The sequence below is a fragment of the Eucalyptus grandis genome, chromosome 3 (genome assembly GCF_016545825.1).
Source record: "Eucalyptus grandis isolate ANBG69807.140 chromosome 3, ASM1654582v1, whole genome shotgun sequence".
NCBI classification, from domain to species: Eukaryota; Viridiplantae; Streptophyta; class Magnoliopsida; order Myrtales; family Myrtaceae; genus Eucalyptus; species Eucalyptus grandis.
This window is the reverse complement of record NC_052614.1, coordinates 48,157,190-48,217,447: the sequence shown is the minus strand read 5'-3', so window position 1 is coordinate 48,217,447 and position 60,258 is coordinate 48,157,190. Positions and strand designations below refer to the sequence as shown.

Here is a 60,258-nt window from a genome sequence, read left to right as displayed (position 1 = left end):
CAGGTCCCATCTCCCCATTGCTGTCATAATTGTGTTGTATATATGGCCAAAACTAAATCATGAATTAGCTCCATAATTGGAATTGTCTTCTCGTTTGTTCGGTTCTACTGTCCGCCTTTTGACCCATTCATGGAGCAGCCATCGAAAAGTCAAACTGACAACACACAAGTTGCACTGGCCGCATCTACCCAAGCACCTTCCCTTGACTCCTCATCACACTATCTGCCATAAATGAATGGTCCAGTGAATGCCATTGCTAGAAGCATCACGAACCCATCCAAATAAATGTCGTGCCTTTTCTTTTCTCTTTCGGGTATTCATGATTGTGTCCATGAGATAAGCCACTTTGGACCGTAATAAAACAGACCTAGTCTTTTCCTTTCCAGAGCGCAACATCAATGGTGGTGCTCCAATTCTATAAACCCCAGGTTTAATGCACGAGAAAAGATAAAATTTCAAACCCTACTTTGTGTTTTTTTCACTTCCATTGATTGAGGAGTGTCTAGTGGCTTTGGCATATTATTTTACTCAGCAACATCCACTTTGCTTCCCACTAGTGTGGTTTTCTGAGGACAGTGGTTGAGCTTTTGTCTGTTGTTATTCGTTTTTAATAAGGAGCTCTACAAACTGATTGGACACACCGCCTTTTAAATAATTTAAAGAATTTTCCTCCCCCTTTTGTTTTATCGTTTTGTTTTCTGTAGATTTTACATCATTTTCAGGGTCATTATCCGTGTACTTAGCCCAGGTCAAATGTTACTGCAAAAGTGCAGAGCCCCGCGTAGCCTAAAGAGAGGTGAGCATTAGACTTCAGAGATTTGATAGATAAAACCGACGTCGACGCTGCTTTTGTCTTCTAGCAAAATTTGCACTTGGCGCTATCATTCCAGGATATCTCCTTGGAATTTTGCACACTGTACGCTTTCCGTCCATTAGATATGAATGCTTGAAAATTATGCCACGCCCACCAAACATGTGATCTTACCGCTCTTATCCGATTAATGCGTTGTCGGGCCTATCTTGAAAATGATACTGTCTTGTAGGTATCTTGTCATCGCTGGTGAGGGTAACCTTGCCTAGTAAATGTACGGGAAATTATTCAGTCTTAAATTCCTTGTACGATCGCCATTTTAATAATAAATTTTTTTATTTTGATTAATTTAATTCTAAAATTTTTGACGATTTTTTAATATGATTCTCTTAACTATTTTTTTGTTGGAAATTGCTGATGAGGACGATATTTGTAGTTTTTTTTTAAATATTTTGAAAATTCTTTTTTTTTTTTTTTTCTTTACTGACTCTCCAGTACCATTGGCTGCTGGGGCCTCTTCTATGGACAGCGATTGGCGGAGGGAAATAGGAAATACAAGAAAAGAAAGAAAATAGAGAAAAGGAAAAAAATTTCAGAAATTCTTCGAGAAATTTTGCAATAATCATCCACATAAGTAACTTTTGGCCAAAATCGACCGGAATGACTATATTTGAAAATCATCAAAAGGTTTAGGATTGAAAAGATGGTCGTACAATAAATTTAGGACATTTTGGACAATTCTCCTATATTTCTAATGACACACAATACGCTAAGATTTTCATAGATTGTCCATTATCATGGTGATATATGGAAAGCTTTGTCACCATCATGTAGAGAGTTCTTGTGCTTAACCATCTCGTGCATCACATTGAAAAGTAAACTTTCCAGTTTCCACAATGTTATGTTAGTACGTGCCTCGTTGTGCAAGGAAAATCGCATGATTTACTCACCAGAAAGAACTATCTAAACTCTGTGCACTCACGGAGAACAAAACCTAGAGAGAGAGAGAGAGAGAGAGAGAGAGAGAGAGAGAGAACCCTAAAGCAGTCTAAACGCATCTTGCACCGTATCTTGAAGACGAATCGAGCCTATTCCAGCACTGCTCGATGAGTGGATATGTCCAATATGCTGCAATGATGCGTATCGAGAACAAATAACTTGGAAAGTGATCGAGTGGGCGATCCGGGCGGCCATCAAGGGAGACTTCCCCAAGAAGCATCTGGGCGGGCGTAAGCCTAATGGAGAGATTGATTTATCCAAAAGTTTCAAAGGATGTCCATCGTCTCATGGGAATTTTCGTGCCAGCAATCAAGTGACGTGTGCTCTGAGTTCGCTTTCTTGTCTCAAATGAAAGGACGTATCGATGCTTAGGATGCGCTTGTTCGGTGAAGAATGAATAATTCGAAAAATTATTTCCATTCGCTTCATTTATTTTGCTGAATATTAATAAGTATATAAATATTTTCCGGAAAGTGGTTGCTTGCTTTGCTTGCAAAAACAAATGAATAAATTTTTTTATCATACACGGAAATATTCAAACATAAATTGTTGTTGGTAATAAAAAAATTTTAATCGATTAATTATTTCAAGCAATCATTTTTAATAAATGCTTTCCAAATATTTTCTGTTCCGCAAAATAAATGGAATTTTGAATAACTACTTGTGTCGCTTACAAAGTAAATGAATGTAAAATATTTTATTTATCCATGAAAATTTTTAAGCATAAATCATTATCGACAATATTTTCTTTTTTTCCAATGACTACTAACTATTTCAAGCGAAGAAACGGAGCCTTAGTGCTTGATCTGAATGCATTACTTGGAATGATGACATGGTTGTCGTCCACTAATCAACACAGAGAAAGATTTTGTCGCCTGAGGTACGATTACAAATCGAAATTTTTTGTTGCCTTGTGGTCGGCCAGTCGCCATTGGTTATATCTTAAAGGCAACAAAATAAGTGTTTCGTTGTCTTAAAGCTAAACGAAGAAATTCGTATTCTTTCTTGCTTTCGATTCGATTGAAGTCGGGGAACACTTTTGAGTCTACGGCTACAGAATCACGTTTTTGTTGCCCTAGATCAAATCTAAAGCAACAAAATCCAAATCATGATTTTGTCTCCTTAAATTTAGGCCCTATGCAATTAAATTAAAATTTTGTCACCATTGAGAAAGGGAAATATCGAATTGAAAGCGACAAAAACAAGGGAAATATCGAATCTAAAGCGACAAAAACGACTTCTTTGTTTGCCTTAGGGTATGACCCAAGGTGACAAAATCAGTATTTGGTTGCCTTTAGGTATGATTTAAGGTGAAAAATATAGTATTTGGTAGCCTTTGGCTGACCCTAAAGCGAAAAACTTACGAATCTGATGCCTGTGGTTGGCCCTAACGTGACAAGCATGATAATTTCTCACCTTTATTGTACCTTAAGATGACAAGGAAAAGTTCCGTTACTATGGATTGCAATTATGGTGACAGATTATTCATTTTGTTGTCATTGATTTATAACTAAGGCGAGATAATTGAATTTTTCTTGTTGCCTTTGGTTGTATTAGAATTTTAAATAATAAATCACACCTTTGCCTAATAGTATTAAGCTTTGAACCGCGGACGATGATATCATAAAATCTCACATTGTATTAGAATTGGATATTTTGAGTTTGAATTTTTTTAGGTTCCATTTGCCCCCCAATTAAATATTTTCATACTTAGTACTAGACAAAAAGACCATACTAAGTCTGAGAGGAAGTGTTGGAATATTTAAATAATAAATTATGCATTTATCTAACGGCATAAGCTTTTAAAATAGTTGGCGGTGATCTTATAAATTCTCACATGTTGGATTAACAATAAAAAGTTTCTTTAGATAGGACAATAACCAGCACCAAATTTGTAATATCTAGGAGATGTAAATAGTAAGGAATTGTGCACTTGTCATCACAAACTATTGTTAGGAAAAACACATATGTTGCAAACAGAAATTGAATATTTGTTTTTACTATGATACATGTGATATCATCAGTGAAATGTAAAGATTCTATATGATTGAATATATTGCTAATGTAATATTAGATTCAGTTTAATTGATTGTAGAATATAGCTTCGTCGACTCTCTCTCTTTCGTACACACCTGTTCCTTACCCCTTCTCCCCCACCTATGGTCGCCACCATTAACATCCTCACGCTCGTCGTAGCCATCCTTGACAGTCGCCCCTCTTCAGCCACAAAATCTTTTTTTCCTTATTTCTCATGATCGCAATAGTCGCTATGATCGATTTTGAATTGGGGGTCACGACAATAACAATGACCATGACAAGACCTGAGGGTCGGCCTTGACCTAATTTGAGGCTGGCGGCCACAACCCTGACCAAATTTGATCGGGGTCGCCACCTCAGCCATCTAGAGCCATGGCTAGCTATGACTACAAGTTGATCTAAGGTGGTGACTTGACCTAAGGCTGTCGCAGTCACGATTGAATCTAGGGTCACGATTGTGGCCACCCTAGTCATTGCCGCTGCACCATTGAGCATCAGTTTTCAAATTTTAATTAGTGATATGTACATTTGATTCGATATTATTCAATATTTAAGGCTAAATAATTAATGAAAAAAATCTAATAATTTGAATCTACATCTTTTGTTGCAAGAGAGCGTCTACACTTGTCACATTTTTACAAGACAACCTCATTTCGTTACTTTTAATATTCGAGATAATAAAATATATTAACTGTCATATCACTTTATGTATCGAAAATGACGGAAACGAATCACATAATAAATAGTCTGTGACAAAACCTACATCTATTCCGTTGCCTTAGCTCTTTTTTTCCTTATTTTTATGCCAATGAATAAGTACATGATAACAAAATTCGATCAGCTTAAAAGCGCGAGAATTTAGCTCACGCTTGGAAAGTCGAAAGTGGTTCCTCAAATTCGATTTCATTCCATTGCAAAGGAGGAAGGAGGGTCAAAAAAGCGAAGTGGGGGGGTCTTCGTTGACGTCAAATATATTCTTGAGTTGCGGGCAGTGGTTGGCCGTTATGAAAGGCCAGCGCTCCGCCTGAGAATCGATTCTTGTTAAACGACGAAACCTTTTGTGGTATTTGGGAGCACGAAGTCAGACTAGCTCTAGCTAGCTAGGCCTCTATGACAACGAAAGATGGAGGACGACGACGACGACGACATTAAAGTGTAGATCTCTCTCTCTCTCTCTCGACATTAAAGTGTAGATCTCTCTCTCTCTCTCTCTCTCTCTCGCGTGCCTTCGACATTCCACTTACCATATTCTCGGCTTTTTGATGAAGAACAAAAGTAGTGGCTTTTGCTTGTTCGAAAAGATGACATATTTTAGACCCTAATACGGCGCAAATAGCGGGGTTATGCTCTGAATAAGCAGTTGATCTCAAGGGTTTTTAAGAGGGAATATTTTTATTTTATTGACAAGTGTCCGCCCGAGATCTTTATTCAATAAACATGGAAATCATTGGCATTTTTTATATGTAGTTCTTTTGTTTGGTGTGTGATCAATGCTATGAAAAATTAAATATTTTCATTTTGAATATGCCGATGAAGTTTTCATAAACTTAGCAAGGAAAAGAGTTCTATTATGTGTCGGTTGTACTGTGGGTTTTGGTGCGCCTGATCGCATTACCCGCATGATTCATTCTAGTATGTGAAGCTTAAGTTTTAGAATTGCTGCTTTTGATGGTTTGGCCACATAGATAAAAGTTGTGTGAAACGACTTCTCATTATAAATAGTAATTAAATAAAATACGGGTCCTCCTATGAAGGAGTGCCCCGTGGGCATTTTTTCAAGTATTCCTAATTTGGAATAATTCAATTTTCAAAGGACTAATTATGCAAAACAAGAATAGGCGGTGCATTAAAAATCGAGTCGTTTTCTTATTTGGCTACTTAGCCAATATCTCGGGACACTCGTTAATAAAATTTAATAAAATAATTTTAAGTGGGATAATGGACCACGCAACACTCCCGTAGGGCACACTTAGGTGAGATCCATAGGTGCACAACCCCGATGTTCTCGCGTGCAACTTCATTATAGAATAATAATTGGCCTTCTGTCCTCTTTTGTTTTGCTCTTTATCTTTTCGTTTTTTCGCATGAAACACTATCGATTCCTTCTTGGAGCATCGAAGTTTGCCCTAATAATCATATTGGATTTCGCATGAGGATGATCAAAAGGAGCCAACGAACCTTTGCATGCGTATGACGAAGTCTTGGTTAAAGTAAATATTTTTTAACAAGAGCCTCACAAAAAACATCAACTAATTCTTAAGATAGGGTGCAAACGACTTTTGGGGAGTATAAATCTTTACAAAAATAAGATAAATCTCTCTCTCTCTCTCTCTCTCTCTCTCTCTCTCTCTCTCTCTCTGCAAACGACTTTTGGGAGTATAAATCTTTACAAAATAAGATAAATCTCTCTCTCTCTCTCTCTCTCTCTCTCTCTCTCTTCGTTCATTTTCCCAAGGGGATTGCCAACCTTTGCCTTTCACTGCAATGCATGCCCAAATCTATGCAGTACAAGTTATCTAATCGGGCATATAAATAAATAATTAAATAAGTGGTCCATGGCTTTTGTTGATTTTGGGGTCCTAAAATGGATGGATGAGGATTTTGAGGTCTTTTAAGGGCGTGGTCTCTACTCCCCAGGAGTCCAAACCTTCCCAGTCCGCTCATTCTCATTTATAAATTTTCACAGTGATTGAAGATATATTCATCTTATATGTATTTACCCATCTTCTAAAATTGAACGATGGAATATACCTAATAATCATAATGAAAATTAGTATTTGAGAATCTCAATTGACGATCAAATGATTCGAATATACAGAATAGTTCCATGTAGAAGTTGCTGAAATTACATTAATGGTCCTAGAACGGGATGTTTGTTCAATTCAACCAAAGAAGCAAGGGACAGATGTTTTTAAACAGATTAATTATAATGATAATCGTTGCATGAAACCTAATCTTTTGTTCTTATGATAATATTATTGAATGAAACCTCACCTTCTCTAGCAAGTCCATTTAATTCGTTTAGATCCAGACAATTCGATGCCCACCTTATCTAACGATCTTTGGTGCAATCTTACATGCTATATATATGGAGAGGGGGAAGGGAGGGGTGTTTGACACTTACTTATCTTAGCTAGATCTTATTCAATCGCGAGCACACTAGCTATCAGCTTGAATTTGAGCCTAAGGTATATAGGCTAGAAGTTAATTTGATTTTGAGTACTCAACATACAAGTAGGGTTTAGATGTTGACACATATACAGTTTTAAATTTGGTAAATGAATTCATTTCATTAGTAGATGACAGTTTTTCATTTGAATGAAAAAGTATTTATGCTTATGTTGTACCTTATGGAAATTCGTCGATTATTCAGAATTTTCTCCTCGAGTACCTATGAATGTCAGCACAAAAGCATGGACTCAATTATAAAAATGAAGACGAGAAAGTTTTTTCAGTCTATTTCTGTCCTTACAAATTCCATCTTTGTTTGGAAGAAAAGGTTAGAAATTTCGAGTTGATATCGACATCACATGAAAACTACTTTCGCGAAGCATCACCCATGATGGAAAAGCTACCAATTGTGATTTGACGGTAGATACCCCTCGAGTCCTTTGTTGGAAAGTTTCTCTCATGGAAGAGTCCATGCTCCTGCTCTCTCTTCTGTCCATATTCTAAAGTCTGCTACTTTTGTACAGAATTCAAATGGAATTTGGCTCAACTTGATGAGTTGGTCAAAATAGAGGCTGGCTCTTTGTGACCCTTGAGGCCTAATTCGTTCACTCTTGGCATCTTTGATCCTTTTGACTTAAAAGGCGGCATTTCCATTGAGGAAGTGCTTGGAATGTCACTGAAGTTCCTTACAGTAGAATTGTTTATTAAAAGTGTTATTTACAAGTTCAACCCTTCATTGTATTGTAGCTAAATCTCCTTAATGCCAAAATCATCTATAAGGCAAACTAAAATTGACCTTTGAGTGCTTCATACGATTTCACTAATGCAAGCAAAAACCATCGTACAATAGTAGACTAATGCACCTAACCAAATCTGAATTCTATTGTTATCATATCTATTGTCTAAATACTAATAAACCGAACTGAATTATAAATATATAATAAGCATATCTATTGCCTACTATATAGAAATTCAATAGGGAATGGTAAGAATCTTCCCCTTTTGCAAAATAGTATTTTGCAAATCTTCTCACGTTTCATTCGCTGTGTAGATTAAATGCAAAACAGAATCCTTTGGGAGGAATCTCGAGATTCCTGTATTATTCCATTTTAATGAACTTAAAAGAAAAGATAACTAATGAATACATTTACCCAATTTGCATAATAAAGTAGGTTGTTATAGGTAATATTAAAGAAATACTATACGATAAGGTATTTTCTTTTATGATGTATCTTTTTCAGTATATATGCACACAAAATTTTTTTGGATGGTTTTTTTTTTTGGATGGTTTAGATAGTGAGAAAATGGAGAAAGTAGGGGATTGTATCGGTAGCTCGTGAAGACAAACGGAAAGTAATGGAGATAGTCGAAGACCCGAGAAAGACAGAAAATGAAATCAACTAAATATCCTTCAATTCATAAAAGTGATTTCTTTTTTGTTATTTTAGCAAAGAGCATGGCGAGGATTTTTATGGCCAAAATTCCCAAACATAGTAAGATAATTTAATTGGTGTATTAAAGAAGAGGTCAGATTGATAATTTATTAAATTGTAATTTTAATATTGATGTTGTCTTATAACCTATTTTTAATTTGGTCATTATGTACAGAAACAACTGAAACAATGAATTATAACTTATTTGATTTAGTTTTTAAGATAAGTCATTTACAATTGTCTCGATTTATTTCTTGTTTTCAATATGCTTGCTGTAAATAGTGAAAAAGATATGAAATATCAAATAAATAAAGATTAAGTTCCTTAAAATGATGTCTTTATTCTTGAGGATAATAATTTTCTGTATCAATATTTAATATTTATAGTTTAATTATAAAAATAATAGAGATATAATATTATGTTGAATGTAATCCACAATCACAATCATTCAATTAATAATTTTATATACGAGAACATGTTTTAAGTTCTTTTTCAATATATCATTTCAGTATAGACGTTTCCAAAGAAATGGGTGATTTAGACCGAGTGGGAAAAGTGGAGTAATACATCATTAGTTGATGGAGAGAACATCAAAGTTATGGAGATAGCAAGAGAATGGAGAAACTGAGAGAATAGAAAGATTACTACAATATCCTTTAATTTATTTAAGTGATTTTTTTTTTCAATATAGGGTATAACACAAAACATTATGGCTCAATTTTTTGAAGCAAAATCACAAAATATTTCTTGAAAAATAGCAGAGATAACTTTGTGAATTTATTACCAAGGAGATTCAATTGACATAACTTATTTCAAATGCACTTTCAAATATTTACACCGTCGTCCTAACAATTATTTTACTATTATATGTATTAAAGCCATGTCTATTTTAATATGATTAATCTACAGTGCTTTATTTCTCATTCTTCAATATGCTTGATGTGAATACCAAACGGAACTGTATAAATTAAATATAAATGAAACATTTCAAGAGATAAATTATACTCTATTCATTATTGGGTATTGCAAATTTCATTTTTATTAAAATTATATGTTTAAAAGTCAAAATATATGTTCTCTCAAGCATTATGAGTCTTTTTTTTTAAATAAAAGATTAAAATATCGAGTTATCCAAATCTAACATAATTTATTTATTTTTATTTTAAATAAAGGTACATGCTAAAGTTGGTTGTTGAGGACAACAATACTCAGGCATCATCACATTATTTAATGACACTAGAAGAAAGTATGAGAAAAATTGCAAATAAGGACTTAAATGAGGTTGTTTCTTGTAAGAAAGTTCAAAGTGAATATTATCTCAAATAAGGTTTTTGAATTGAATAATTTAGTCTTAAATAAGAGACTAAAGTAGTTATGTAGTCTCAAATTACGATTTTGAGCTCACCAGTCGGCTAACTCTTCACCAGCGGGGCAGCATGTACATCTTACACACCACTTTTCAAGCCATGATCAGGGGCATTTTTTTCGCCGCCACTTTTACCCTTTTCATCTTCTTTCCTTTTCTTTTTCTTTTTAAAATATCAATTTTTTTGCTCATGAGTTTGCAACACGGAAGTATATGTAAAAAAAAAAAAAAAAAAATTAAATTTTATTTCCAACACTTTTTAATTTAATAAGCGGATTTTCATTGGAATACGGACGAATCACGTGGAACGCACGTGCTTCATCAACTAGTATATTTGAAATGGGAACAGGACAGGAATGGTGTCGCCTTTGGTCCCCGCACACTCCCGCCGCTGCTTTTGTTATGATACATGCATGCACCGAAGAGTAAAAGAAGATCCACTCTCCAAAGATTTTACCTAAATAGTTTATTTTTCTTCATTTGGGGGTCCAGATCCCACGTTCAAGATGACCTCGAAATCAACGCAAAAGTAAAAAAAAAAAAAAAAAAAATTCAATAACTTTGCAATTAATTAGGATTTGTCGGTCGAAATCATTAATTCTCACCAAGTGCGGCGCTCTCACGCATTGTGCACTTTAATTAGGCATTCGCCAAAGTAGCATACTTCACGTGACTCCGAAATATATGCAAGAATCATTTTGTAACTGGAACTCTCGTCTCGAACGAGAAGATAGTATATCTTCTCGTGGGACGACCCTTTAATCGCTTGTATGTTCCATCAAATGTCAATGAATAATGTCGATCTCTTCTCACATGCAATAGACATTTGAGACCGTGTCTATTAGGGAAGTCGATTAATTTTCACTGAGTATGACAGTCTCACTTTTCATGTGCATTTATTAGATATTTACCAAATACCGTATTTCATATGGCTCCAAAAAATATGCACAAATTATTTAGTGGGTAAAATTCTCACCTCAAGTGAGAATTCTCTCTATAGTCGAATAATCCCTCGGAATTTCTCTTTCTCCATGGTCGAACGATCCCTTCGAGTCCCTTTCTTTTCCCTCCTAATAGTCTAGAGTCAATGCAAATGTTTACCTCTAACGAATTTAACACTATTTTTAAAGAGTTATGCAGGAGCATAAAGAGAAAGAAAATAGTTTCTCGACTATCACATGTACTTAGATATGTATTATGCCTCCTCCTGCAAATAAAGGGGAATGGTTTAAACTTTGGTTTAAACTTCTAAAACAAATCGATTCCCATTGTATTAGAGCAAAAGCTACACAAGGTGAACACTTATTTTGGCCATAGATCCCTTTGCCTATATTGACTGAAGGAGTGATTATGTAAGCCAGCATCATAGGAAAATGTTTGAATGGAACATCTTTCTAAATTTCTTCCCCTTCGAAGCTGATCAAGATATGATCTGCTACAAGTCTCCAGCTATCCCGGGGATGTGGTTTATGTCTGCATCCTGGTTCTCACGCGTAAGGGCCAACTTGCAGAGGAAATTGTGTTATGAAATATTGCTAGATAGAAGCTATATTTGTTTTAGGAAAATGAATGATTTGAAAAATATTTCCTTAAAAATGATTGTTTATATCACTTGAAATAATTAGTCAATGAAAAAATATCTTCATTAATGACAATGATTTATGTCTAAACATTTTCGTAGACAATGTAATTATTTTTCGTCCTCTAAGTAATATTGGTGATCATTTTTAGGCATATATCTTTCAAATAATTTATTTTCTGCAAAGCAAATAGAGCTGTAGTGAGGACTCATTTTTAACATTTCAATAAGTTGTTCTGGAGAATATATATATATTTGTGAATTTTGCGTTACAACTTGTTTGAAATGGAATTTTTATTGTGTTTTCTGCCCAATCTAAAAATTGATTCTTCATATCATATTTACAAATGCCCCAACGCCTCCACCAACATCCATCACTTCCGTGGTCAGTGGTCACGGTCCTACCCTTATTAACATTATGCCCACTAAAAAGCAAGAGGGACACTTTCTTTTGGGGGCTTGCATCAAATAAAGAAAAATGCTTTCTCTAGATTTATAATAATTACATTCCATTTATTTCGTCACAAATATAAATAAAAATACAATGCCAAAAGAATATTTGTAGTGACCTTCCTTGCATAAAGTACAATTAGCTCTTGAATATAATGGGTCCTAATCCACTCTTCCTTATGTTTATTGGAGCTCATTAGAAGATTCTCCATATTTCCCTTATTTTAACATATCTCCACTTATTGTTATATCTTTTTAATTGATTATATTTGATTATAATTCATATTGCAATATCTTTTTCACCTAACATACTAGAGAGCGTCTTAATACCTCATATAATCTTCATTATGAAACACACAAAAATCATATGACTTTCTTTTGCATATTCTTATCTATCTTAGTAGTGGGGACTTCGTTAAGAAGTTTATCGAACTAATTTCTTACGCATAGCAACTGATTTATGGAATGTGATTGCCAAGATCTATTAAGGTGTTTCTCTTGGGAGCAGTTAGTGTATTGACTGCTACACTCAATATGTATAAAACTTACAAATCTACATAATTTCAAATACAATCAATGCCATGTCAACGTAATGATTTTTACGAAATCTACTACTTGACAAATTTGGGACAATGGAACCGTAACTTAAGGGAAACCTATACTTTTCTGTAATTTACATAATCAAGAGTTCTTTGGCGACAATGACAATAATATTCCTAGTGGAATAATGACTTTTCATTCTTCTTCTTATTTTAATAGGAGGAAATATTATAATTCCATAAACATATTGTCGACTTACAAGAAAAAGGTTAGGGTGTTAACGAGGAAGGTATTGATTGCATCCAGTCCCATCAATCCGTAACAAAGGGTCCCACTGAACATAACATCACATGTTCAAGTATAAAAACCCTAAACGCTCATCTGAAATTTCTCACGAGCTAAGGCTAGGGCTTCTAAGCCGAGCATATGACGAAGAGTTAGAATCTCAATGTCCCCGTCTTTTCTCCTATAGATGTTCCATCTTTATGTATAGAATTCTTGTCATGGATCGACGGTCGACGATGTGGGGAGGGAGATATTCGATTGACAAGAGGAGGGGGAGAGGAGGAGGAGGAGGAAGGGCGCAGACAAAGAACAATGTAGCCACACCTCGCAGAGACCAGAAGAGACCACAAGAGCTGTCTCCCCAAGTGGCGCACCTCCAATCAAATTCGCCCAATTCCCAACACGACACGCACAAAACCCCATCCGGACGCACTCACTCGCACGGCCCCACCCGACAACCCCCCCAACCCCCCGATCCCATCCTACGGCTCGGAGACCGTCTTGCCCGTCCCCCAACCGACGGCCAAGATCAGGCCCCCACGCCAGACATGGCCCATGAAAGCCACACGTACTTCCCCCACCCCCGTTCAATCTCCTCCACCAGTAAATCGCCGACGCGCATACTCTCTTTCTCTCTCTGTGCGGAACAGATGGAACCCTTTGGCCTTTCAATGCTTGCTTTCTCGAGAAAGAAAAAGAGGGTTGTTGTCTTTGGAGTTGCCCCCCCCTTAGACTGCGTCATCCATCATCTCCATCTCCCCAACCCACAAAACCGCACTTTAAATACGATCAGTCCACGATCAGGACCTCCTCACCACACCATCATATCTAATCTAATCCCTCTCTCTCTGATCTAGCCGGATATTTCTCTTTTTTTCTTTTGTATTTTGCAGCTTCTCTCCCTGCTCTCTCTTTTTTTCCCTTTTCTTTCTTTTTTTTTTTTTTCCTGAATCTGGTTCGCTCAGATCGCTCGCCGACGGCACTGTTGGATTTTATCATTGACGAGTCAGGGACACCCGTCACGTGTCACCGACACATGTACCGCTTTGCATGGAGGATAGACTCTACCGTGTTTCTCTCGTCGGAGAAAGAGAGAACGGAGAAGAAGAGAGGGTTTCTCTTTTCTTTTTCGGTTTTTCTCTTTTTTTCGCTCATTTTCTCTTCATTTTTCCCTTGTTCTTTGCATTTGGGTTGGTGGGTTTCGCTTTTCTGGGGTGTTTGACCCCTACAAATTCGTCAAGTTTTCGATTTTTTTGGCTAAGGCAAAAGAGCGGTACTGGATCTTGATACGGTAACTTTCCTAAAATGGTGGGTTTACAGTGTCCTTGGATCTGAATAGATGGTTTGGTACTTCCTCATTTCATGTCTGTTTCCTTTTTTGGCAAGGCAGCGTTTTTCTGTCTTCTTTTTTTCTTCCGATCGGAATTTGTCATGGTCAGGGACAGAAATTGACAGAAGAGAGTGAGCACACAGAGGGGATTGTATATATGCTTATACCTTTGCTTTTGCGTGCTCACTTCTCTTCTTGTCAGCTTCCATCCCCGAAAATTTGGCACTCCCTCCCGCCCTTCCTCCCTCCCTCCCTCCCTCCCTCTCTCTCTCTCTCTCCCCTCTCCCTCTCTCTCGGATTTTTTTCCTTCTTGAATTTTCGGTTTTCTGTTGCTTCAAGTTATGTTTGGAATAGTAATTGTTATACACACATTCAGCAACTAGCAGCAGCAGCTTACTTCCCAAGAGAGAGAGAGAGAGAGAGAGCGTGACTTTTTACGACGACTGCAAGAAGGTAAGCCTGATAAATGTGCGGAGTTAGCGGCAAACTTTGCTTGCTATCTCACGCTCTCTCTAGCTTTGCTTAGCCTTTTAGTATGGTCCTCACTAAAAACCTGTCTCTTCTTCTCTTCTCAAGTTCTCTTTTTGCAATTTATGCGCATGCGATCTTGTGTTGCAAAAACGGTTCTGATTGGAGCTTGTTTCACCTGGATCTGACCAGATTTGTCTGTATGCGTTTGCTTCTGCTTGTCAAGGTTATGGTTATATTTTATGGGACGATCTTTGGTTCTGATTAATCTTGTTATGTTAGGGTTGCCTGCTCTACTTTTATATGGACGATCTTCCTCTTATTGTGCTCTTGTGACCCATAAGAAAAAAGACAAAAGAAAGAACGTTGGGAGATCTTCTAGTATGATGATGCTGAGAGTGTATTGCTACTGTGTTTATCTTCTCCTTCAAGTTGCTTACAGATAGTTGCAGTTGATGATCATGGAGGTTAAAGCTTCTTAGTTCCTCTGGCAATTCCTCGAACTACTCTAAACACTCTTGAATTGCCAAGTATGCTTTCGATAATGAACAGTCATGAAGCCAATGGTTTGAAGTGAGAGTTCCTGGGAAGTGGATGACAAGTTTCAGATGGATCGTACCCAATTGATTTCTCTAAGTTGGTTATCTTCTTTTCCAGGTGAATTCTCCAGTAACTTGTCATAGTTATTCGTTCAGCTCAATCTCTTCAACTTTTAATATTTCAGAAATTGAAGACTGAAATTTAATGTTTCGCACTACTTAACACTGAGAATGCTTTCTTCCTTTTCTTCCAATCAACTCTCATGTTCTGCATTTGGGTAGACCAGTCAGCTGCTTATTTATCCATGAATTTTGCATGTCAATGCTTTCACAATTTGAGTTGGACAAAGAGAGAATGGCAATTTAACATGCGATAGTATTCGGCAACAATTTATTTGAAAAGGAAAGATGGAAAACCTCTTCCTTATTGTAGAAATTGTTTCAATGCTCTCTAAGGTTGAGTTTTTTCTTGCACTCTTCTTTTAAACAAGCAATCTTAAAAAATCTCCTCATGAATTTGTACATGATTCTGTGTGAATATCTCATGATTTGAATAATTTGTTGGAGGATATCAATTATAAGGAGGAACTTGTCTCCCTTAAAATGAGTTGAAATCCAAATTCTGCAGTCATTTCCCTCTCTCAAAAGGTGGTATATACTTAGGCCAATAAAGAAAAGCGCGGCATATACCCTTGGATATGTCAAATTCGTCAAATTTTTCCTTAATCAATTTTTAAAATATTTTTCTTTTGCTCAATTTTGTGGATATGATTGATTTAAATTACCTGCTACTTGTCAAAGTTAAAGTCATACTTCTATAAAGGCCTTCCAGTCTTAAATTGTTCTGTCATTCACTAAAAAGGAATTCTGCACCTTCGAGTTGGTTGCAACTTGGCCTATATAATGCTGTAAAGGGAAAAAATGGGGGAGAGCTATTTGTTGGATCGTTAAGTGCTCAAAAGTATGGCAAAATGTGGTCCGGAAGTTAAGAGTGTTGTGGTCCCGTGGTATTCAAATATGATTAGTTTTTATGCTCGGATATGTCTTATATAGTTTGTCTTGAAAATTGTAGGTATGGACAACCTAGGGGGATTGGAACTGGCTTGTGTGATACAGTATTAGGCCCTTGCTATTAAGACAATCTTTTCTTTCTTTTAGGCTAAAGTATGTGCATAAGCGTCAATAACGAGCAAATAAAGGTCATTACTGTGCCTTTTTTTTATTTTTTTAGTTTTGGGATAAAATTCTGGTCAATATTGTTCGCATTAATTCAGTTCCCACGGAAAATGATTCCACAATCACCAGTGATGACTGTCTAGAATGCAGCAACCTTCAGAGAGTTTGCTGAGAAATAATACAATACAACATTAATTTTTGAACTTTTTTATATGTGAATGTCATCTTGAAACTATTATGTATTGATGTGAGTTGTTCTTAGACTAACCTTTTTCCAATAAGGTGACAGATCTTGTCACTTTGAAACATATCTAATCAAAGAAGGATTACGCACGTCACTATAGATAATAACCAGTCCTCTTTAGTTATTAAACCAATGCTATTGGTTTTGCAAGGAAATTGCTCCTTAATATGCTAGCTTCTCTCAGTAGGAGATGTACATGATCCTGAAATGCCTATCTAGAGACTGTGATAGTTGAGGTAATGGTGAATCGATCTGGTTCAAGGGTTATTTCTTTGGATAGTTGTCGGAGTGTTACTTGACAGCATAGTTAAATGCCTGAGGGTGTTCTAGACATTCTGGGAGCTCAGCCTTTCTTAGCTGATAGAGAGATGGGCTACCAGAATGTGTGGGTTGGTAATTTTTCCCCCTATGATTTTGAATTTCAATCATCCATTCTTGGTGTCTGACAAAGAAAATTGTTGCAATTGATGTTCTTTGTCATGCTACTTTATGGGTAATAAGCAAATGTTTTGCTGCAAGCAATTTTTAGTAAAGTAGACAGTCTCTTGCATCTAAAAATTGTCTCATCCCTTGTTATGCCCATGCCAATACTATCTGATGCTATAGACTATTTCAAATCTATACCCATTGCACTTTGAGGTCCTATCCTTGAAGGATGACATAGCAATTGATGCATCGGATTTGTTTTGGAATTGAAATTTGCTATTGAGCTTTCTTGTTGCAATGCACCAAGCCATTTAAACTATTATTGAGTGATAATCAAATTAAGAATAAAGGTATTAGGATGTGGAAATATAATAATTGATAACTGAACTGATGACTCAAAGTTTCAAGGTGAAATCTGATACATATTACTATCTCCACTGAATTAAATGTGTATATGATCTTCTCACCATTATAAGGCAGTGCCAGTTTAAGAATCAGCAATGTATCTGATGTTTTAGAAGTTAGGATTTTCTGTCTTTGAAGTAGGTTTTAGGGACAGTATCATGTTTTTGTACTTACTATTGATGCAAACTCGTGATTCTACTGCATGTCTCCTGAACTTTAACCAGGGACGCAGCCATACAACTTTTATCATAGAATATGTTTGATTTAAGAAATTCATGGCTTATGCCTTTGAGGAATGTGTGGTTTCTAGGTGCAGTATTACAAGTTTTGTTTGTTTATCTGGATCTGATTAATGCCTCCGTTTGTTCTCTGGGTATTGACTAGTTTTTGTGTTGACTGAATTGCTGTCTGGTTGGTGGTAGCAATAGACCAGTCAATTGCACTTTTAAGGAAATATTGAGGAGCAACCTTATAATGACAAATTCCTTTATCTTGGTTAATTACAGTATGGGAGACTCGGGTAGCATTCCCATCTAGACACATACAAGGAATGATATTATTTAGTTTACCTTGATTGAGTTAACATGCCGATGGCATTTTCATTGATGTTGTGTAGGTGCATATTGGCAATTTAACTTGTGATAGTATTCGGCAACAATTTTTTTGAAAAGAAAAGATGGAAAACCTCTTCCTTCTTGTAGAAATTGTTTCAATGCTCTCTAAGATTGAGTTTTTTCTTGCACTCTTCTTTTTAACAAGCAATCTTATAAAATCTCCTCATGAAATTATATATGATTTTGTGTGAATATCTCTTGATTTGAATAATTTGTTGGAGGATATCAATCATAAGGAGGAACTTGTCTCCATTAAAATGAATTGAAATCCAAATTCTGTGCATTGGTATCCATTTCAAAATCTGCAGTCACTTTCCTCTCTCAAACGGTGGTATATACTATAGCAAATAAAGAAAAAGGTGGCATGTACCCTTGGATATGTCAAATTCGTCAAATTTTTCCTTAAAGCATTGGTCTTTAGTGGCCTCCCGCTGCTTCCTTTTCTTTTGCCATTGTTTTGGCTGTTTCTGCTTCTTTAGGCCCGCTCCTACGATCCTCTTTTGCATTCGGTGCCCTTCCACTCACTCTGACTTGTTGTCTTGTTGAGTCAGTTTTGTGGCACCGGATCTTTTGTAATTGTTGGTTAAAGCTCATATATTCTTACCCTTTACTAATATATATATATATATATATACATATATATATATATATATATATACATATATATATATATATAAATATATATATATATATATATATAAATATATATATATTTTTAAATATTTTTCTTTTGCTCAATTTTGTGGATATGATTGATTCAAATTCCCTGCTACTTGTCTAAGTTAAAGGCATGCTTCTATAAAGGCCTTCCAATCTTAAATTGTTCTGTCATTCACTAGGAAGGTATTCTGCACCTTCAATTTGGTTGCAACTTGGCCTATACAATGCTACAAAGGGAAAAAATGAGGAGAGCTGTTTGTTGGATAGTTACGTGTTCAGAAGTATGGCCAAACATGGTCCAGAAACTAGAGTGTTGTGGTGCCATGGTATTCAAATATGATTAATTTTTAAGCTTGGTTATGTCCTATATAGTTTGTCTTCAAAATTGTAGGTATGGATCATTACGTGCTCGAGAGCTATTTGTTGTTGGATCGTTATGTGCTCGAGAGCTATTTGTTGGATCATTACATGCTCGGAAGCATGGCCAAATGTGGTCCGGAAGTTAGTGTTGTGGTGCCTTGGCATTCAAATATGATTAGTTTTTAAGCTCGGTTATGTCTCATATAGTTTGTCTTGAAAATTGTAGGTATGGACAATCTAAGGGGATTGAAACTGTCTTAGGTAATACAGTATTAGGCCCTTGCTATTATTTATGGCTGAAAACATTAAGACGATCTTCCATTTCTTTTAGGTTAAAGTATGTGCATAAGTGTTGAAAACGAGTAGATAAAATTCATTGTTGTGCCTTTTTTATTTTTAGTTTTCGGATAAAATTCTGGTCAACATTGTTCTCATTAATTCATTCCCTACGGAAAATGATTCCACAATCACCAGTGATGACTGTCTAGAGTGCAGCAACATTCAGAGAGTTTGCTGAGAAATAATACAATACAACATTACTTTTTGATTTTTTTTTATATGTGAATGTCATCTTGAAACTATTATGTAGTAATGCGTGTCGTTCTTAGACTAACCTTTTTTCAATAAGGTGACAAATCTCGTCACTTTGAAACATATGTAATCAAAGAAGGATTACCCATGTCACTATAAATAATAACCAGTCCTCTTTAGTAATTAAACCAATGCTATTGACTGGTACATATACGTCTTTTATTGGTTTTGCAAGGAAATTGCTCCTGTAATATGCTAGCTTCTCTCAGTAGGAGATGTACATGATCCTGAAATGCCTATCTAGAGATTGTGATTGTTGAGGTAATGGCGAATCAATCTAGTTTAAGGGTTATATCTTTGGGTAGTCATCAGAGTGTTACTTGACAGGATAGTTAGTAGTAGGGGCTATTAGAAATGTCTGAGGATGTTCTAGACATTCTGGGAGCTCAGACTTTCTTAGCTAATAGAGAGATGGGCTACCAGAATGTGCGAGTTTATTAATTTTTTTTTTCCCTATGATTTTGAAGTTCAATCATCCATTCTTGGTGTCTGACAAAGAAATTGTTGCAATTGATGTTCTTTGTCATGCTACTTTAGGGGTAATAAGTAAATGTTTTGCTGCAAGCAAGTTTTAGTAAAGTAGACAGTCTCTTGCATCTAAAAATTGTCTTACCCCTTGTTATGATCATGCTAATAGTATTTGATGCTCTACACTATATCAAATCTATACCAATTGCACTTTGAGATACTACTTTGAAGGATAACATAGCAATTGATGCATCGGATTTGTATCAAAATAGGAATTTGCTACTGAGCTTTCTTATTGCAATGCACCAAGTCATCTAAACTATTGTTGAGTGATAATCAAACTAAGAATAGAGGTATCAGGATGTGGAAATATAATAATTGATAACTGAACTGGTGATGCAAAGTTTCAAGGTCAAATCTGGTACATATTAGCGGCTCCACTGAGATTAATGTGCATTTGGTCTTCTCAACATAATAAGGCAGTGTCAATTTGAGACTCAGCAATTTATCTGATGTTTTAGAAGATAGGATTTTTTGTCTTCGAAGTAGGTTTTAGGGACAGGATCATGTTTTTTTACTTGCTATTGATGCAAACCTGTGATTCTGCTGCATGTCTCCTGAACTTTAACCAGGGACGCAGCCATACAACTTTTGTCACGGATTATGTTTGATTCAAGAATTCATGGCTTATGCCTTTGAGAAATGTGTGATTTCTAGGTGCAGTATTACGCATTTTGTCTGTTTGTCCAGGCCTGATTAATGCCTCCATTTCCTCTTTGGGTATTGACTATTTTTTATGTTGACTGAATTGCTGTCTGGTTGGTGGCAGCAATAGATCAGTCAATTGCTGTCTGGGAGATAGATCCTTATATTTTTTCTCCTACCATGCGGTTTCCTAGTACTCCTTCGAGTTCTTTTCGGACGGCTTGAGGATGGATTGCGGTCTTTTGTTTGGCTATCTCGCTGGGTTGGTCGCTCATCGTCTCTGACGGAGGTGCTTGACTTGGCGGTCTTCTTTTCCTTCTTTCCTACCTTGTTGTTCGTTGGTTTAATTGAGTTTTGGAGTCTTTTTGACCCTGCGTGGTCTTCTCCTTAGCCTGTTGTTTAGGCTTCTCCTTGCTTTAGCTTGCTCCTGCGGTTCCTTTTCATCCAGCACCCTTTCACTCGCCTTGACTTGTTGTCAACGACTTGTTGTCGTGTTGAGTGCAAGTTTTGTGGTGCCGGATCTTGTGTAAATGTTGGCTCAAAGCTCTATAGATTATTATTTCTGACCAAAAAAAGAAAAAATGTTATAATGACAAATTCCTCTATTTTGGTTAGTTGCGGTATGAATAACAAGGAGATTGAGGTGGCGTTCACTTTTAGTCTCTACATATACAAGTAATGATATTATTTACTTTACCTTGATCAAATTAACATGCTGATGGCATTTTCATTGATGTTGTGTAGGTGCATGTTGTTTATGTTGATCACGAAGATCTCACGATGCTAGGTCCTCCTTTACGCTCCCAAATTAGGATAATGACTTCATCAAGCTAGAATATCCTCTTAATGGGGGTAAGTACACTAGAAGTGCCACCAAAAGTTATGTACGGCCAAAAGTTGTATACGACGCTCATTTTGGTGTCAAAAGTTTATTTTGGATAATTTTTTTTTTGGTAAGAATTATTTTGGATAATTTAAATGTCAATAAATTTGAAAAATGATCATTTCAGTGCCAAGGCCGATTTAATTGGTCGAAAATTCGAATGACACATTTTAATTAATTTTTGAAGCTAACATAGCTCATCAGAGAGTATAGTCAGCATCCAAACAACAAAATAACACCGTTTGACGTCTTTCCCCTAGTAAGAAGAGAGAGAGAGAAAATAAAACAACACCATTTGACGTCTTTCCCCCGAGTAAGAAGAGAGAGAGAAAGCATGGGCTTCCTTCTCGTCTTCTTCCTCGAAGAACAACACCAGTAGTGACACCAGTAGCGACACCAACAGCGGAACCTTCGACCCCCCTTTTTCCTCTTCCTCCTTCGTCCTCGCCTCCTATTCTTCCCGCCACTTCTTGCCTGAGCAACAATCTCATCTTCTCCTTGTTCACCTGGTTGAGCAACTATGATGGTGGCCAATCAACGGTGGCCGAGTGACGGCGGACGAACGACAAAGAAATCCTAATTTCAGTCCCTATATGAGCTGTACAATGTCGTTTTTGTGAAGCTGTCCACGTGTGACGGCAAAACGACGTTGTTTCTTAAGGAGGATGGAAAACGATGTCGTTTAAAAGCCACAATTTATTTTTTTTAAATATAAAAGCCACATAATTAATTTGGCTGGAATATTTCGTCGGTGGCACCAAAGTGATTATTTTTTCTCTGATTTGGCACTTAATTTGGCACTTAAGTGATTCGACAAAAACTTTTGGCATCAGAGTGAGCGTCGTACACAACTTTTGACACTTCTCATATAGTTTCCCCCCTCTCAATTCATTATAGTTGTGATGAGTATCATTATGATTCAAAACGTCTTCATTTTTAGTATCATCACGGGCAACAATTTTCAGTCAAACATCTGAAGTTTTCCCTCTAGGTATGAAGCTTTTTCTTCAAGGATTTTTTTTTTCATTGTTACCATAACGGGTGTATGTGATTTCACAACATAGACCCTTGGTTAATGCAAATTGCACCCATAAATTGCACCCATGGATTGTGCTTTCTAAACCATGAAATGTTGTTTTGATTTATCTGCTATTGAACTTTTTCCTACAAACCCTGTCTCTGTACTTTAGTCCTTTAATCTCTATCATTTTGGTGCTGCAGTTTCCACTTGCTTAGCAGTCTACATGTACATTGGTCTATAAAACTATCTCTGTACTTAGTCCTTTAATCTCTATGATATCGGTGCTGCAGTTTCCACTTGCTTAGCGGTTTTGCTCTAAGACAACCCTTCGATTTATTGAGAACATTTTAATCTCTCCGACAGATCAACTGATGAGTGCTTTGTGGAGATATTGCAATCTGTTGAGATTGCAAATTTGCTCTTTTTGGGTGGTTGAGATTAGAAAAAAACTTGAAACTCCTATGCATACAAGGTGTTTTATTGTCACAAGGAACCTAAAACATCATATAAAAGGAAGAGTATAAACATATTTATATTTTGCTTGCCCAATCATAAAAATTGGGGTTCCCTTCTAACGTGGAGATGATATTCAGATGTTATCAGAGGTTCCTGATGAATATAAAAACTGCTGCTTATGAACAGATTGACAGTAAGTACTACTTTCTGGAGAACAAATCCTATCTCGTTTCTCTGCTCTGGAATCTAGGCATGCTAAGTTTCTTTAAATGAATCTTTCAAGAAGAGCTCTTTCTTTTACTGATTTCTAGCTTGATCAATTGGGTATTTGGATAATGTCCTGGTAGAGACAGGTAATGGCCATAGATTTTTTCAATTCAGCTATTGGCTTAACATGCTTTACAGGGTGCATATATTTTGTTGGTGTGGAGTATAGAGCTTATATATATTTTTCTATTGAGAATCATCACTTTTAGGGGTTATGGATTCCTTGGGTAGCATGACATTTGTTGGGTAAGGTGATTTTCTCACTAATCCAGGGGCACAAAGCATGCATATAATAATTCATTTCACTCAAGATGGTGACGGACGTGACAACCATACCTTGTTGGAAAAGAGCAAAAATGTCCCAATGGTACTACTATTTCTCACGTACACAAGAAGAGAATAGGGAGACCCTGATAGTTCAAGAATTGATTCGTGAGTACAGCCAAAAATGAAGATGTTTTGGCTCATTAAAACCTCATAGCTCTCGTATCTCTTTTCTCAGCCAAGAGCATTTGCATGTCTCGTTTGTCATGGATATATCCCTATATCTATTGGTTACAGCACAATATTATCATATTTTGCCTTGGTTCTCTAATTGAGCTTTACAAGATGTCAACAACTTATGTTGCTCGGCAAATAACCCCACTAATCTGAATAGGTCTGGCAATTGCTTTATAACAAGTTTTTATGCTGAGTGTAAGTGACCAAATCTTCATTAAATCTACCTGCATTTGTGCTGCTATATATATATATATATTTCAAATTCACTCTGATTTTAGGTTGGAGCTCTTCTGTGAGCCACATGTGAAATACATTTATGTTTCTCATGCTTCTAGGGCGAGTGTGTTTTTTTCCAACCCTGTTGATAACAAAACTTTTCAATGTCTTATCCTGCTATTATAAAGTGTCCGTGCACATCCACTCACAATCATGACATCCATCTTTTTGAATTCACTCTTCTACCAATCTATACCTTTGGTGATTACATATTTCCACATTGCTCTCTTAAATCGAGTATGAGAGACAAATCTCATGCTTAGCTGAACCTGTATTTTTTTATGGTCACATTTAGGGTCGTATCTAATAGATTTAGGTCTTCTTTGCTCATGTACTTCCTCATCTCTGGAGGTAGGAGGACTGAGATCTTCATCTACTTCCATTTCCTTATCTTTTTCATCCTCATTCATGTCAATTTCTTCTGCATTAGTAGCTAATGCAGCATCCCTTGGTATCCTGAGCTCCTTTCTCATTTCCCTTGCTTGAAAGAAGTCTTCATCATTGGATAAAATGTGTTCATCATCGCTCCTGGTTTATGCACTGTGAGGTTCATAGTTTGGATCATCATTTTCACTACCACTATAGTCAAGTCTCTCACCATCCTCCATTGTATTCCTGGCATCAATCTCATTACCAGTATAAATCTCATCACTCTCACCATCATCCACCTCACTATCTTCTGGCTGGGCTTGAATGGCTGGCTTCAAGCACAGCCCCATCTCCAGTCCCACTTTAGCCCTAACTTCGTCTTTTAACTTAATTCCAAGTACATATTTATCTCCTACTTAAGCCCCCGCCTCAACTTCAACTTCATGCTAGCTAGCACCTCCATATTCAAGCTGAAGCCCAGCCCTTCCACCAATTTCAGTCCTACTTTCATCTCCTTAGTCAATCCCAAGTATACATTCATATCCCACTTCAGCCCAGATCCCGACCTCTAATTCAACCCCAACTTCATCTAGTGATTCAGGTCCAACCTCAAATTCATCTATTAATTCAACATCGGTAGTAACTATCAGTTCCCCTTCTGCATAAAATTCTAATGTACCCACGCCCACTAATTGCAACACTTGATCATTGGCTGGAAATTGGTATATCCCCATTCTTCAAGGTATAACGGGGAATTTCATATGATAAGTGTTGAAATTTACAGCCTATGTTAAGGATATAGAACACAAGTGTAATAGAATTCACTAACCAAGGCTTCAATCCCCCAAGAAAGTCTTCAACAAGACCAGTATATATATGACATTTTCTCCAAACCCCATAAAGCCACCCAAGTGGACTATAATTTGGAAATGGCATTTGATTTGGAACAAATAGCAAAATCACCTGTTTATACTCCGCCCTTTTGTTCACACCAATACAAAACCCTTCTGCAAGTACTAAGATAAGATGCAAGTAGGCTTCAGTTTATTAGATATTGAATAGGTTATCAATGTCATGCTGCCAATGAAAACCCCAAAATGTTGGTGCGCTTTGAAGCTTCGATTTTAGTAAATCTTGGTCCCTCAAGCACCCACAGAGAGAGAGAGGGAGGGAGGGAGAGAACGAGGGGGGGGGAAGAGAGAGAGAGAGAGAGAGAGAGAGAGAAATGTAGTTCTGTTCAGACTTGAGAGATGTGCATAACCTCGTCATATTCGTCATAACCATGTCATATTCGTTTGCCTGACGTTGTTCATGCATATTACCATGTCGAATTTTAAAGGCCATTGTAGACGAGATTGTGATGTGAGGTACTTTTGGGTCACTGATACTAATTTGAGGTATTGGAAAAAAAAATGGTGTATTGGTATCTCATAGGAAAAGTTCAGGTTTTGTGGTGGGATTTTACCTCTCGATAATTAGGCCTGTCCAATATCTATAATTCTCTAACAAGGATATATAGGGACTCATGCTAGAAGATTCTCAGTGGTGTGCTGCATGTAAGATTAACTTGGGATTGGTGGCACACTCTCTCTCTCTCTCTCTCTCTCTTATGTTTTAGAGTTTTGGCTTTATATGCTCAATTTGAAGCTCGTTATGGATGATTGGAGATTACGATCAGCACAATGCTAGTACAAATATGAATCTGATGTGGGACATTAGTATCAACTGGAGCAGAATTTTGGGTGGAAATTGATTGACTAGCATCACTTTCCCTTTCCAGATGCTGAGTGCTCAAATATATAGGCTGGCTATTTGTTCATCCTATATGGTTGTGCTAAGTGCTGGTTGATGCGCATCCATCTAGTGGTTGAAGATGGTAAGCAGTACTAGTTGTGTACGGTGACGCAAAAGTGCATAAGAATTTGACTGATGAGGCAAATAGAGGGACTAATACTTATCTTCTTCTGTTACTAAGGATGGAAATCTTAGTTTCCTCGTGCCATTTTATCCAAATTAGAGACATTCACAGGATGAACTCATTCTCATGGACTAATACTTTTTGCGTTTATAAAGATCATCTTATATCCAGTGGAATAGATATGTGCGGGTATGCATGTTGCACTATAAGCTCTGCTAATGGTAATCAAATATTGATAATGGGCATAGGATGAACTCATTCTCATGGACTTTTTGCGTTGTACCATCTGTGAAGGCCAGTGATTACAACCATGACTTGTTCTCTCCTTAAACATTTTCGCAATAACTGTGAATGATTGATTGGTTAGTACTCTGTATGCTTTGATGGTTGTTGGGGGTTTCAAAGGCATCAGCAAGTAAAATTTAATATGTTACATTATGATAAGCAGGTGCTGGCATTCTTGTATCTTGTCCAGTGACACATGACTACGTAAAGGTCCTCACAGTCAAAATAACTTTTACTTTGTCAGGATTCAACCTTCTACTTTCGTCAGGTAAGCCACTGAAGGGGACTAGAGAGAGCCTGCTGCTTAACAAAAGTTTGAAATCATGGTCCGAATTGGTTCTTATTCATTATTCAGCTTGACGGAAGGTCTTGCTAGGTTTTAGAAATGGTTCACCTGTATCTCTGCTGGATTATTGAGCGTCTCGTGATGATAATTTAAGGAGCTCTTTTATTTCGCATATTTCTTTTGATGCATGTCCACTTCACCTATATTCCAGTATGTATAGGAGGCAACACTAATTAGACTGGTTTCAACACCACAAAAAGACAGCCTAGAAGACACTTAGGTTGTAAAGAGAGTACAATAGGCTTCTGAACTGGGAGTCATCTTGCATTTCAAGCAACCAATGAGTCCATGAACATTGGAGGCTAACTCTTTCTCAGGAATAATGAAGATTTATTTGAGAACTTTGCTAGTGAGAAGGGGAAAGAGGACTTATCATTTGGAGAACAAATGGTAGTGTTTTGAGTCCAGTGACCGCAGTAAGTTTAGCTTTTAATTTCGCTTGGGTGAAGCTGACATATATATATCAGCTATTGGATAATACTGCCTACAGGAGATTCAATCTTTTGTCTTGTTACTGATAGTGATCTCCATGAAATGGATGAAAACCTCGTGCTAATGGTACTTGGGAAACAAAGAGAAGATGTTTATCAAAGGATATATGAAGCACTGCAACTATTGTATGTAAAAGTTAGTGATTCCATAATTTGATAATAGCACAGAATGCGACGAACGTTACTACTCTGGAGTCTCTTGCTCCTGTTGTTCTATGTTGGGACCATGTTTTTTTCTTAATGCTGCTTATTGCTGGAGCACAAGAGGAATCCTTTTAGCTGGAGAGGCCCACCAAACCAATGGCAAGTTGATCAAGGGCAGTGGTGTATGCATATTCTTGGAGTCTTCTTCGCACTCACTTGCAAACGTGGAGTTCTGGCAAAGCGGCTGACGATGGAAGACGGGAACGGCAATTTTTCAGCGTTGCACAAATGGCGATAAATGTTGTGCTGAGAACAAATTCCAATGATCTTGCTGTAATCTGATAATTGTCTGGTATCAGATGCTCTTCTTCTCAGAGTGGGGTCTACGTCCTCACTCGATGGTAAGGAAGAGTGAAGTCTACAACAGGTGCTCAGCCGCTCGCAAAAGAAAAAAACGAGGCCTGGACAGCGAACTGAAACCATACTGCGAAAGCAACCGTCAAAGACTGATGTAAGATGTGAGGAATGTTTGGTCTTATCAAGACTACGAAGGTATTGAAGATGAAGTTGAAGATTCAATAACGTTCGGTCATTCTATAAGTAAATTAATCACCATAGCTGACTTTACCTCAATTCACCAGCAAAAGGCCTCGCTCGCATCTTTCGAGTTCTTGATATGTAGGGGCCAAGCTACCTATGGTAATTAATGTCGTGCTGAGAACAAATTCCAATGATCTTGCTGTAGTAGTAAGGTTTTCAATCTGTCATCATCCAGTCAGTTCATGTGATCTTCTCCAATAATTTTGGGGATTGTATTAAGAGAAGAAAAATAGTAGTCTTCAACATTCCTGGTTGAACGCGAGTTTATGCCACCATTTTGCCTATGAAGACCTTCTTCATGCTAATTGGAGATCAGGAATTGAGTAAGTTCGATGATATCCGAGAAAGGCAGATTCAGTGGGCTTCACAATATGGAAATGTGGAACAACTTCAGGACTAGGGGTGAGCGTCGGTTCAACCAACCCTGGGCCAGTCTAACCTGGTTGGTCCTATTTGGTTCTTGGTCTTAGGACACCTTAATCCTGCAATGTATAGATTGGTCATCAGTCTTGAAACTTTAGGATTAGTCCAATCCGACCATATAATATATATTGTATATGCATACATTGTATATAATATATTACATATTATATGGTCTTTGTCTATTTTAAACTCTAGTGCCTTCGTTTTCTGTTGTGTAAATTAGAAAGTAGAAATCCAATCAGATTCGATAATATGCGCGCGTGCGCACACACACAAACATATATATAGAAATCCTCTTTGCTCACCTCATTCTATTTGCTCGCCTTTCTTTGCCAGCCTTACTCGCTTTGGGAGCACAATTTAGCTAGTTGAATCGCTTTCTCTAACTCTACCGATCCCAAATGGAGACTTTTGTTGTTACTTGGATTTATGTTTGATATGTATCATTGTTCATAGTTTAGTTGCCCAATGTTGTTTTGTTAATGAACATGTAATTTAAAATAATGTCCTTTTAAGGAATACAAAAGATGAAACAAAAAAAAATCAACTGGTCCCAAATTGACTATGGAACAACGTTGGAGTTGGTTTGATCCTCAATCCCAAGCTTTCCCAAGCTTTATAGGGTCCAAAAATTAAGGACCGATATCGTGCAGGTTGGTCCAGACCATGCACACCCAATTTAGCAATTGGGTCATCATGCCTCGAAACAAGACGTGGTGGTTAGTTAGCGAAGGCAGTACTAACGTTTATTTTCCGGAGCATTTACACTTTGCATCATCACAGATATGGCGGTTCAAAATATGTTCAGGGTTCCTTAAACTTCTGAAATCCCATGAGATGCGCAAGAAGTAATTAGAGATCAAGGGAACATGGGAATTTACTAATCAATCAACATACAAGATTTATCCCTACCATATCCTTTTCTCTACCTTTCGTCACCACATTCTCGTTCATCTGAACATTGCAGTTTTCCTTCCAGCGTTAAGGGCAGAAAGACAATCGTAGGGCCACTGGATTATAAAACAGCCGCTTGGTTGTTCTCAGTAATCATTGGGTGGACACATAATTAACAACAAATTTGCATTCTCAACATCACGATTTGTCTATCTACACATTATTTTTTTTTGCCTTAGTCCATCTGTAAATCTGTTAAAGAAGCCTGCCACACACATCAAACATACAGTTGATGGTACACAGAAGGACAGCATTGAAGTCCTTGGATAATGGCAAAGAAAGTCCTTGGATGTCAACTCCCAAACTCTGCAAGCAGAAGTCAGTCGAGCGTTGGAAGCTCATGGGTGATGAAGATCTGATGAGGCTTTCTGCTTGATCACAACTCACACCTTTGACAAGGCCCCGGCGGCAAAGAGTAAATTTCTACGAGAAAACTGGTCCAAGGATGTGGAACGTCAGCAGATTTGAGTGAGGCTCAAATGTTTCAAGTTTTAAAACAGGAAAATAGCTGATTGAGCAAATCCAAGCAAATTTACCTGCAATGTGTACACCGGAGTAGACTTGGTGGGCAAAGTTTTTAGCAATCTTAGTCTACTTGTGCTTCCGCTTCTGTTGATGCAGGTTAATCGACTTCATCAATCAAATCCACACAAAAAATGAATTGTGCATGTGTGCATGAGTCTTCCATATTTTCAAAGTTAAGCTGCAATTAAACTCGAGTGATAGCCCAATTTCAGAAGGCCTTTACTTAGCATCTAGTTTCTCTTATAGACAACCAGCCATTTACTTTGGACCACAAGTCTCATCCAGACTGTGTAGTGTCGATTCATGATATGTGGGGCTATCAGGAAAGTTGGCTAAAATGCTTTAGACTGAAAACTGATCCTCAATAAAATATATTAGGGCTTTTAGTTGCTCTAATTACCCTTTCAAACAAAAGTTGCTACAAAATTTTCTCCAATATTTTTAATATGTACTTCAAATAATAATAGACCATCTCCCACGAAACAGAAATAACATTTAAAGTCAATAAATTGAACTTACTTTTCTTCAGTTCTGGGAAGTTTTGCACTTGTAGCGATGTCCCATAGTTTTAATGTGCAATCAGCAGAACCAGACGCAAGAAGAGTACCTTCACAGCTACATTTCATAACCCCGATGTTAAGCAGCTGCCACCTAATAAAGAGGATTGCAAGACAGTAAATTTTCAAGATGTAAATAAGCACCTGTAGGCCAGGGTCCAGACACAAGATGTGTGACCCATTAAAGGCATAATGCATCGCCCACTGGAAAGGTCCCACATCATGATAGTGCCATCTTCATCTCCAGAAGCCATGTAACGACCATCTGGCGACATAGCTAAAGACAGAATCATACTCCTGTGGCCGATAAAAATGCGTACGCATTCTCCGCTTGCTACATCCCACAGTCGAACTGTTTTATCAGAAGAACCAGTGGCAATGTAGTTGCAGTTGGGATGCCATTGAACACACTGAAACAATAATTTGCATTATATAACATCTTTAAAAGCACCAATTACTCTGAGCATGTAAATGTTCCCATAATTAGAAACATGATTATGTCTCAGCACCATTAAACTTCACACAACTCTTCAATCTTAATAATGTACTTCACTTAACATTATCAAAATACCTTTTAGAGAGCATTCCTCAGGTCTCCTATCTTAAGGACAGAAACACTGCACCTAGTCTGACACTGGGTGAAGATAAAAAGGCTATTTCTGTTTTTCATTTGTTACAGAAGCATGGAACAAGGATGAGGACCTACATAAAATACTGGATAGGTGGACTTTTTATGGGGAATGACACCGACTACTCCTAGACAATGCTAATCCATCAATTTACTATGCATCTATCGCTTAAAAATCTAATAGTTTAATAAACTTACTAGCAAAATGTAGGAGAGCGGGACCTGACTCTAAATAGCAGCTATTTTCATCCATGCTTAGAACGCAGCTAAACAGAATCAATGGATTCGAAGAAATTCTTGTTTTTATGTTGATTCATCTGATTTGTCGGTCAACAGAATCGTGCTTCATATGTGGCTAAGAAAATGCCCAAATTTATGGTCACACACCAGTTTGTACCAAGAACGCTGAACGACGACAGTGACTACATTCAAATAGGTGAAATGAGACTACCATAAAAGCCTACTCACATCAACATCAGACAAGTGTCCTGCCATTATCCTCAAGGGCTGAATTCTGTCCACAGACCATAGTCTTGCTGTTCTGTCATGTGAAGAGCTGGCAAAGTAATGCCCTGCTGGACTAAACTGAAACAGAAGAGGACAGAAAAGAATCAGATCTATTTTGCTTTTTGACATGAAATAGAGCATAAACGGTACACAGTAGCATAACCTCTATCAGCATGAGATGGAACAAATTTCAGGAGTTAGCTTAAGGAATATGTGGAACCAAGATGCCTTGCCTGAACATCCCATACAGGGTAGTTGTGGCCCTTGTAACACACAAGATTAGCATTTAGTTTTGTGCTCCATAACCGGACTGCGATACCAAAAAATCCACGAATTAGAAGTCTCCAAAAATCATTAACCAGGAAAGGGCTGAATAATAGAAAGCTGGATGCGTATATGAGGACAGCATACTCGTGGAGTCAGCTGATGAGGTGAGAATAAAATCACCCAAAGGACTAAAAGTGGCAGAATGGATAGGGCCTGAATGACCCTGGAACAGGGTGTAAGATCTCCTCCCACCATTTGTCCCCACTCCCTGATCACCATTAGTGGTATCATTTTCACCCTGCAAAATAGCTGATACTGGCACTCTTAGTACCCTCACCACGTCGCCAGATAACCAGAAAACTGAAAATGTTTACACTAACTCACAAGTACCAGACTGCTGCCCAAGCTTTGCCATGTCCCAAACCTATGACAGCACAGTTATATGCAAGCAAAATTAGGATGAGAAGTAACAGCTTGCTATCTTTGGCATTAAGGAATTAGGAACAACCTTCAACGATGAGTCTGAAAAACCACCAGCAACCAAAGACCCATCTTGGGATATTGATGAACAATTTAAGCTGAAACATTCAGCATGGTCAAACATGTGAGAGCACAAGAGCACATGAAGACAGTACACTCTCAATTTGGAGGGACTAAGCTAACATAGCCATGCACATACCTATTATGTGTATTGATAAATGTGTAAAAGCTGACAGACGGCAGTGCTGAACTACCTAACTGCACCCGGTTTCTCAAGTCTTCAAGTATAGATTGTTCAACCTCTGCTGGACTTTAGAAGTAAAAAGAATAATCAATGGCAAACAGAAGAAAGGAGTATCAGCATAAGTATAGATTGTTCAACCTCTGTTGACCTGAAGAAGTAAAAAGAATAATCAATGGCAAACAGAAGGAAGGAGTATCAGCATCAGGCAGACGACTTTGGTTTTAATCCCCAAGTTCCACTCTTTAGCTCATGTCCTCAAAAAAAGGCATCATGTGAAGTCCATTATGAATAAGTGCGAAAAACCATCACATGCTGCTATTTACAGTTTCTCCTCCACCATAGGGCACATACTTAAACAGTACTTGTTGGCAGGTACTATTTCCTCCCACAATTCGTGGAAATGCTTGGTGTCTTGATGGAAACAGAAAACTTGACCAGCTCTCCAGTCCAAGATTTTAATACATAAGCAATCCTTGCATTTCTTTCTCAAGCTCTCTTCTTCTTTCTATTTCTTGGTTTGCTTTTCTTCTTTGATTGATCAAGACCAGACTTACTTGTATCATCTATTTAACAGGACCACTATGTAGCAAAATATATCTCTAAAATTAGACACCCCAGGAATTCAGTGACTTGATGATAGACACATCAATCCAGCTAGATAATGAGAAATAAGGGGATTTGGAAAGTACATTACTGGCAAAGCAAGCTCTGGTTTGACTCGTGGCGCCACAGATACAACATTAGGCTCTGGGCGCGTATTTTTCCCAACTGCACCTGTACCCTTGTCCTTTTTCGACTTTTTGACTGACGTACTTTGCTTTCCCCCTTCTCCTGCCCTTTTCTGAATCGTAAAAGCACATTAGTACCATGTACAAGAATAGTTCAAAATTTGGCTGCTAACACCTAAATGTGTGTTCTTGTAGTTTAAAGCATGAAATCAGATGAAATGTTCCACATATCCACACAAACATGAAGTAAAAATAACAGAAGATGGATACCTTAACGTCCTCTGAGTCTCCCTCTTTGGTTTCTCCATCAGCCTTCTCAGATTCTAAAAGTGGATTTCCAGCCTTGTCCAGGCGATCTTCCAAGGAATCTTCAAGCAACTACATTCAAGACACAATAACCTTAGGGGCTTTCTTAAGACCAATAAAAGGACTTACTCTGATCAACGATTAAAATTACTTTTCTTGTTGATTATATTTGTGATAATTTTCTTGTTAAGAGTTGAAGACAGTTGACCAGAGGTGGTATCTGATGGATGACAAGCAAAATGATAAATTGCAGCCAATGCCAACTTCTGTTGATAATCAGAACAGATAAAGTTGAGTAATATTGCACAAAGACAGCACAAAAACAAAGTACAGCGATGGGCAAACAACTAAAATGCATTATTAACTGACCCCCCACTGTATCTCTTTGTGACTTGCTTGATTAGCATCATCCTCAATGGAAAAGATCGTTTCTACTCCAACATCCTCGGAAATAGACATGGGCTGTCCAGGGGTAACTGCAAATGTTTGGAACAGATGTAGAAAAGAGTCATTACATTACATCTCAGAGAAAATATGAATGCTCAATGTGTTCAAAAGTTTGGAGTTTACCTTGAAAGTTTATACGCTCATTAATAATTCCAAGCATCGTCATGGACTGCGTCTTGTGAAGATATTGAAGTAGAAGGTCATAGGAGTACTGAGAAATCAGACATAAATGTATCAGCTTCACCGATGAAACAAGCACTCGGGGTTCAGCAAACCAGGTCTGGTCATATCCTTCTCTTTGCAAATAATTTGTACTTATAATGCATCAGTTGAGCAAAGGACCAAATAAATGTTTCACTTCAAGAAGCATTTCAACTTGTCTTTACAGAACAGTACATACGACAAATATATACAAGACATTGCCAACCTAGGCCACTCTCAAATAAATAAAGCATTTAATTTTCCATTGTAGAGGCCTTCAGGAAATACTCAGCCTATGACTTTCGCTTAGATGAATAAAATTATTGAGCAACCAATCTCAAGCACAAATGTACCAGCAACCATAATCTTCTCAACTATATCCGACAAATATATTTTATGAACATCCATAAAAATCTAAAGTAGGCTCCAAAATCAACTAATTAGTGTAATATCCACCATTTCTATGCTACAATTCATCTTTAAGATTCATAAGAAATCAACAGATCGAGCAATTTCTTCCATTTGCACCTTTCAACTTTCACAATAAATTATGGGGAGTATGGACAATGAATTACCTGACATATCTTGATGTTAGCTTTTGTGTGCCTAAGATAATGGGCAAATTCCATCTCCTATGAGAGATAAAGAGTATCTCTTAGTGACTAATATCATATAAAGACTGATATGAGATGAGTTTTCTAAATCTGTAACAACCTCCAAATGAGATGGGGAAAGGACTCCTTCCAATTTTAGAAGGTCTGCAGCATGCATCATCGTATGGTCCTCGCGGAAGCTATTGAAAAAGGTTCGAGCTGGAGACATCAACAGTGGAATGTAAAATGCAGTTGGATGATGAGACTAAAGAGGCAGACATGAAGCCTAAGAACCCCATATTGCACAGTGGAAAGAAGAAGAAGTACCAATTTATAGATATATGATGAGTGAGGGAGGAGGAGGAGGAGGAGGGAAATCATGCGACTTTCCATATAAGAGCCAACAATAAGGAACAATAGGAGAGAACCTACCTTCTTGAATATGTCCTTGTGCAACCAAATCCATAAAGCAATGAATAAATACTGGATAAAGCACACGCAGCAACTCATGCTGCACAATATGACAATATATATTAACAAAAAGAAAGATAAGAGAAGCTTAAATAAAAGATACTCAGAAAAGATATGACCTTGTATGAATCAAGCGAGCTGTGCGCCCATGTCCTTAGTTTGCTATATCCATCATGGTATCGCACTGGACTACTTTCAGACCTACTAAGAAAAGAACATCTATAATTAGTGGAAACTTGGAGAGTGTGGACTTATGAGATAGAATGCCTCACCTCCTATGATTCTACAAATTCTTGCTTCAACTATAATATATTCCATTTCACAGTCGTCAACTTGTAAGCAGTAAGAATAAGCAAAATAAGAAGCTAACTACGAATCCTGATGAACCCTTCATCATGTCATGGTGAAAAATTAAGCATCCTCAGAAGAGGCAAACGGTCAAGTCAGTATCTATCTAAAAACACACACAGCGCTAGGTGTGTATCTTGAATTCGATTTTCTTTTTTGGTTGGGAACTACTATGAGAAAGAGAGAAGTATAAATGAGCTTCACCAAGACGGGCATCCATGGTTGTTACCCTGATTCAACTTAGCCACTTATTCAATCTTTTTCAATCTGCACAAAGTTTAAAAGTTTCTTCTTTCTTTGGTTAGGTACTACAATGAGAGAGAGAGAGAGAGAGTATAGATGAGCTTCACCAAGACGGGCATCCTAGATGTTATCCTAATTTGACTTAGCCGCTTATTCAATCCTTTTCAATCTGCACAAAGTTTAAAAATTTCTTCTTCTTGTCCTTAGGTCTTAAGTCTTTCGCAGGTTCATGCATTGTCAAGACCCATCACACGATTCTCTGCACGAATTGGCTCGTACCACTAATGGCAACTTCCCGGGCGCAAGCAAAATTCATCCCCCCCCACAATTTCAACAGAGTTCAAGTTCCTAAACACTAACAGAACACCAAAAAATGCAGCTCAAATCGAATGGAAAAGACAAAAAAGAAGTAAACACCAGCAACCCATCCTACAATTACATCGAACAAGCCCCAGAACCGGACGCAATCCTCACGGGACGCGACAAATTCGGGAGCAGAAACGCGGCAAAGGTGCCAACTTTCGCGCCTCCAACGCGCATACACACAAACCCACAAACGACACGAAAGAAAGAGGCTACCGCGAAAACAGAAACGGGCATTACTCGACGAAGGAGAGGACGAGCTTGGCAATCTCGGGGTCGGCGAGCGAACTGCCGCCGCGGTCGGCGGCCTTCCTCGACGCAGGCGGCTGCGGCTGGTGCTGGTGCTGCTGCCGCTGCTGGAGCTCTTCCTGGAAAGCTTGCTCGGCCTGCGCGAAACCCTTCTTCTTCAGGTACTCCGTCACGAGCTTCGCTATCTCCTCGTCGTCCATTGCTTCCCCCACTTCCGCCGAGAAAGAGGACAGCCCACGAAGCGCGAGAGGGCTTTGGATCTCCGGCGGCCGTCCGGCGGCGAGGGAGCTCGTGCGGCTGCCGAGTGTCGTCGGATGCGAAAAATCGAAACTTTGCCTGCAATGGAGTCGAGGAGGAGGAGGAGGAGGACGACGACCTGCGTTTCGCTCTGCTGAATGAAGAGGCGGATGTGGAACGGCGGCGTTTCGCCAGGGCAGCTCATCGGCCCAATTTGGCACGAGGCGGGGCCCAGTACGAACTTCTCGAAAAGTTCGAAAGAGGATTTGTTTGGGCCCGGATGAGTTTTTCCTCTTTGAACTTTCGATGTTTCAAGCCCAAAAATAGATATTATGGTTAATACCGTTCATAATCACAAGACAAAACTCGTGACCCATTTACTTCGGACTAATTTTCGTCTCGCAAAATATCACAAATTAGTACTTCAACTCATTAGCATTCCGTCCAATACCCGGTTAATATGCATATTTGTCAACCCACATAGATTTTCCACGGTGGATCTATCTTTCGTCCTGTCAGATTTATTTAGCAATCTCTGTCACATGTGATGACACATATGTGTTTTGGGGATGGAGGGGTAGACATTTAGATCGAGAGGAATTGATTTAGGACTTTTATGAGATGAAAATTAATTTGGGATAAGTGTGTCATGAGCATATCGGTTTGGGATCTTTAGTATCATTAATCTTGAATATTTCTTAATGCACACTACATTTCTCTATAATATATGATTCTTTACTTTACCTAGTAAAGATTAGAAAATATATTGTTGTGCATAACATATTCGGAGCGTGCGTAAATGTTCAAGTTCCTTGTTCGTCCAAAGACTCCCCAAAAGAACGGCACAAGCTATCCTAGAAACGAACGCAAATCGTCCTCCATCGGCAGATCAGCCATATGCACATGCATCTCCGGCGCATTCATCTACTTTTTGAGAGAAACGCCTCGTGATTTTCGGGACCTAAACTGATTTTTCCCTTCTCAACCTCAACGTCTACGCAGTTCTCGGTCCTTTCTCGACGTTTTGAATAAAAGGACAAGGATGGATGGCCTCGCTGGCTTGTTCTGCGGGTTGGGAAAGGACCCCGTGTGGCCATAATTTCTGCAAGAAAAAGGAGGGGGAAAAGGGAGCGCGCTTGACTTCAAGGGATACTTTGATTATGTTTTAAATGAACTTTACAGGCATGATGGTCGAGCGGGCAGAAAAGAGGAGAAAAAAAGAGAGTCCGTCCTTTGCCCAAATAATGTAAAATCTTGACTCGATCGAGACTTGGCGACGGCTCTTTTCTCGCCACTAATAATGGTTATTTCTTGACTCCATCTAGACTTTGGCGATGGCGCTTTTGCTTGGGGCTGAGCCCCCCCACACAAGCAAACGCGATGTGAATTATGATGCCCAAAAGTCAAGAAGATGCGCACACTATGGAAAGAGGAAAAGGACAAAAGTATGTTAGGTTAGGATGGTGATGTGTTCGACAAAAAAATTAAAAATGAAAATCGTTGATGTTAACATCTTCAAGTGTCATCAACCGTGATGCACGTGATCCAGCTCAGACAAAATTATTCAAAAAGTTATAAATTTATTATATTTTTCTAAATATTTTTAAAATTAAAAAAACTAACAAAAATTTCGAGAAAATTTTAAAAAGTTTAGAGAAAATTTGTCCATGTCAATGATTTTCCAAATAAATTGGCCATAATGGGCTCAATTGGTAAATTATGAAAAATTTAGAAATTAATTTATACCATTTAAAGGTTTAAGTTTGAATCGACAAAAATATAATAAGTTTAGTACTTTTTAGACAATTTTCTTTTGGACTCATTGTTTTCATACGGAGAACCGTGAACTTTCCAACTTTTCGGCACGTGGGGACTCAAACGGGACCGCGGAAAGATCCCGGGAAATTCTTGGATTGACTTTGGAGGAATTCATAAAGTCCTCCACAGATCAGATCACCTTTAATTCTGTCTAACTACGGATCATCTGGCGGTATCCCGACGGTAAGTCATCCGTCAGTCATTTTCATAAAACGGTGATCCTGCCTTGCTCCTGTTTTTCTTTGCCGGTCCCAACAATCCCGCAGCCAAAGTTGAAAAAAAATATAGAGAAAAAGTTCGAGGACTGTAGAAAAATCACGGCAATTTGAGGACCGCGTGCTGTGTATTCTAATTTGCATGCGCAGATGAGGGGCAACTTTTAGTCTAAAGATTTCAGGAGAATTGATGATGGGCGCCGGAATGAATCCCTAGTTTTTTTTATGACCACTAATGGAATGGTCAGTAGCCACCTTTCAACTTACAACCCAATGTGGTCACTTTTTTTCTTTTTTTTTTTTCGGTAGGATACAATTTTGACATTGAAAATGCCTTCTTTTAGCTGAAAATAGCTATACGGGTCCCCAATATGTATTGATATCTTGGACTCAGCGCAAAATCTCATGGATTTTTGCAATTGTCGAGTTTGGTTTACCATCAGGGTTCGATCCTGGAGAAGATGATGAGTGAAAGGTGTGTTTTGCATTGGTCGGAGATGAATGGAGATTTGAGTTGAGACATTTTGATGTCAAAAGAAAGATAGCTAAATTGAGCTCATGCATGATAGAATAGATTGTTGAGATGCGCGTGTGGGCTATATCAAAAGTCCAACACCTAAGAATTAATATGATAAGAAGTAGTTAATATATTATTATTGACTAATAACTCATTGATTTAAACTTTTAAATGAAATTAGGTCTAACTAGATATATTTTTTTGGTCGGTCTAACTAGATATATTAATACGCTCGAATTGAGTTCGGACTTAGACCTCTCTTGACGATTTTCCTATATGAAAATATCGTGTTTCTGTTTCACATTCTCAACACTAGAAACGGGTTTATTGCCTACTACTTCATAAGTCTTTATTCTCGAGGAACCTAGATCGTTGACAGTAAGAGTTAGCTACCTCCCCTGAAGAGGGGTTAGTCTATAGTAGTTGGCGTTAAAAAAAAAAAAAAAAAAAATTGAGCGGTCCTAGGAGTGGTGGCACTTGTCCTGATTGCGGCGGTCGGTGAGAACATGGGTACCGGAGGTGGCAGACAATGACAACCGACAACTGATGGTGGTGAGTAGCTGTGGATGAGGATTGGTGGGGCAATGTTGTCACATTGAAACTAAAAGTTCAGTGAATTCCAAAATTGAAATCCTAGAGCTCAAGATCTTCGGTCGAAAGCCAAGTATGCCTTGTTTCTCCCCACCGAAAAGCATATATTTAGCCAATCATGCTTGAAATCAAGAGCGGTAACGCGTGGAAAAGCAAAATCGTGCTTCACGAAATAGCACGACATCGACAACCACGAGCAATCGCAATCCAATGTGAGGACAGATTTCCTTGTAGTCAAGAAGGCAAAAAGACGCGTGATCTCAGGATGACATCATCCATGCTGACGTACGATCATGAGTGTCTTATGACGTCAAACGACGACGTGGACCTCTCAATCCCCATGAGAGCTTGATCTACGCTCACTTTTGAACGTGGATGATAAGTTGGAATTCAGGTGGAATAGTCACATTCTTAGCAAACATGTTACCCAAGGGAAAAGAAAGGGAAAATTACATAAAAGCCTTCTTATTTTTTTTTTTAGCACTTTCATTTTACCAAATTCTTTTGAGATCATGTCAGCCTTCCTCGACCTCAACGAGAGAGAGAGAAATGACTATGAGCAATGATATAGTTATGTTTGAGCTAGGATTTCGGAGAGTTGATATTGAATTTCATGGTGATTAGGCATGGAAAAAGGTAATTTTATGAAGAAAGTGACAATTCAATAGATAAACTCACATGGCTACTCATTTTTTAAATTGAATTTGAACTAAATGAAAAAAAAAAAATGAAGGTGCAAACTTTTGGTTTTGAAAATAGAGGAATGCTTAGTGATATTGGCTGAAAATTCTATATGTTTTTAAAATTTTCCAAAGAAGAATGAAGGGGAGTACTTCTTGGGTAAAACCAGAAAACTATCGGGGGTGATCTGGTAATTAAATATTTCAAGTGGACATATCAAATTTTATCGTCGCTACGCCAGCCATTTTTCTTACTCGGGATACGTGGACGTGACGGCTTCCGCACATCCCTATGAATTAACCGAGGCGAATGATTCGGAGACTTCATAAATTGGGAAAAATATACAAGCAATAACAAAAAGTCTTGGGCCACTTAATTTACCCTCGATATAAAGACTTTCTTGGTCAAGTCCACACTGATCCTTATCCTTTAATTCTTTAATTTCCCCAAATTTAGTAATTTAAAATTCAACCGAACGAGTGAAGAAACTTTTACGATGTGAAGTGCCGTGAACTTTTCTAACCCCTTCTTCTATAATTCCAAACTCCTCGATAACATTGACATGTCCACTCGCTTTGCACACGGAGTGATCAAATAAGACAAACACGCACGACTCCACTGTATGGAAAAGTCAAGATGAAATTATTATTACTTCATCTCATGTCTAGATATTTTCTTTCGAAGATATTTTTTTCTTCAGTTGATATTGTTCATGATTATTCAAGAAACTATGTTTGAATTGTATGGCAAACGAAAGGTGGCACCATTTTTCGAGGAGACTAACTTATTTCCACTACGGAATTTTCTTGTTACTCTTAACTTCCAAACGGTTCTTGATCTTTTCTGGAAATTAACATATGTATCTTGACTCGGATCAAGAGGAACCGATGGTCGTCGTTGGCCCCACAAGCAGACGGGAGATGAGCCGTGCTCAAAAGTCAAGGAAGATGCCAGTACGACAAGGAGAAGAAAATTGCAAAAGTAGAGTAGGTTAAGATGTTGATGCGACAGCTGATGCGTCACCGCATGATGCACGCGGTTCAGCTACTTGCTGTCGTGCCCTAATTTTCCACTGAAGATGAGTACGTGTGGACTCCACATGGCTCCAGAAAAATGGCTGAGGAATTCTTGGATTGACTTGGTGGAATTCATCAATTCCTTCAAGATCAAACCGCCTTTATGCCTGTCTAATTACAGATCATTAGGCAGTATCATCACAGTCAGTGATTGGTCAATTAGTTTTATAATGGTGATGCTAAGTTGCTTCTGTTTCTCTTTGCCCGTTGTAATAATCCGCCGCAAAGGTTGAAACTGATAAAAAAAAAAAAGCTCGAGGGATGAAGAGAATCGCAGCATTTTTAGTGTTCTAATTGAAAAGACATCTTTTAGATGAAAAATCTGTTCACATTGAAAAAAGCACCGGTTCTCACGCATGCGCCATGTACGTGCATACAACTTATTTTGATATAATGTTGTAAATTCTATTTACTAAAATCTATATAGTACTAAATTGATGAAATCAAAAGTTTAAAGCTAATCGATATTCATGTAATAGGTTTATGGACCAATTGGATTCCCCATCTACAGTAGCTAGCTTTATAAGTAATTGGTAATCTGTCGAATGGTGGCACTTGTCCTTGATTATTGTAAGAAACGGTGGTCAACAATGGCTAGGGTACCACAGGTTGAAATAATGACGGGCTACAACTAATGGTGGTTGGTCACACTAGTAGCTATCGACGAGGGATGATGGAGATTAACAAAGTATCTAAATAATAAACAATATTTTTATTTAATAGATTAAGCTTTTAAAACAACTATCAATGGTTCTCCAGAAAATTTCACATGGAATAAGGACAAGAGATCATGAGTCCAAATCTTTGCAAACCCCATTTACCTTCCCAATTAAATACGTTCATGCATAATAATAATGAAAAAGACTAGACTTAGCATAAGGGAGGTTGATATAATATTTAAATTATATCACGTATTTATCTAAAAGTTTAAGTTTTTAGAACAATTGATAATGATTCTATAAAATCTCACAAAGATAATGATCAATCAACGCTAGTATTAGGGTGTGAAACCACAAGTTAAGTGAAAATCAAAATTGAAATTTTGGAAAGAAAAAATCATTAAGTTGAAAATTAAGTATGCTTGTATTACTCCCCCAAAAAGCATATATGGCCAAATAGCCGATCATTTTCAAAGTTAAAATGTAATATTCTCAATTTCAGGTTATGAGAATAGGGTATGCAGGTCGGTAAGTCCTAACTTGGCTTCTATCGTGATGTCTTATTAACTAATACATGGATGTTGGATTTATGCATTGGATATGAAATGGCCCTTTGATCATGAGGTTTAGTTGTGTTGTGGACTAATCCCACACTATCGTGAACATGAAGGATGATCATGGATCGGTTCTGTGTGAATGGTGCACTAGTTGCGGGTGATTCCGCACGGAATCTATCCCAACTATGAATGGTCCATGAGTCGATCCTATTCGGTAGCAAATCGATTGTGGATAGATAAAATCCACATGACCAAGTGACAACCGATGGTCGATCATGGGGACCCATGGCATAAACCTTAGATAGATCAAGGCATGGCATGTTCAGCTTTGGACCCGATTCGGTTGACGGAGACTCGGTCAAGACGAATGACCAAGCCCAACCATGGATGTCATTTTTAAGACATTCAATGGACCAATCAAAATCGAAAATGGTCATGAACAAGTTCAAGAAGGCTACCGATTTAGTCGTACTCATTTGGGAAAGGTTAGTGAATTTTTAGCAAGAACCTCAATTCTCATAGAATCGTCAATTGTGTACAAATATGAACGACTTCTCCAATTAGGCAACACCTTATGTTAGTCTCATAATTGCCTTGGTTAAGATTTAGACACAAATCAATTAATGTGGAGATGAATCATTGGACAAATGTCAAGATGCAATTGGGGTTTTAGAATCTTTCATGACCTTTGACCATGTCTATCCTTATCCATTATATGCCACATGTCAATTGCAAGGGGGAGAGAAAACTTGCTTCCCAACTAGCTTGGCAAAAATATCTAGGCACTCATTTAAGGGCTTTAGACAAAAATATCTTCATTTAAGGGCTTTAGACATCAGTTCATTAATGACTTTGATGAATCATCAACTTAGGTGTTCTCTAGAATCTTAGGTGAATCTTAGCGCATGATAGCCTAGATTATAGTCTTGATGAACAAGACAAGAACCAACCAATTGAAAGATGACATTTGGTATATAAAAAGGGCTTAGGTGTCCCCTAGGCTTATTAGGCAATAATGAACCTAAATAAGCCTTGGAGAACAAGCCAAGAGGTGGACTAATCACAAGTGAACATCAAGATATATAGGTGCCAACTAAGGAGGCTAGATAGGCTAACTCGGCCTTTAGGTTTAATTATGAGTTTGCATCAATAAATGGACGGGGGAGGCCTATAAATAGGAGAAGGCATCCTCACAGTTTAAGGGTTAGCCATTCTCTCCTTTCCTCTCCCTTTCTCTGCTCTCTTTCACACCTCCCTTACTAAGTCGCCTTAGGAGCCAACCGGTCACTAAAGGAGCATCTTGGAGCCAGGTCCAAAAAGTAGTAAGTGGACTTTCCTAACTCTTTGATAGGGCAATGTATTACGTGCATCGATTTAGGATCTTGTTATCCTTTGCTTGTGTGTGCTTGTATGTTGTGCTTGTTGCGTGCTTTCAATTACTTATCTTTGCATCAAGTGAATCATGGTCTTGCATGGGTGTTGAGCATACGCGAATGTTGAGGAAAGGTCTTGGCGACTATGGACGTGTGCCAAGGTGGAAGCATGACCCACACTTAATCTTGAGATAACATTGAGGCGTGTTATTATTCGAGACAAGTCACGAGTCGATGCCGAATTTGGAGCAAACAGTTCCAAGTTAGGACCACGAGCCTGAATCGTATCCGGCATGAATTTAGTTAGTAAGGCACAAGAGTCATTCATCGATTCACCTTACTTGGCACACCTTCGGGCCTTTCATCCAGCTAATGAATCAAGATAAAAATGAATTGATTGATGTTTGAATGTATGAACACATGATGGACTTTTACTACAAACGCTAGGGTATGCTAGGTCGTTGCCTACGGAAAAGCCTCAGATGCCATCTCGATATAGAGATCATGGATGATGCCAGCTCGAGTGAGGTTGATGCCTAGGGATCACCCTAGATGCCATCCTGATAATGAGATCGGGACAATGCCGGTTGCTAGGGGGGTTGATGCCGGATTGATACTGAAAGAGTCGATGGATTTCGACTAACTGTATTGACTGAAATAATTTGGAATTCCACGTGTGGTCCATGACTAATGCATGTATGATGCTTGAATTGATGCTTGCAAAAGTTGGGTTTGTTTTGATATGGGTTGTTGAGTCTTTGCATTAATTTGAGCATATATTGCATTAGGTCACTTAGTGCTTGAGCAAGTTTTATGTGATGCACGCATTTCTCTTAGTAACTGAAATGATCGTAAGACACAAATCTTTAAAAGCTTGTTCTTATGCATTAACTCATTGTCTTTGATACTTGAAAGCACATAAATGATTGGGAGTCATTCATAAATATAAGCAAAGCAAGACATGGACCTTGCTATTGATTTGCCATTGACAAGTGGATGGTGATTGTGTATTCAAGGATTGACGGTGAGATGTCCTCCTATGGGAGAGGTAGGGAATTCTACTTATTGAGCCATCGACTCACTTTGGTTGTTTTCACCATTTCAGATGTGTGATAGCTGAACCGGCCCCACCATTCGTCCGTCCTGGGCTTCCAATCGATATGGTTACCATCGTGATGAACATAGTAGATTTAGAAGGAGACATTACCTACCGGAAATATACTACAATTGTATGGGTTCAAGAAGAGGTTGACACCTTGGTTCTCACGTGTACAAGGCTTGGTGCCTCATTTTTTACGGGGACACCATCGGTCCCATTCATGGTTTCATCCTTCTTGTGGATCCCATGGGAACATCGTAAGGGAATGAGCTTAGAATAGGGGCCGTTTTTGGAGGACGCTTGATAGAGAAGGAGCTAGGCTATCCCAGCCTTTTTTATTGTCGATGTGTGGTAATGAAGATAAGTAGCCTAGGACTAAGATGGACATGTAATCATAACTTTTAATATCTATATATGAGTATATGTTGCTTTCATTTGCCTAGCTTATATACATTTTGCCCAACTTTCACATGTGTTTGTGTACGGGGACTATTTTTAATTCGCTTCCACATGTGCTTAATCAAGATAAAATATTTTTGGGACAATCGATGTGCTTGGGATGTCGATGCTGACCCGCAAGGTCATGTTCTCGTACCAGAGGTGGGGTGGGGCATGACATAAAAAGTGATTGAATGTGGTAAGGGTGAGCAATTAGGACTGGTTGAATCTAGTTACTAAACTGAGCAAGACCTTGATCGTTTTGGTTCACTATTTTATATCGTGAATTGTTGGTTCTACTTGAGAACTGGCGTGGAACTAGTTTTTAGTTTTCTTTTATTTGTTTAAAAAATGATAGATATGTAGGAGATGGGTTTCGAGTCAAGAAGGTTAGAAAAATACATCAATATCTTAATCATTTTATCAAAACCTTCATTTAAAAGGTTAGAATTTTAGAATAGTTAATAGTGGTCATACGAAATCTTGCAAATATAATAGTTAATCAATGGTGGTCTCAAGGTATGAAACCACAAGTTAAGTGAAGATAGAAATTGAAATTTTGGAAAGAAAAATCATTGATCGAAAGTTAGGTATGCTTGTAATACTCCCTCCAAAAAACATATATGGCCGAATAGCCAATTGTTTTCAAAGTTAAATAGTTGATTAACGTGACCGGCCTTACCGTTTTAGTTTACAGTTTTATGTAGTGAATTATTGGTTCTATGTGAGAACTACTCGAGAATTGGCCTAAAACTAGTTTTAGCTCTTTTTTTCTTTTTTAGTTTTAGGCCTTTTTTTCTTTTTTAATTTGTTTCGAAAAATGATAGATATGTTGGAGATGGGTTTCGAGTCAAGAAGGTTAGAAAAATCCATCAATTTCATAACCACTATATTGGAAAATTGTTCCCATTATTTTTCTTTTTTCAAAAATAATAGTTATATTACTTAAAGGTAGGTCCTATCTTTGATTGACCAAGCCCATTAAGTTTCAGGTCAGTTCCTAAGAGAATCAGCTTGATTCTTAATTTCAAAAATTTGTAATCCATCTTGGTAGGTAGGTTCAAGTTTCTTGATCACGGGTTTGAAACTAGCATTCACTAACATGTGCAACCGCACAATCGTGTTTCACATAATACGACTACTTTAAGTACAAGCAATCATATTTGACCTTATAAAATGTACAAGCAATCATGGACATAATTGGCCAACGAGTCATAAACCTAATAGTATAACGGTCAATTCAATCTTAAATCTTTTGACAATTTGTCATTTTGTCATCCACTTTCAATTATATCAATTTAGTTCTAAAATTTTTGAAGATCTAACAATTAGCTGGAAGGACTATGTTAGCAAATCATGAAAAAAGTTTAGGATTAAATTGATAAATCGTCAAAAATTTAAAATTAAATTGATAAATTAAAAAAAAAAGTTAAAAATTAAATTAGCACGAATGACAGTTTTAAGATTAAATTAGTCACTCTATAATAAATTCAGGACCTTTTGGGTGATTGTGCAGCAATTATGTCCAAAGTGAGAACAGATTGTCATGGCTAAGAAGACGAAATGATGTTAAAAGTAATGATTACGTCATCCTTGCAGGGAATGATGATGGACGTCCCAGGATGTGGCATGACGTGGACTCCCCAGTCCCACGAGAGATCGATCTGCACTGGTCTTCGAGCGTGGATCATGAGTTGGAGATGTCGGGGGATAGTCATGCCTCATCAATGACGTTACCTAAGGAAAAAACTGGAAATTAAATCAAAACCTTTTCATAACTTTTTTATTTTTTGTTGTTTGTATCGATACTTGTAAAAAATCCCAACCAAAAACTTGAGTTGATTAGTGGAGGTAAATCACATGTGTGTAAAGAGCATAAAAACCTCATAAACAAAGAAGTTAATAGCTCATAAAAAATGTTAGCAGAGGGAAAAAATGGAAAATATATCAAAACATTTTCATATTTTCAAATTTCACCATTTGTCAATCTTTATTTTTGATATTTTAGGTTTATATTATTTGAAAGTCCGGTCAAATCTTGAGCGGTGGAGATATATCATATACATATATAAATAAAGAGCATATATAACCCTATAGACAAAAATGTTAATATCTCATCAAAGATACTACCTAAGGAAAACAAAAATGGACGATAATACATCAAAGCCTTTTCATATTTTCCAATTTTCCAATTTTACAATCTTTATTTATGACATTTTGGATTAATATTGAAAATATGACTTAAAGCTTAAGCTGGTTGGTGGAGATAAACCATATGTGTGTAAAAGCTTGAGTTGATCATGGAGGTAAACCACATGCATGTAAAGAGCATATGAAGTTTCTAGAAAAGCAACACCCCATTTTACATGAAAGCCAAATAAAGCACAAATATAAGATCGTCAGGGTGTGGACAAATTCATATCGAAGTTGCCATAGTTGTGACCTCAATTTGAAGTCAATGGCCACAATAGACTACCTATTGAGTTGGGGTTGTCCATGGCTTCCATGACTTGAATTTGAGGTCATGAGAGCTCGACCACCTTAGATATAGTTTGCAAACGTCATGACGACCTCGATTTGAGATCATTGTGGCCTTCCTCGGTCTTCCGCGGAAAGGGGGGAGAGAGAGAGAGAGAGAGAGAGAGAGAGAGGGTGACCCAGGATTTTGGAGAGTTGATCTTGGATTTCAGGGTGGTTAGGCATAGAAAAGTGATAAGAGTAATTTTGGAAAGAAAGTGTGGTAATTTAGTAAATAAACTCAAAGGTTATTCAATTTCAAACACAAAACGGGCGCCTAAATAAAATATTAAAAAAAAGGAAGTGAAGGTACAAACTTTTGGCTTTGAAAATAGAGGATGTAAAGTGATATTGACCGACAGCTCAATATGCTTTTAAAATTTTCCAAAGAATAATGAATTTGGAGTACTAGTTGGGCAAAACTAGGTAATTATTAGTGAATTCATCAAGTGATTAAGCACATCATGTGGATGTGTCAAATTATGTTGTTGCCCATACTTTAAGTAATCTCGAGGGACCACACCAACCATTTTACGAGGGAAACCTTACCTTATGTATGTGAACTTGACGGTTTGTACACATTCCTAAAATTTAGCCAAGCCAAATGTTTCGGAGACTTCGTATATTAAAATTTGGCCCAATTAATTGACAGCATAAGTCTTATCCTCAATGCAAAAAGTAGACTTTCTTGGTCTTTAGTTTCCCAAATTTAGTAATTCATACTTGGTCTAAACATGCACTATAACATCGACACGTGCACACGTTAACGCCATGATGTACATTCCGAAAGAGTTTAGGTGAAACGACTATTCTTTCGTGTTATTTATGAATATTTTCTTCCAAATATATTTCTTTCTTTGTTGATAACTTCTTATATTATTTAAGAAACGACGTTTGAATTGAATTGTATTGCCAATGAAGGTTGGCACATCATTTCGAGGAGACTAGGTATTTCGTAGAGGAGACCAGCTTAAATCCACTCTGAAATCTTCTCGTTACCTTTAACTTCCACATGGTTCTTGATCCTTTCTTGAAATTAACATATGACTCGGATCAAGACTTACCAAATGGCCCTATCGTTCGTGGTTGGCCCCCACAAGGAGACACGAGATGGGGTGTGCACGAAAGTCAAGGAAGATGCCTGTACGACAGGGAAAAGAAAATTTGCAAAAGTAGAGTAGGTTAAGATGTTGATGCAATAGCTAATGCGTCACCGCCGTGATGCATGCGGTTCAGGCAATTGCTGTCATAACCCTAATTTCCACCGAAGACGAGTACGTGTGGATTCCACGTGACCACGGACAAATGGCCGGCAAATTCTTGGATTGACTTTGGTGCAATTCATCAATTTCCCAGATCAAATCACCGCTAATTCTGTCTAGCCACAGATCATTTGGCAGTATCCCGACAGTCGGTCATTGGTCAATCATTTTGATAAATGGTGATCCTAACTTGCCTCTGTTTTTATTTGCCCGTTGTAATAATCTACAGCAAAAGTTGAGAAAAACATGAGAAGTTCGAGGACTGATGAAAAATCAGGGCATTTTGAGGACTGCATGCAATGTATTCTCATTTGCACAATTGGCTCTAATGTGAACAATTTTTTTAATTTTTATTATTTTTTTCTTTTTTTTTATTTTTTATTATTATGGCCAACAAGGGTCACCACGACCCTTGCTAGCTGTGAGTGAGGGGGTCGCCTAGTTATGAGGGTTGAGCCCTTTCTAGATTTGACTACTGCGAGTGGTGGCCTAGACAAGGGCCACAATCCTCATCCATTGTCCAAGGACGATGAAAAAAAAAAGGAAAAGCAAAAATAATAAAAAAAATTAAGAAAATAATAAAAATTGTAAATTTTATTCACGTCAACTTTAGTCATGCTATATAGGACGATCAACATCTATATTAGTTGGATAGATTTGAATTTTTATGACTAAATTAATTCAATTAAAAAGTTTAGAATTAAATTGATATTGGTACAATAGAACTAGAATTTTTTTGGTACTTTCCATTTTTAATGACCAATTACCAAATAATGAGAAGCTCTTGTCAACTCTGAGTGTTCTTTTTGAAAAAGCATTTTGTTTAGCAGAAAAAGTAAAGAAAGCAATCGAGCATGCGCTTTGCATGTACACACAGCATATTTTAAGATAACATTACAAGTTTTATTTGTTAAATTTTGTTTAGTGGTATCATTTTCCGGATCTTATGATAACCATAGAATGTAAAATTATAAGTTAGCAATTAGTGTCCCTAATTTTAATTGTGCTGAGGAATTGTTATGACAATCTTGGCAATAGGCGCTTATGAAAAGCAAGACCAAATGATCATTATGCATAGAAGAAAAGTGGGTGATTACCCAAAGAAGACTGAGTTTATACATTACCCAACTTAAATCGCACAAGTGAGGCCTTCAAAAAGAAGAATTCCGAGCGACATTCTCTAGAAATGAGTCTATTACCTATTACTTTACATGTCCTTCATCATCGAGAACTTAGAACTCCAACGACAATTTTAATTTGACAATCGATCCAATGACAGCTAGAGTTAGCTGCCTATCACAATAGAGAGGCTAATCTATAGTAGCTAGTTGGCACGCACTAATCTTTAATTATTGTTAGAAATGACGGTCATTTGAGTGATATCGTCAAACTTGTTACAATGAAACGATCTAATGGCTTTTATGAATAGAACTGTGGTGGAAAGCATTTTTGAACCATTTAGAACTCCAACGACAATTTTAATTTGACAATCGATCCAATGATAACTAGAGTTAGCTGCCTATCGCGATAGAGAGGCTAATTTATAGTAGCTAGTTGGCACGCACTAATCTCTAATTATTGTTAGAAATGACGGTTCTTTGAGTGATATCGTCAAACTTGTTATAGTGAAACGATATAACGGCTCTTATGAATAAAACTATGGCCGAAAGCATTTTTGGATCATTTGTATGAATTTAAAATGTTAATGCAACAAAAAAAAAAAAAGTTTAGTGGACTCGTGAAACACAAGAAAAAATTCAGGATTTTTTTTTTTTTTTTTTTTTTTTTGGTGGGGTTAGCCCACTTAATTGAAATAGCTATTGACGTGTGCTAATGCGCAATCAATCGTGTTCCACGCTATGACGGAGCACTTTGAGAAGTGCGGGCAGTCATGATACAAGGTGAGGACAGATTCTCATAGCTAAAGGAGACGTTGCGTCACGCGATGACGTCATCCATGCTGACGAATGGTGATGACGGAACGTGCCGGTCCCATGACGTCGCATAACATGGACCCCCTGATCCCACGGGAGGTTGATCTGCACCTAGTTTTTGAACGTGGTTGATGAGTTGGAAGTGACGTAGGTTGGTCATTCATCATCAAAGATGTTTTTAGAGGAAATTGAAAGGAATAATACATACGAGCCTTTTTTTTTTTAATTTTCTAATTTTAGCACTTATTCTTTACTTTCAAAACTACAAATTTTGCATTCTTGAGCAAAATCTCATGAATTTTAAGATTAAATTACCCACCGCTAGGAAAATCCGATCCCTCCGGCGCCATTCCTATCACACGCACCTCTTTCACCTTTGCCAATCTCTCAACTCTGTGTGTGTTCAAGTGTTTGCTACATGCAAGCTCAAACAAACATGATGAGGTTGTTGTTGTTGTTGACAAGCTTAGATCAAAGTTGCCAGAGTTGTGACCTCAATTTGAGGTTGTAGGCCACCATGGACGACCTCTTGAGTTGAGGTTGTCCATGGCTTCCATGACTTGATCTGAGATCGTGAGAGCTTGGCCACCTCAATCTAAGTTGTAGATGCCACGATGACCTTGATCTAAGATCATTGTGGCCTTCCTCAGCCTCGGTTCGGGGCAAGGGAGGGGGGAAGCAAAGCTAGGATTTGGAGAGCCAATTTTGGATTTCATGGTGGTTAGGCATAGAAAAGTGTATGACAAGGGTAATTTTGTGAAGAAAGTGATAATTTTGTAGATAAACTCACATGGTTACACCACCGGCCTTGGTTATTTTGAAATACAATCTGGCGCCTAAATTGATTACCAAAAAAAAAAAAAAAAAAAAAACTCACATGGTTAATTTTGAAATACAATCTAGCGCCTAAATTGAGAAAAAAAAAAAAGCGAACGTGCAAACATTGGATTTTAAAAAGTGTATGGCAAGGGTAATTTGGGGAAGAAAGTGGCGGTTTTGTAGATAAACTCACGTGGTTATTCATTTTAAAATATAATTCCACGCCTAAATTAAAAGAAGAGATGAATGTGCATACATTGGGTTTTGAAAATAGACGATGTAAAGTGATCTTGGTGAAAACTCAAGAAGTTTTTAACTCAAGGTATTTATTGGGCAAAATCAAATAATATAAATGGGTCCATTGAACAATTCAACATTCGACGAGGAAACAATAGACTCCGTTGCTCCCAACCAGTCAGTCTACGAGCGAAACATTATCCGATGCACGCAAACGTGACAATTTGTATGCATACCTAAGAATTGACCAAGCTAGATGATTTGGAGACTTGGTAATATAATCAAGAAGGCAAATTAATCAAGCAATAACAAGCAGTTGGGCCACTTGGTTGAAGGCATGATCTTATCTTCAATATAAAAGGGGGACTTTCTTGGTCAATTCCGTCGATCCTTATCCTTTAGGTCTTTGATTCCCCAAATTCAGTCATTGAAAATTCGAACGAACTTGCAGGGAAACTTTTCTGACGTCGAGTGCTGATAAAGTTGTCCCAACTGCTCCTACAATTCTAAACTTCTCGATGACATCGACATGTGCACACGGTCCGCCCACGCCGTGGCCAGATAATTCAATAATGTGTACGACTCTATAGTACGGGAAAGTTGAGATGAAACTACACTTCCTTTGTCTCATTTCTGGATACTTTCTTTCCTTTCTTTCGTTGACCACCTCTTCCGATTGTTTCAGGAAAGGGCGTTTGTATTGTTTGGTGGACGAACGATGGCGCCTTTGATTTTGCAACATTACATTAATTACTTAGCTATTTCAAGGATTTTGCAAAAAGAATCCACATGCCTTTTAAAAGTGCTAACCTTAGCTCAGGTTATACAGACTTTTCTTTTGTCTCTTGAAAACACCAGTTTTAGCTCGGATTTCAATTTTAGCTCCAAATTTTTTTTTATTTTTTGTCTCATAGATAGTACTGAATTTAAGTCGATACTCAAATCTGACCCGTCACGTGGTGCCGTTAGAAATACGATGTGTCTTTTCACACGTGATCGTTATCAAAGTCGTCGTTGAAATCTGAAGAGTATCGAACCAAGTTTTTCTTCAACGGATCCTTGAACTCACGATCGGCAGCATCCGGAAACAAAGGAATCTCTTGAAATTGTGTACGATGAATTGTGTACGATCCTTCCATGTCCACACAAACGTGAGTCGTTGAGTATATGTGGAATCACACGTCCAACCTTAACGGCATCATTGAACAAAAATTTGACATGTGTCAATTTTGGGTCTCGCCTGAAAGTGGTTTTTTAAAAAAAAAAATAAAAATAAAATTATATATATATAAGACAGAAGTTTGAGATAAAATTACGATTTGAGCTAAAATTTAATCCTCCTTCATAAAAAAAAAAAAAAAAAGAAAAAAAGAGAAAAAAAAAAAAAAAGTCATAATCGGGACCTGTGTTAAAGTTAATGCTTATTTATGAGATGAAAAATGTTTTTGTCAGAATAAAATCGAGCTATTTATACGTTTTAAAGGAATTAGGAAGAAAATAAGACAGCTATTTATTTCGAGGAAGACTAACTTATTTTCTTCATAAAATTGGTTTGGATGAGTGCTTAGATGAGGATGGACAAAACCGTGTATAAAATATATGTATGAGCAAAGGATATGCCTACTATAATTTCTTAAAGTCAAGGTTGAAGTCAGTCAACTTCAGAAATTTGTCAGAAATCCTGGCCTTGTCGGCAGATTCGTTCTCATCCACACGGACATCTCCATGTCTCAATCCACGATCACAAATCTCGACTTAATTCGATTTATTGTTGCAACCCCAAACTAGCCGCTTCCACACGGTTCATTTATGTCCGGAATTTTTAAATATGCACATATTATCCCCCATATATTATGATAACTCGGGCACGACCATAATTAACCGGTTATCTGATGGGAAAATAACATAGTAATAGAAATCGGACCCATGACCATTAATTTCTAAGCCAAAAGTGTGAAGATCCCCTTACCAGGGTCAATTCCATAGTAGGTGTTTAAATATACTCTGTGTTCTTAAGTGTGTTTGTTTGAGTGAAAGAATTTTCTGCAAATTATTATTTTGGACTTTCACGCATCTGGCTTACTGAAAATGATCAGTCAAAGGAAAAACTAGTTACGGTCAAAGAAAATATACATGTTTAAAGTTGGGAAAGTGAATTTACTAACCTAGATTGGAAAACATTTTTTTTTTTATCATGAAATTTTCTGCGAAACAGAAACACCCTTAATTTCATAAATTTCCTTAGTATAATTATTGCAGATGTGGCTTCTCAAACTAACTGCTCGAGCAATTAGTGTAAAGGAACACTTTATGACGCTTTCAGTGAAAAATGTGGCAAATTCAAAATGTAAGTTCCAATTCGAGCATCTTTCGCCATATTGTGAATAAAAGGATGGATATGCATACCAAGAGTTTAAGCTGTTGTGTTAAATGGAGGAGATGATATGTACATTAGTTTCCAAGGAAATTTCTTGTATATGCAATGAGTACAAGAGTCTTGAAATCTCCGTTTCACGTGCAAATTGGATAATTGATGACCGATATGAGAGTATTGAAGGGGAATAAGATTGGATAAGGATCCACACACACGATGTGACATTAGTGTTAACTTGAACGGCAAAATATAAAATTGAACGAAGGTCTTATGAAGTTGGGAGATTTCCATCATAACACTTAACTTGTTACATAGGAATTATAGGGTTTGATATGCAAAAGTTAACTGAAAATATTACTCATCTGATGTGCATCGAGGGAGAAGAAGAAATCATATCCAGAATTCAAAAAGAGTCGTCGTCGTCAAGATTGACCGGTATATTTCAACAACTAATCTCAATTCTCAAGTATTTGAAAGGAACACGGTGAAGATCTTGAGATAATTTAGGAAGCAACAAAATTATCTTAAGAAACACTTGCTTATCTCCAATTAGTCGATGAACGTAGAGGTCATGTTTTTCTGTAAATCTCTCTTCCTTTCTCTCTTTGAGTCACACGACAAGACAATCAGAACCATTAAGCCAACCTCCTCATACTCTATTTGAGCACAAGTTGTAATCTATTAAAAGATTTACAACGACATTCGTTCACTCAAAATGTTAAAAATATTCAATTGAATTCTGTACGACTTATTGTGCAATTATGCTCTGAACCTTATGTATAGAACAAGAAATATTCTAATTTAATAAAGAAATTAGTTATTCTAAAAAATAATAAAATATCAAACAATGTCTCTAACGTCTAATATTATCTCTAATAATATTTTTTGACGGGAGGTCTTTATATTCATAAGCACAGTTCAACCCCCCTCTCTATCGAAGATTTTTTTTTTTAGTCACGTGTAGAAGGCACAACATAAAGAATTTTCTTTTCATCGCATGGTCCGCGCCACCTAGAAAAAGAAATTATCCTAGAAATAAGATTTTTTTTTTTTTTTTTACATCTATTTCGCATTGACCGGTCCATGAAATTATCCAGACTTTCAGCACACGTTTCCTGCCGCCCCCACGCCGTGCAACTTGGCGTTTGGAAAAGCGCCGACAGCTTCACTCGTTTTAATTACCTTTGTAAAATCAAAAGCTGAATGAATCAAGACACAGACAATTCTCAGGAATTCTTATGAAATCACTTCACATGGGGACCCAAAAGGTCTAAGCAAGTCCCCAAAATTGCAAAATGGATTAATTGAACCTGAACTAGCCATTGTCCCAAGTCATGGATTTCTTGTTCCTTAAGAAAGAAGACCATTAGGATAAGCATGGTTTGGTACGGTGGTGTGTAATTAATCATTTTTAGCCGACGTCTAGAATACCGGCATGGTCCTACATCAATTAAAGCGGTAGGCCTTACGCGTCTAAAGTGTCAATCACAATCTGAACATGGTAAATATAGTCTTTGTGAAAACATGGTCAAATTCATTTTCATTTACATCGAGTTATAGATGTAACAACTCGTATCGGTTTTATCTATTTGAAAATAATAATGAAATAAAAAGGAGAAAAAATGAAGAAGAAGATGCCAACATAAAAGCTGATCATATTTCAACACCCATTTCGCCGACATGATGACCATGAGGTTGGTAACTATAGTCAATTTCATTTCGTCAAAAATAAGAATAAAACCCTGCTGCCTAACAAGCACACAAGAGCTGCTTTCCAGCGTTAGACGCATTGCACATCAACTAAAAATTCGTCCACGTTCATCATATTTATAAAAACTACATAAGCAAGTGGTGTTATGGTCTTGAGAAAACCTACCTAAGTTGTAATCCTTATCGTTTCGAATTTATTAACGAAGTTTAATGGCTTGTTCCCCAGCTGAAGAAGCAAGGAAGGTTACAGAGACTTGGGTAGCTCGAATTCAATGAAGTCAACGAAAATAAACAAAAGAAGTTTTGGTGGTCTGGGCTCTAATTTCTTATAGGTTGCCAGAAATTGACGGGGCAAATGGAAATTCTGATCTCGTCCATTTTTCTTTTCTTTTTCTCGTATGTCGTATAAAATATGCAGTCGCCGTGAGTGGAGCCGCATGAGGCATGACGAGAGAGGCATGACGTCTATGTCATGAGATGGCTTCTTTTAATCATCTGATGCTTCGCAGCAACTTACTTATGTCAAATCAAATTTGGACAGTGTTTGATTTTTCTCCAGCCGCTTGGTGCGAGTTTCCTATTTATACGAGCCATTCGCATTCCCTTTTCCCATTCATTTACCCATTTGATCGTTCAAACTTCTCGAGTTTTCCTCTTTTCCCCCCTTCCAGAAAGACAATTGTAATCCACATTCTCATCAGCAAATCCCTCCCATGGACACAAGGGTTGACACGTCTCTTGACCTTAGGATAAATTCTTTCCAGAATTGCAACAGCAATGTCATGGTGAGTGCAGCACCCTGCAAAGACTAGATTGTATGATTCACCTTTTTTCTGTTTTCCGGATTCGGAGTTGCTAAGTTTACAATGGTTTTATATGATGCATATATCTAGGATCTGAGAAGAGATAGAGGCGGATTTGCTGAAAAATCGCAAGAAGTAGGAACACTCCAACAAGATGTAAGTTCCTTTTATGTGAATATTTGCTTTTTATGTCATCGGCACAATGAATATTTCCACTTGAACTAGACTTTTCATTGGTCTACCTTCGAAATAGGCTTCTGTTAGTTAGTGCTTATGATGGATTTGATCGAATTTATGGGACAGGTTGGTGTATCTATGGAAGAGTTCAGAAGGATGAGCTCGGAAAACAAGAAATTGACAGAGACACTAAATGTCGTTTTGCTTGGTTACAACGCCTTGCATAGCCAGATGATCAATTTGGCGCAGGGAATTTCATCTAATGAAGCCATGGAATCAAGGAAGAGAAAGTTTGAGGACTATATTGACCTAGATTTCTGGAAGAGGCCAACTGAGAGCGTGAAATCTAGAACCTCTGTAGCTTATTTCCAAGTCGACCCATCTGATACTAGCCTCGTGAGTTTCGAAGATCACAACCTTAAGCGAAGATTATGCAGTACCCTTCAATGAATAAAGCACTAATTATGAGCATCTCTTTCTGGGTTTGGAATTGCAGGTGGTGAAGGATGGATACCAATGGAGAAAGTACGGTCAGAAAGTCACCAGAGACAATCCCTCTCCAAGGGCTTACTTCAAGTGCTCTTTCGCTCCAAGTTGCCCTGTTAAAAAGAAGGTAGTTACATGGAACTTAAAGGGTTGACTTATTAACAGTGATGACCGTGCGAGCTCCGCAGAGACATACAGATTAGCTGTCCATATGAAAATATATGATATATTACCTAAAACAAGAGGCGTTTACCCCACGTTTCACCCTAAAAAGGGCCCATCAACTTAAGTTATGCGCCTATTAGGAGATTCCATGTTTCTCCTCAGTTTCTTGGTCTTTAATGCAGTGAAACCTCTACCTGACCAAAAAATTGCAGTGAAACCTCTGAATAATTCTGGTCATGAGATAAATGATCTTTAATAAACGCGAAAATTTGATGGAGAGATATTATAGAAGGAGCACATAAAACCAGTCAAGCTTTTTTGACTGAAAGCGCATATAGTCGAGGACCCAAAACTCATCTTTAGGATACTCAGGGTGCCACTGCAAACTCAATTGACAGATTTCGTGCTTAATAGTTTGAGTTTCAACTATCCATTTCATAGTCATCTAGATTAGGGAGTAATACCGCATGGCATGGCCGAAAAAATGAATCAGTTGCTTGATCTCATGTTCATGTTACTGCTCACAGGTGCAAAGGAGCGTCGACGATCCATCTCTCTTGGTTGCTACCTATGAAGGCGAGCACAACCATCGATGCCCTCCTCAAGGTGCAAAACCCCCCTCTGTTTCGCCTCCGATTTCACCATCGTCCATGAAGCCTTCCAATCAAAACCCCGTTCTCGATTTCGTCCGATGCGGGCTTTCCAACCTGGCAATGAAATCTAAGCAAGAAACCGAGGTAGGGACGCCCCCGCAATTCCTGGTCCAGGAAATGGTTTCTTCCTTGACGAGAGATCCCAATTTCACAGCTTCGCTCGCCGAAGCCATTTCAGGGGCGATGTTGGACCGGTCTCGCACACAGAGTTGGTGAACGCCGGAGCACTATAGAATTAGGTCGAGTATCTCAAGTTGTGTTTATTCGGGTTGCTTGATCATAGAGTGGAGAATTCAATTACGAATTGCATAACAGAGCATAGTCAAAAGCGATGCAGAGAACAAGCTTTCAGGCTCTTTTCCCCCCACTGCGACTAGATTGTATGTATGTTTGCACTTCAAGAATATGCTTTTGGTGCAAGAACCACAACAAGGTTTAGTACGTTTGGAAATCTTAAATAAAGATATGTACGCTGCAAATTTGTATGTAATATATAAGACATTATGAATGCGATGTCCAGTGTGAAAAAGCAACAGCAATCGGTCACATAGGCTGCGTATGATAAAATTTATATTTCTTGATTTCTCTGTTTCTCTATTTTCCGGAACATGTTTAAAATAGAAATTCGTTTGGTAACGCAATTTGATTTCTCTATTTTTGAAACATTTCTATTCCGTAAATAAATTTGAAGAAAAAATCAGAAGCTAAAATTTTTAGCTTCTCAATTTCTGAAATAGAAATTGAGAAATCAATTTATGGCCAAAAATCAATTTTTATTTCAAAATTTTGTCATGCGCACCTATATATATATAACCACGCTGTGTGGTATAGGGGTTTAATACTCACAAGGCAACTGCAAATCGTGCATGCTTGTCTTTCAATTTCGGCCCACGCATGCTCATTGTTTATAGCAAGCAGCCCAACTTAGTTGACCAAAAGAAAGACAAACGGGCCGTCGACAAAGTCAATTCTTCTACACCATTATGGTTTTTGTTTTTCACCAGGATCCAATGGTAGGGCACTTTACATGGGAAAAAAAAAGGTTTCCTGAGAGTTTATTACTTCCAAGTTTCGACATTGATGAAAGCCTCCTAATGATAATATAAAGTGGA

The 60,258-nt window shown here is 37.6% G+C and overlaps 2 protein-coding genes and 1 long non-coding RNA gene across 6 annotated transcripts; 2 read left to right on the top strand and 1 right to left on the bottom strand.

Annotated features, from left to right (window-relative positions):
• Window positions 1-13,432: 13,432 nt before the first annotated feature.
• LOC104437600 lies at window positions 13,433-21,223 on the top strand. 2 transcript variants are annotated; one of them, XR_005549479.1, is made up of 2 exons: window positions 13,433-15,126; window positions 20,788-21,223. It is a non-coding gene; the product is annotated as an uncharacterized LOC104437600 (long non-coding RNA). The 2 variants fall into 2 exon arrangements; XR_005549478.1 differs by having other exon boundaries at window positions 20,782-21,223.
• An 8,400-nt stretch (window positions 21,224-29,623) lies between these two features.
• On the bottom strand, window positions 29,624-37,117 carry LOC104437599 (transcription initiation factor TFIID subunit 5). 3 transcript variants are annotated; one of them, XM_010050582.3, is made up of 19 exons: window positions 36,740-37,117; window positions 35,665-35,749; window positions 35,507-35,585; window positions 35,196-35,293; window positions 35,057-35,113; window positions 34,404-34,491; window positions 34,203-34,309; window positions 33,798-33,905; window positions 33,489-33,640; window positions 32,755-32,865; window positions 32,584-32,653; window positions 32,460-32,499; window positions 32,220-32,384; window positions 32,042-32,118; window positions 31,770-31,886; window positions 30,818-31,083; window positions 30,636-30,731; window positions 30,128-30,200; window positions 29,624-30,025 (listed from the first exon to the last, which is right to left on the bottom strand). In XM_010050582.3, the coding sequence occupies exons 1-19, from the start codon at window positions 36,946-36,948 to the stop codon at window positions 29,975-29,977; spliced, it is 2,049 nt and encodes a 682-aa protein (XP_010048884.2). In that variant the 5' UTR covers window positions 36,949-37,117; the 3' UTR covers window positions 29,624-29,974. The 3 variants fall into 3 exon arrangements, with proteins under 3 accessions (XP_010048884.2, XP_010048886.2, XP_010048885.2); XM_010050584.3 differs by having other exon boundaries at window positions 32,466-32,499; XM_010050583.3 differs by having other exon boundaries at window positions 35,665-35,746.
• A 20,327-nt stretch (window positions 37,118-57,444) lies between these two features.
• On the top strand, window positions 57,445-59,654 carry LOC104437598 (probable WRKY transcription factor 60). Its single transcript, XM_010050581.3, has 5 exons — window positions 57,445-57,647; window positions 57,756-57,821; window positions 57,969-58,238; window positions 58,339-58,455; window positions 59,021-59,654. The coding sequence occupies exons 1-5, from the start codon at window positions 57,576-57,578 to the stop codon at window positions 59,360-59,362; spliced, it is 867 nt and encodes a 288-aa protein (XP_010048883.2). The 5' UTR covers window positions 57,445-57,575; the 3' UTR covers window positions 59,363-59,654.
• The last annotated feature ends 604 nt before the right edge of the window (window positions 59,655-60,258 follow it).

Bases quoted from the DNA above. Each gene is read 5' to 3' on its own strand.
- LOC104437598 (XM_010050581.3), top strand. From the start codon at position 57,576: ATGGACACAAGGGTTGACACGTCTCTTGACCTTAGGATAAATTCTTTC. The intron at 57,648-57,755 runs GTGAGTGCAGCA...GCATATATCTAG, and splicing joins ATTGCAACAGCAATGTCATG to GATCTGAGAAGAGATAGAGG. The intron at 57,822-57,968 runs GTAAGTTCCTTT...TTTATGGGACAG, and splicing joins TAGGAACACTCCAACAAGAT to GTTGGTGTATCTATGGAAGA.
- LOC104437599 (XM_010050582.3), bottom strand. From the start codon at position 36,948: ATGGACGACGAGGAGATAGCGAAGCTCGTGACGGAGTACCTGAAGAAG. The intron at 35,114-35,195 runs GTTGTTACAGAT...TATCTCTCATAG, and splicing joins TTTCCCCATCTCATTTGGAG to GAGATGGAATTTGCCCATTA. The intron at 32,500-32,583 runs GTTGTTCCTAAT...GTGCTGTCATAG, and splicing joins TTTCAGACTCATCGTTGAAG to GTTTGGGACATGGCAAAGCT.